Raw genomic sequence first — 72,089 nt, forward strand, 5'->3', positions numbered from 1 at the left:
ATTTCATAGTCTATTGGCTAGTAACCAAAACTGATTGATTGATTGATATGGCAATAAAAGTGCAAAAACAAGCAGACTCTGATCATTATTCATTAAAGACAGTTGGGTAAATGTAACATTGGTAGTAAATATTGGCCATGAATTTAACCTATCACTACTTAATTTATTCAACAAACTTGTTTGTTTGAACCTAAAGAACTAGGCCAGCAGTATTCAAAGTATGGTCCAGGGACCCCTAGTAGTCCCCAAGATTCCTTTAAGGGATCTTCAAGGTCAAGTCTTTCTTCATAATAATACCAAGAATGATGTTCATTTTTTACTCTCATTCTCCCACAACTATGCAGTAGAGTTTTCCAGAGGCTACATAATATCTAATGGCATCATCTTTCTGATGGCTAATGATATGTGTGCTTGTGGATTCTTGTGTTTAAAATTTTCTGTTTTAATTTGAGTACAGTAAATAATTACTCATAAATATAACCCACATACACAAAATCTCTTTGTGGGTCTTCAATAATTTAAAACATGTAAAAGGGTTCTGAAACCAAATACTTTGTGAACTTCTGTGCTGGGCAACATATTAGTAAAAAAAAAAAAAAATACAAATGGGTAAGATGTAGAGTTTTTCAATATAGTATCTAAGACAGGAAGAAATCTTCCTAAATTTATTTCCAGCCATCCATTCAATCCATTTCTCATCATTTGGGTTTGACTGCTGTGTTTTTAGAGCTACATTCTATCTGAATTCAGTGCTTTAGAATCAGCAGTTCTGTATGAACCCAAGTTCTGGCCTTGTGATGGATAATGCCAAATTTGTATCTCTCAAGAGCTGTGTGTCAAAAGGAAGTCTCCATGTTTGCATTTATGAGAATATACTACTTGGTAGTGGTGACAATTGGTCAGCTGGAGGTTGCAAGATAAATACTCTCACTCCCCTAGCATGTACTCTGATAGAAAATTGGCAAAGAAATCAAGAAAACATGTAGATTACCATGTAGATATATATGAGCATTTTATACAGTTTGAAAATGAAACCTAAGTCTTTCATTTAAGGGCTCAGTTATATCTTGCTTTCAACAAGCGTTTGTCAGAGATCTAGTGCATGCTAGGCATTTTGAATACACAGATAAATAAGATATGGTCCCTCAGAGAGCTCACAGTTTACAACCCCAAATGCAAAGTGATATAGAAGCAGAGATGAGAATTTAACTCTGCCCAGCATCACTAGAGAAAGTTTCAGAGAGAATGTACAGTAGGTGTGAAAGACAAGAATGGTATTCTAGGTGTAGGGAATATCATTCATGGAGACATAAATGTATTAAAATTCTTGGTATGTGCAGGGACCAGCAAGAACCCCTTTGATTAGGTTATATGGGTAGTGAAAGGAAATAGGTTAGAAATTTAGGTTGGGGTCAGATTGTGAAGAGATTTGTAAGCCATTCAAAGTAGTTTGAATTTTATTTAATCACTCATAAGAATTGCACACCCAAGGGTCTGCACAGGCCAGGGAAATAGAGTGAGAATAGGGTAGGATGTAAGCTCCTTCTTTCTGTTTTGTCTTCTAATTTTGAAGCATGCACCTTTCTTTGTATTTTTACAGTGATGTGCTGGAGCTGGTATGAGAGTGGATTGTTAGCATCTGCTCTCAACCTCGAATTCAGTGATTTCATGTTGGTAGCTTAAAATCTGGCATGGTGGAAGTATCAGTATTTACAACATGGAAATGGGCAAATGTGACAATTCAGAGTATTTTTTTCTTCCTTTTGTTATTTTTGGTACTTTGTTTTTTTGCTGTTTTCCAGCCCAACTTTGTTTGCCCACTTGATGAATGTGCAGAAGAATATTTTTCTACCTTTCTAAAATTAAACAAGCAGCCCAGTAAGTGGCAACTGACAGGCATGAATTTGGGAAGACCACATGAACTGTGGAGAACAGCAGTGTGAGTGCCCTACCTTGTAGAGGATAGTGGCAACTCAGCTCCCGTCTAGGCAAGGATAGGGCCACAGGATTTCCAGACATCTCAGTCTAACAAGAAAAGACAGAAATCCATATATCTATTAAGGTAAAATCTCTTGATTTTTCAGTATTAGAAACTAATTCCATAACTGTAGTAATAATTCCCCACAAGCTAGATTACAATCTGCTTGTGCTGGAGGCCATGAGAAGTCGTTGAGGGTTTTTAAGCAGAGTGACACGATAGTGTTTCATTTTAGTAAAAGCAAGTCCGGAAGATGTGTAGAGGATAGATTGAAAAGAACAGAGGCTAACAACAGGCACGTAACAACTTCAGTCATGAGGTGAAGACTGATTCTACGGCCATCAGTAAGAACCATTTCAAAGGCCAAGGCAAGGATTTCATCCCTACAAAAACCAGTTACGGTGCTGTTTTCCAGCCACAGCCTACCCATTTCATCTGGCACACTCTTCTCATGGGCACACTGGGGTTTAGTCAGCAGAGTGAGTAAGGACCAGTTTTCTCATCTTCAAGAGAACTCTCAAAGCAGTCACCCCAATGGTGGCGGGTCAGTAGATCTGTCTTTATAAGGACAGCATTAATATTGATTCCATGGCTGACGTACCTTTGGAAACAGCAGAGCAGATGCTAGCGTGAAAGATGTTACCTCGATCAAGTTCATTGATGTATTTATTTTTCACATTTAATCCCGGATATTGGCAGATGAGTTTGTGCTGCATACCTGATGGCTGTATTCCAACAGAATGAAAGATTTAAAACAACACAAAAGTCCTTTTGAATGCTGGGCAAAGTTGATGCAAATGGGGCCTTGGCAAGGATTTCCTCAGAAAGCTGCCCAAATTCCCCCTCGTTTCTTCCTTCCTTACTGGTTTGGGTAAATAAAATATTTATGATTTGGTAATAAAACCTCCCAAATACTAAGCCCTTTCATATGTCCACAAGGTGTGGGAATCTTCAGAAGGACTGAAAGTACCAGGACTTAGCCAAGGCCCTTCACTGGATTGTGCCACTCCTGAGTTCTCTCCTGATGTTGTTCTCAGTCTCCAAGAAACCTAGATTATTATTTGATTGGAATGATACAGTCAAGGACATATGCGGTCTTTTGTTAAATTTTCCTTTTGGGAAAGTATCCAGACAGTGTCCTTGCAAAGAAAATCTTCATATTGAAAATCATTTGATGTTTTGTTTTTAAATTCATACTGACTGGAATCTGTTGACTACAGGGTCAGTTTGATGAGCCATATTGTTTTTTTTTTTTTAATTGTAAAAAACAAATAGCAGCTGCATTTGCCACTGCTATCCTTTTTTTTTTTTTCACCATTCCCTGACCTTGTTCTAACTCTGTCTCCGCTGAACACAAGGGGCATCCCGCCAACTGCAGGACACCTTACGCTTCTCTGGACCCAAGTCTCCTCCAGCATTTCAGGCTCTTGGGCCCTTATTTCCATGCCTCAGTTTTCTCCTATGTATTGAATAAAATGGGGACAATATAGTAGCTACTTGATGCTGCTGTCGTAAGAATTAACTGAGAAAATACACGTAAAATGCTTTGGAGTGTCCAGCACGTAGAAAATATTCTATAGATATTTATCATTATTATTACCATCATTGTTAATATTTGGATGTTATTTTCACTCTAGACGTTAATGTTCAATAGCAAATGTTAGCTAATTTAGACACACAGTCACTATCTCTTGCCCCAATCTCTGCCTGACTCCCTACTGTCTGGGTCTCTTGGTGCTTGCAGTTCTGTATCCTGTCGAGAGACTGGGGGAATTTGATGGTAAGGCCATTCCCTTAGGCTGCATTCTCAATCTGGAACCTTCAAGCCTAGGAGGTTTTACTTCTAATGCCTCTCATCTGATACTAGAACTACTCACTACTTGATAACAGCATGGCCTGCACCTAAATGTGAAGCTCATTTTCTTTTACCACATCCTACCCCCATTTCCTGATATTTTACTCAGGGTCATCTCTTTTGTCTCACCTTTATTTAAACATCGTCTGTTGTGGCATTTGTAAATCTCTGATGGCTTCAGCTCTGGTGTTTCCCCTGCACTCCTGCTATGCCCTCTCCAGCAAGTGCCCAGTTGCTCTTCCTTCAAGGCCAGCACCAGGGTTAGACGTATCTGCACACCCCGGGGGATGGCATTGACTTCCACTTCTGATTTCACCAAGATGGGAGAGAGAGCCTGGCTCTTTGGATGTGTATTACTGTTGTCTCTCAAGGAACATGGGCTAAATCTCTAGGTTAGAGATGCTCTGTTTTTACCCCAGGTGGATGTACTTCAGTACAATTCTGGCCCAAACTACCCAAAGTTAGTATCAGATTTCACAGGTATTAGGGCTTAGTCCCCCACAAAACTGCCCTCATTTCAGATGCCAGCTATAAGTCTCAGGGGCCATCTGCACTTCTGGTTGGCTGGCTATACATTTGAGGGTTCTTGCAACCCCATCAGGGTTGACATTCTAGAAAGATTCACAGGACTCCCTGAAAGCACCGTAATATGATTACAATTTTGTTATAAAGGGTACACATAGGACAGGGTATGGAAGGGTCCAGATTCAGAGCTTCCATGCCTAACCCCTGTGGGGTCAGAACTTGCCATCCTCTCAGCATATCAGTGTGTTCACCAACCAGGAAAGTTCTCCTGAGCCTCTGTGCAGAGTTTTTATTGAGCTGTTATTACATAGGCATGATTGGTTAAATCGTTGGCCACATGATTGAACTTAGTCTCCAGTCCCTCTTACCTCTTCAGAGATCAGGGATCATCAGGTGGGCCCAAAGTTCCAACCATCTAGTCACACGGTTGGTCTTTCTGGTGACCAGTCCCTGTGCTGAATCTATTTAGGGACTCAGCATGAGTGAGCAAACAAAGACACTCCTGTCACTCAGTAAATCCCAATGGTTTTTGAACATCTGGGCCAGGAACCAGGGGCAAAAACCAGATATATTCTTTATTATATCAGAGAGAACATTTAAATTTTACTAATAATTGTGACTTCTGCTTAAATAAAAATATAGTTTCCCACTATAAAACCCAAGCAGTACCTTCATTCTCTTTTAACTTAGTGTTCTCAGCTTCCAAATATTTCTCTTTATCTCTTCTACTGAAGATTATTTGGCTCAGTTTTCCAGGAGACTGACCACCAGTCCTTAAATTCTTCTTCACTGGTTCTTCTATGGGGACTATTAAATTTTCTTGTGAATAAGAAATGTGACAGACTGTTTAGGGAGCTCCTGGTTCCCCAGACACAGGCAGGTTAGGCTCCCTCTGGGGAGCCTTGCTATACCAACAGAACTTCTCTTTGCAGCAGGCACTTCAGTTCCCCTCACGCCAAGCCATTGGGCAGAGCTTCTAAGTAAGACACTGTTTTTAGGTGCAGATAGGCCGCTAGCAATGTCACAGTGCCTGCCAGGGAAACCTGACTCAAATCTCAGAGGCTTAGGTGGAACCCTATACACCAGTGTGTTCATCCAGTTACACTATTACAGGATACATAGATTTTCCTTGATCACCCTTCAAAATGTATGTTGTCTTATTTCTCCCATGGAGCTAGAAAAAATAAATCCATTTGCAATTTCTAATATCATGTGGTTATTTCACTAATCCAGGAAAAATTGGTCACATTTTTGGAAAATTAGCATCCAAAGGAAATGTTGATTTCTTTGGAATTCGGGATCTAGTTATGGGTTTTTAAAATTCATTTGTGTCAGTTCATATCTAGTGACATGTCTGAATTTTCCAAGGACATTAGATGCAATTTGCTAAATAAATTCTATTCTCTAACTCCAGAAGAATCAGTAGCCTCATGTGTTCGAGCACTGAACGTTGGAAGCACTTTATTTACTTTGATCTTCTATAAGATCAGGTTGACATATGGATGCTTAATCAAATATTTAAAGCAAGCATCAATAACGTAGACTTTACATATCCATACACTCCCAGACTTGTTTTTCGAGTTTCTTATACTAGGACATCTAATAAAGGTTAAAGGTCATTTAGGACATACTTTAAATTTTAACGCTTCAGCCTTAGTTCTCAAGATGGTTCTTGAAAATCATACAGAAGGCATTGTGTAACTCGGTGGTGATATAAGCAGATGTTTTATATATTTGTGTAATTATATTATGTATTTGTATAACTCTAGAGTTAAGTGGAATTACCCTGTAAAATTTCAGTAACATTTGTGCAGTTCTTTCTTTGTTCTTATTTTTTCTTCTTGCTTTTTGAAATACAAAAAAAATGAGTGGGGAAAAAACTCTGGATTTTCAACACTGAGGTCATAGTTGTATAACACCAAACAAAAATGGGGACATAAAAAATATTAGGAATGAACACTTAAAAAATTTCCTGGAGTAGCTAAATCACAGAACTATAAAATCTTAGGATTGGAAGAGTCTCCTGGGCTCTTCACTAAATACAGAAATTTCTTCTATAACAAGATCAAACCAATCTCAAACTTCTATTTGCCTCTTATAAGAAGGATGCCAACTGAATAAATTGGAATGTATATATATATATCTCTTTTAAGTTAGAAAAGTATTTTTAATTTTAGTTTTGCCTAGTTGATGAGCCTCTTGTTCAAAGGCTAGAATATTTTCATTAATGCATTTTTACAATAACTATTTTTGTTTGGAAGAAGAGTGTGTGTTTGATTTGTTTTCTTGCATTTAGAGTGGCTGCCCGTATCAAGTGTAGCTCTAGTGACTTTTTTTTTTTAATTAATTAATTTATTTATTTATTTTTGGCTGTGTTGGGTCTTCGTTTCTGTGCGAGGGCTTTCTCTAGTTGCGGCAAGCGGGGGCCACTCTTCATCACGGTGCGCGGGCCTCTCACTGCCGCGGCCTCTCTTGTAGCGGAGCACAAGCTCCAGATGCGCAGGCTCAGTAGTTGTGGCTCACGGGCCCAGTTGCTCCGTGGCATGTGGGATCTTCCCAGACCAGGGCTCGAACCCATGTCTGCTGCATTAGCAGGCAGATTCTCAACCACTGCGCCACCAGGGAAGCCCTCTAGTGACTTTTGAAACTAAAGTTTTAAAGAAAAATGATACATGTACCTCCATCACTATTTATTCCTAGGTAGAAAGAATCAAGTTTACACAAAATTTTGAAACCTGACATTTTTAGGACATAACATGAATTCAAAATAAAGGCAATAGATGAATCCAATGTTAAGAATAAAATAGTATTTTTATCAAGGCTGCCATTTATATATACTTTTTCAGAAACACTACGAAATGTCGTGTATGTAGGGCAGACTTATCTAATAATAAAACATGAACATAGCGATTTGGAAAACTCTATATAGTGATGTGTTTCAGTGTAGCTTAGAACTATAAAAAAGAAAAGTGCCCCGCATCAGTTTAATTTCATTCTATTTCATTTCATAAACAATGCTTTTATTTTATTATGTGCTTAGCATGTGGTTAGGTACTGTGGAGGTTAAACTGTAACTCCAAGGATAGACACTAGCAATTATTGACCATCTACTAGGCACCAAGCACTGTTAGGTGCATCACATAAATGTCATATTATTCCATGTTAAGCATTTGAGAGGAAATCATGTGATTGGGGACCATGGTTGTGACAGATACATTTCTAACCCTGGTCTGTGGGATTGTGAAGCCCTATTCGCACATTATTATGTAAGAGACACTGTCCCTGTTCAAAAGAGAGTCAAAGTCCTATCGGTGACAATCACACGTGAAGCCATCAGAGTTGCATTCAGATCAGGTACCAGTTTGAACGGTACTGATCAGAAAGCTAGTTGAAGAGAGGACTTTTTAATGAAGACCTCTTGCAGTTAACTTCCATTTATGTCTCAAATTCTCTTTTAAAAATCACATGTTCTCTATTTTATATATAGTAGTGTATATATATCAGTCCCAACCAATCTCCCAATTTATCCCTCCCCTGCCATCCCCTGGTAACTATGAGTTTGTTTTCTACACCCGTGTCTCTACTTCTGTATTGTAAATAAGTTCATTTGTACCCTTTTTTTTTTAAGATTCCACATATAAGCGATATCATATGATATTTGTCTTTCTGTGTCTGACTTACTTCACTCAGTATGACAATCTCTAGGCCCATCCATGTTGCTGCAGATGGCATTATTTTATTCTTTTTTATTGCTGAGTAATATTCCATTTTATATGTATATATACACACACACACACACACACACACATATATATATACACCACATCTTCTTTGTCCATTCATCTGTTGATGGACATTTAGGTTGCTTCCATGTCCTGGATATTGTAAATAGTGCTACAATGAACATTAGGGTGCGTGTATCTTTTTGAATTTTGGTTTTCTCCAGGTACATGCCCAGGAGTGGGATTGCTGGGTAATATGGTAGTTCTAGTTTTAGTTTTTTAAAGAACCTCCTGTATAGCATAGGGAACTCCACTCAATAATCTGTAATGGGCTATATGGAAATAGAATCTAAAAAAAAAAGAGTGGATATATGTATATATATAACTGATTCACTTTGCTGTACACCTGAAACTAACACAGCATTATAAATCAATTATATTCCAATAAAAATTTTTTAAAAAACTACTCAGAAAGAAAAAAACAAAACCCATGTTCTTTATGACTTCTTTTGAATTAAAATTCTCAGTGTAGAATACTTGACACTACAGAATGGCACAAACTCATTTTGTGGTTATCTTATATTCTTCTGATTTTACTTCCTTATGAGTATGTGTATGGAACAACATGGAACATTTTATCCACCAGAAGTTTTGCAGGAGAAAAGAAATCAAAACAATAGAAGAATTGTATTTATCAAAGCAACCAGGAGTTCTAGAGTTATAGGCCCTTCTTAGGGTGACATGGAAAGCTTGGAGGATGTGAGAGACAATTATGGAAGTTACTTCTACCAGAAGGTCAAGTGGCAAGGTTATGATGAGGAGAAGAAAATGAACAGAGAAGAAAGATGGGGCAGAGAGTTTGGGGGTTTGGAAAAGAGAGAGTTAGGCTCAGCTCTTACCCTGACTGGAGTGTTCTAGGCAAAGGGAGAAATATCTGAAGAGGAATGCTGGTAAATTTCACTGGGCTGTGAGTGTCAACACATCTGTGTTAGTCAGCATTCTCCAGAGAAGCAGAACCAATAGGGTGTGTATGTGTGTGTGTGTATAAGCAAGAGAATTATTTTAAGAAATTGCCTCATGCAGTTCTGGGGGCTGCTGAGTTCCAAAATCTGCAGAGCAGGCTGGCAGGTTGGAGACTCAGGAAAGACTTAATGTTGCAGTCTCAAGTCCAGACTCAGTCTGGAGGCAGAATCCTTTCTCCTTAGCAAGCCCAGTCTTTTTCTCTTAAGGCCTTCAACTGATTAGAAGAGGCCCACCCACAAAAATGGAGAGTAATCTGCTTTACTCAAAGTCTGCATATTTAAATATTAATCACATCTAAAAAAATACCTTCACTGCAACATCTAGACTGATGTTTGACCAAGTATCTGGGTGATGTGACCCAGTCAAATTGACACATAAAGTTAACAATGGCAAGATTTTTCAGATATTCTTTGAACAAAAGTTCCTTTAGAACTTGATCTGTATCAGGTGCTGTTCTAGGTGCTGGCAATAAGGAAATGTATAAAAGAGATGAAGCCCTGCTTTTAAGGTGCTTACATCCTCAGAAAATAAGTTAACACAGAAATAAGCCAGATTTCAGATTGTGAGAAGGGCATGAAGGAAGCAAACAAGGAAGGCGATGTGATAATTTATGGGCAGGCATGTAGGGGGCTGTAACCAGCAAGACATGTATTTGATATTCCAATCCAGTAGTACACTGATAGTTCACTGAAGCAAGAGTACATTGAACTCTCTATTTCTCTTCCCTGTTGTGTGTGTGTGTGTGTGTGTGTGTGTGTGTGTGTAGGTATATGTACATGTGTGTGTTTAACTCATTCTGGTTATGACCCTTATTTATTTGAATCCCACACATGGGTCTTCACACTCAGTGCTTCATCTGGAGTGATGAGAGGTCTTTCTGAAGAGGTGACATCAGAGGTGAGATCTAAGCCTAAGGAGGCAAGTTGAGAAGGGCAGCCGGGGTCGCTGGAGTTCATTGACAGGGGAACAGCCAGTGAGCTGAGGTTGGGGCTTGGCTGGACTGGATCATAAAGTTTCACTTTTATAAGTACAATGAGAAACAGTGATATGCCATGCTGTTGAAAGGTTTTAAGTGACATCATTTATCTTACCTTTGTAAGTGGTTGTTCTGGGGTTGTGTGGAGAAGAGATTATAACAGGACAAGATTGGAAGCTGAGAGGCAGGGTCCAGGTGAGAGGGTTATAGTAGGGGTGATGACGGGAAATGAACAGATGCAAATATTGTAGTAAATGCAATGGTACCAAATGAGAGACTTTGGGAAGAGGGAAAGAAAACAGAGATTTAAGATACTGGAGTGTATCTAGTTAATTCAGTTATCTCATTTGTCACAAGTGACAATCAAGGAAGGTTAATGAGCTACTCTTCGAAAACTCCTTTTCACCTCTCAAACCCCAAGCCCCAAATCATAAAAGACCCAAAGACCTTTTTATAAAAAATGAAGTAAACTAACGCTTTTAAGTCTCATTTAAACTAACAAGTGAGGGGAGATATTTCGATGAGCAGATATTTTGAGACCTGTTAATTGTCAAATCAATGACTCTGCATACTCAGTAGATATACTGCTGGTATGACTGATGATGTTTCATTGAAGAAATGGGGAAAAGAAACTATTTTATGTAAATGATTTTGACCATTTTCTATTTGGGAGGTCTTAATTTTTTCTTTTTCTCTTGAAAAGTCATTACAGTAGATCAGTTTCTCAATATCAATGGAGAAAGGCAAAGCCCAGTGTAAAATCATTCTTGAATTGAAACGGTTATCCAGAAAGGAGCATGTCTGCTTACATGATCATTAAGCTAGTGTTTATTACAGATGACTGCATATGTATGTCTGCGAGTACATAGACATTACATTGGGAAATGAGAGAGAAATTTGAGTTTTCAGCAAATACTGCAAAATGAGCTTTTTTGTTTAAAAGGCCAAGTGATTCAAAATTATTTAGAAAATGTGAAATGTAAGTTTCTCTCTAATTAATTCTTGTCCTCAGCCCACTGCCTTCCATCCACCACTAGATTATTGAGACAGCCTCCTAGCTGGCTTCCCTGTCTTAGGTGTCTCCGAATTCATTCTTTGCGCTGCTGTCCAAAGTTCTCTTCCAAGAAAACAAAACCCCTGGTCCTTGTCTTCAGGACAAATTCCAAACCTTATTGAAGAAGAAAACCAATATCTATTAAGCCTGTGGGACAGGTTTAGTCCTAAGTGGTTTATGTGTATCGTTGGTTCTTCAGAATGAACCTTGATCCCCGTCTCCCAGTACTATTCTACACACCCTAAGTTCCAGTCTCTAATTAAGGACATAGTCACACTGCATTGACAAGCACGTCTTTCCAGACCACTAAACTCAGAGCTCTTTAAGTAAAAGGATGATGTTTTGCTTGGTTTTGTTTTTCAGTGTGCTTAGAACAGTGGCTGGGAGATGGTAGAAACTCAATAAGCAAAAGAAGTTTATACTACATTTCACAGATTCCTCCTCCTGTTTTTAACAGCGGCCCTTCTGGAAGCTACACAAATAGTAATTGCTAACCCCTAGATGTCTGTTCTTCTGCTTGCTGGTTGTGTGAATTTGAACAAGTTTCCTTAAATCAAGTAACTTGGCCAAATTTTGTGCCTTAGTTTCTGCATCTGTGAAATGGGTAGCAATCATGAGAAACTTGTAGTTGTCACAAATATTAAATTAGGATGTGTGTATAAAGCATCTGGTACAGTGCCCAGCCCGTATCAATGTGCTAAATACAAGGTAGATAATATTGTGATTGTTACTGTTTCAAGAACAAATCAATATTCTAATGTTTCATAAATATGTTGAGGACCTAAGTGATTTGAGCACAAAGACATTCAAAACCTCCTTTAAAAATATTATAGGATAGTCACAATAAACATCCATGAATGTATTCGAAGTCTGAAAGAAAGTAGGTTGGGCTTCAGAAAAATCAGGGGGTTAAAAAAACAAATAATATTTTCAACTTACTCTGCAAACAGAGTAGAATCCAGCCACTACTATTCATGGCTGCTGCATTGGAAAAGGTGGAACATTTTTTTCCCAACCGATAGATTTCTCTAAATTTATATGTAAGGTTGCCACAGAGGTCACACTATTTTAATGGTTGTCATTATTATTATCTATTTAAATACAGAAGAATTTAGTTTGAAGAGAAACTATAACCTTTCTTTATTTTAATTCACATTCTGTACAGGAAAACCATGACTTGCAGGTTCAAAGGAGAAAGCCTTTAAAAGGGCTTGTAAAAGGCCTCATAGGCTTCTTGGACATCAAATAGCTCAGCAAAACAGCATTATGATGATTTAAATGCAAATGAATTAGAAACATATGGATCACATTCCCTTGGAAATACACATGGGTTTGGAAATTAAGGGGAAACTGCCTGACAAAATGCACTGCACTTCGCTTAGCTCAAAATGTTTGAATAATGGGTTGAATTTGTTTGCCAAATCTTGAAGGCCATGGGTTTGTCCTATGGGTATTTTCAGAAATCTTCTGAGCCTTGAGGTTGCTTGGCTTTGAGAACTGTGTGACCTGTCAAGGCCAACTCCTGCCATCATTGCTCTTGTTCCCGTCTCCTCACCATGCACACGAGTGTGTAGTTATTAAAAAGAAACCGATCTTGAAAGAATGGAAGAAATGGAGGCAGGGAGAGGAGGTGGTTGGATTTTTCTCTCCTCCTCTTTTGCTTTTCATTTTTTCTCTTTTTTCTCCAGTGCTTTCCCTTTACTCTTTTCATCCTTCACTTCTTCCTTATTTTGCTATCTCTTTTTCCTCCTCCCTACCATCTTTCTTAACTCTCTTAAAACAGAAGAATGGATAAAAACAGGATGCTTATAAGGGAAAGCTTGTAGGAGGGTGAAGGGATGAATTATCTGTGGTCGAATATCTTTTCTTTAGAGTTACCCACTATAAGTTCCATCAGAGAATATCTGAAAGATTGAAAGTCTTTTTCGGTGGATCGCCTAGCTGTTTCCTGTGGCATAAGGGGAGATTTTTCGACTTAGTATGCTGTGTTATAAGCATGTTAGAGTCTCGTGAAAGTAGTGTTGTCCCGATTCGGTTTGTTTTAAAAAGCAATTTATTATTATTATTACTGATTCCAGGGATAATTAATTCGTTTCCTTAAAATGAGTTGACACGTGGAATATCAGGAGACCTAAGGCTAATTCATTGCTGCCTGGTCTGGGTGAAAGCAGGTGTCACAGTAAGGCGATCCAGCTTTTGTGTGTACATTACAAAATATACTGCCTCGTGATAAGCAGCTACAGAATTGATAGTTAAATCTATCCGCATGGATTTGCTTTCCATATGGAACTAATTGCCTCTGGAATAGCTAAAGCCAAAAGATCTCTACGATTTCAAAAGCTTCTCTTATCTTTCCTCTCGTATGGCTGTTGACAGGAGTGAAACGCATCTATCCTCATTTATTATATTGGCTTCATCAAGTGAGGACGTGTTGATGGGAGACTGTTACAGAACCAGATGGTCCAAGTTGGTCTTTTATGTTTCCAGCATTTTCCCTCCTCGGTTTTAAAAGTCCAAACAAAGGCTGTCTGCGCTTGGACTGGTCCCCTAGAATTTCTCCCCTTACAGGACCCAGTCCAGGCTCTCACTGGTACCTGAACAGGTCCACCTGAGGCCCAGAGCATCGGGTTTCTATGTCCTTTAACCCCTCGTCTCATAACGTCTCATCCCCTTTATCTCTTGTGGTGCTCTTGAAGGTTAACTGAGGGATACCGAGCTTCTCGTGTCTGGACTGGACCCTAACACGGGGTCTTTTTCTTGCTTCTCAATTTGCCACCACAGTTTCGATGACCCTTACTTCCCAAAATGCATAGGCCAGAGACCTTTGTGTTCTAAATCTTGACAACTGGTGGTAATTTACTCTCTCTTTCTCTCTGATTGTGGTTTAGAAGGGCAGGGCTTGACCTGGTGTTTCTTCTCTAAACCATTGTGCAAAATAGTGTAGAGATAAATAGGTAGCCATCCTCACCATCATGCTCCTTGTCTGGAATGTCATCATCTTAGTTCACATTTCTGGAACATGTACGTGAGCCAAGAATAAGCACTGTAGATGTAGGAGCCTATTTAATCCTCTCAACCATCTTAGGAAGCAAGTATCGTTATCCTGCTATACCACAGAGAAGGACACTGAGGCAGGGCAGATGAGCTATCCTGCAGAATCTTCAAGTCGAGAACAAGTGTGCTAAATTTTATAAAGGTCAAAGGGGCAGGAATTTCACAACACAGCAGGCCCTCACCTATACCTCCATCCACAGCATCTCTCTCTTCTCCCAGTTCCCAGAATAGGTAGAAAAATTTTCAGAAAGGGAATTTTAGCCACAGAAGCCTGAAATCATGGATATGGGAAATGCTGCTTGGAGACTGAAGAATTTCCCTCTGGAACTCCTTTGGCTGTGCTGCACTGGAAAAATGACTTACATTCTCTGTGCTGCAGAGAGAATGTTGTAAAGATTAACACATGATTGTTAGAAGCGTCTGTCACCAAGTCAGCCTTATAAAGATATGCCAGCTATAATATTATTATCCCACCAAGGAATGTCCCCAAATGCTAGGCAATGAATTGTCCTCACACAGGGAAGAAATAGTGCAATGGGTCACTCTAGAACTGTATATTCAGTTGCCTAGTGGACATCTTCCCCTTAGTAGCCCCCTTATACTCACACTGAAACCAATTATTTTTTTCCATAAAATCTACCAATTCTTCTACTTTTCCTATCTTGGTGGGTGGCCCCAGCATATTCCAGCATAGCGGGCAACGTGAGAAATTTTGGAGTTGGCTTTTATTTCTCTCCCCAGACCATATTTCGCTTACCAGATCAGGGATTTCATCTTCTTGATTCTCCTCCAGAATGTCCTTCAGATGCATCCCTCTTAGTCAGTGGCCGCCACCCTGACTGAGATCATTTCAATAGCCATCGGGCAGTCTTTCCTTGTACCCTTCTCCCCTCCATTCCATTCAGAGTGCCACCAGAGCATGTAAATATACATAGAAAACTCCAGTTATGTTATTCTCATGAGTGTCTCCCCATTTCTAGAGAATGAATTTCAAGCCCCTTGATATTTATGATATTTTCATTTGCCTTCTCTAAACACACCGCATGTGTATTTCTGTGCCACTGAGCCAACAGCCATACTTAGCCTTCTATCTGAAACAGCTTTCTGAGAGGAGACTAAACCTCTCTAAGCTTCAGGTCCTTAACACTCTCAAGCCTCCACCCTGAAATAATCGTACATAGCTCAGAGCAAAGGCTGTCGTGAGAACCAGTCTAAAGCACTTAGCGCTGTGACCACTTACAGCGGGCACTTACAGTGTAAGAGCACTTACAGTGTGACCTTAGGCAATTTACTTAACTTCTCTGTGCCTTATTTCCACTATTCTAAAGTAAGGATAATACCTATAGCATAGAAATATCGTAAGGATTGAATTAACCAGTATGTGTAAAATGCTTAGGACAGTGTTTATTATTCCTGTCTTATTTTTCTTATTATTCCTTTAACAGAGTTACATAATACCATCAGTGCTGATGTGTGTTACAGACTGAGAAGGGTTTGGGGGGGGGATTTCTTTTGGTTTGTAATGTACATTTTATACATTCTGAAAAAAATATTGCATTCGAACAACATATTTTAAGGCAGAGCCCAAATGTCATCACTTCATGAAGACGTTCCCCATGCTCTCTGTTTTCTTGCAGACTGACCTGTTCTTACCTCCTGCTTCCTTTAGCAGTTTACCCACATTTCTATTATAACACTTTGCTGCATGATACAAGGATCTTCTGTGTGTGTGTCTTCCACCAGAATGTGAGCCAAGAGTTTGTGCCTTGTTCATTTTTTATTTCTTTCCAATCCTTGTTATCCTCCCTGCCACCCCCAGATGCCACCTCTGTGCCTGGCAACCAGTAGGCATTCAATGAGCATTGACTGAATGCATTCTGAATTGGGTAATGAGCCATTGTCCCACCTTTGTGGCTGCTTTCACAAATACCTCGGGTTTAATTTGGGTCCGTGGCTGTGTTGGATGAGCTTCAGACACCAGAGTGTTGTCACAGCAGTGGGGACTCCACACATTTGGCTCCTAGAACATTTTGACAAGAAGCATGACTGCATTTCGAGATACCTGAGGGCTCCTTCCTGTTTTTCTCAAACACAGTTGGGCTTTCATGTGGTCTTCCACTTGCTTATTGATACCCAGTATTTTTCTCGTTGGGCCAAATGTGGCAACACGTTATTTATTTGACACTGTGGTAATCCATTCACTTGGATGGAAAAGAACATATTAGTCAAATGAAACTGATGTCTGGTAGCCATGCACACTCACCCAAATAATCTGCCCCTGGACCCTGTTCACGGACCGGTTCTCCAGCTGCTTGACGCCAAGCCATATTCTTGCTCAGGGATTTATTTTCCCTGGCCCTGCTGGGATACTAAAACCAACTTTCCGATTCAGCTTCAGCCTCGGCCTCCAGCCCCTGGACAATAGCAATACTGTGTGATGACTACTGAGGACAGACGAAGAGAGATGACTGTTTTAATAGCACTTTATGACTCCTCAAGCTGGACTGGAAACATGACCACAAGGAGAAAAAGGTATTCGCCAGGGAGAGGGGATGTCTCCGTACTCAGAATCTGAGCCAGAATCAAAACCACAGACAGAAATAGGGCTGAGGTCCTACGGCATAAATTCCAGGAACTGAGGAGGAAGCTTGAGGACATGGCCATCGGGGCTTTCAGAAATGTGCTAATTGTGCAATATTCACAACTAACAAGGGCCAATGATAAAATAACAAAAATGAATGACTAAATCTGTGAGCGAATGATTTGGGGAACAATTTTCAAAAACTGTAGAAAGAAAGGAAAGAAGCATTCAGCAACATCAGTCCCGTTATTGTCTTTCCTCTTTTCCATGTTCTCCCTTCTTAGTTCTCTCTCTCTCTCTCTCTCTCTCCTTCCTTCTAGAATAGCGAAGCACAAGTCTGCAGAGTGTCTAGGGGAGTCTTGTGTGCTTTGTGATATCCCTATCTCCAATTAAAATGCAAAAGACTGGCATATACTACCTAGAAATTCATTGATCAAATGTAGCTTTTAAATTGGGTACTCAGAAAGTTTCTGAACCTGCTTCTGAACTGCAAGTAGCATCTGAAATTCATTTCTAAAATGGCCAGTGAATGGAGCAGGATCCTGCTAGAAAGAAATTCTCACTTCTTAAGAGCCAACAAGAAACATCTAGTCATTAGCCAAGGATCAGCAAGGGACTTTTTCAACCTGTGTTTGGCAGGATTTTTAACATTTAGGATTTCTTGGTTAGTCAGGTCAAGTCCAAGAGGACGTCCTAGCTAATTTGTGTGTGAAGCTCTGCCATGCCAGAGAAGACTGCCAAAAGTTGTGTATTCATACACACCCAAAGTGCCACCTGGAAGAAGCACTGTCATACTTACCATATTTCCCAGAACCTAGACTCTTGAACAATGAGGACAAAGGTCACCTCAAGCCTTGGAGTTTATAACCTTACATGGCAAGGAACTCATTCTGGCGTAAAAAAAGAAAATATGCCACTGAAAGTAAATATATTTCATGTCGCATATCAGAAACAATCAATGGGTTGTGTTAAGGAGGATTCAGAGGCTCTATGAAAACCCGGTGGGAAAGAGTGCCACGGTCAGTAAGCAGCGTCTGCCATTTCTGGTGTGGGTGCCTGGGTTTCATATTGCTTCAGTGGGGGAAAGAAAAAGACTTTGGGATGTGACACAGTGTGGTGCCACTCATCTAGGATCTGCTCAGTCTGGGAAACTCCAACTTTCGTGACAGAGTGGGTTGTAAGAAACGGCAAATGTAATCATGAGTTATAGTAATAACAGTATAGTAGTGTAGCAATATATAGGATAGCATATATTAGTATAATAATGTATTGGTATACTTATATTTATATATTAATATGTATATTATAGTAATGTAGAAAAACTGAAAGAAGAATGCGTTTTTGGGAGCCTACTAAGAAAGTGTAAGACCGGTAGGGAGAGAGCTCTGCCCATTTTTATAGATACACTGTCCTAAGAAACCTAGGCAAGTCAATTCTTGGCTTAAATAGGAGGGAACCGAGCCACAAATTAGAATTAGACATAACAGCAGAGTCAGAAATGTCACCAAAGAGTTGGAGCAGAGGCCACCAATGACAGCTTCAACTTAAAAAATAGTAAGTCAGCCCAGGAGATTGAGCTGCCCAAGTTTGCCTGGTCACCATAGTATATATCCTGTGTCTAATGTATTTCCATTTTTTCCTGACTTCTAGACCTGCACTGTCTAATGCAGTGGCTTCTAGCTATATGTGGATTTTTAAATTTAAACTTCTTAAAGTTAAATAAAACTAGAACTTCAATTCCTCAGTCACATGAGCCACACTGCAAGGGCTCAGGTGACATGCGTGGCTAATGGCTGCCATATTGGACTGCAGAGATACCGAATGTTTCCATCATCTCGGAAAGTCCTACTGGACAGTGCTAATCTAGACCATAGGGAAGAAGGGGAGTCCTGGTTTATGGAACTACCTTTACAGGACCAAGAAAAGAATAGTTTGCCTTGGTTATTCAGAGCTGCTCCTCCTTTCTGCTATTGCTTTGTTGCCCATTTCTTGCCCTGTCTCAATGCTGCACACATGGAATTATACTGAGTTGATATGGACCTGCTGCTGCAATGTTAGGTGTTTGGTGAAGTAGGTGCTTAAGTATGCCTTGGAAAACTGACTTAAAGGATTGCCTGTGGTTTTCTTGGAAGTCAGATAGCATTAAATCTGGCAAAAATCTTGTGACCCAGATATGATTCTAGCTGTTGACCTCTCTTATCTCTAATCTTCACAAACCCCCTTCAAGGTGGGCATTTTCATTCATTGTAAACAAATGGGCACATTAAAATGTTAAAAAAAACTTAACAAAGACACATAGCTAGGAAGTGGCAAAGCAGTGATGTGAACACAAATATGTCTAGCTGTAATCCTGGACGTTTTCTCTTGTATAGCACATTGCCTACTAGGGAGATAAAGCATGTCTGTATAGAGATCCTTATAATAAAAGATAGAAATAAATGTCACAAGGACAGATTAATTGCTGAGTGTTCCAAATTTCTTTCCTGGTGACACCTCTATCTGACTTCGTACATGGGACAAATGTTCTGCTTACTAGTTTAATGTGCCATTTTGCCACCCAGTTGGTAAGTAACCTTCCAAAGCGTTCTGTGTACTGATGAGTGTCTCATCCTATATTAATAGTGATACTGGTGGCAAGGAACCTTCTGATTAGGCAGGCTCTGAATTGCATAAAAACTGTTCATGGCAATTGTCATGAAGTTTGCGGATTTAAAGAAATTTCCAATGATCCAGCATCGGCCCCAGGACGTTGAAAAACCAGTGAACCTACCCAATGTTGTTAGACATGAAGTCGGAAGCCCTTTTTACTGTTCCAAAGAAAGAGTTGGATTTCCTAAGCTTCTTTGAGATTTTCTAGCCTCTTTTATTTCTTCCTTTGCCCAGCAAGACCTTCTGATTTTCCTGAGGCATCATCCCAAGCTCCTTTGACAGCAGAGCTGTTTGCTGATCAAAGGAGAATGGGTTAGTTGCCATGAGAAGCTCCTTTTTCCATCCAACCTTCTGTGTCTCTTCCCAGGTGTGTGAGAGCTTGCGTATGAGAACACTGGCAATCTCATAGAGAAATTCCTTTTGTGCCTGATACATGAAATCCTGAACAAACTCTGCATTTGCTATGATTTTTCAACGGTCAACTTCTCCCAGTTAGCTAGGAGAAGAGGTGTAGAGAAGGGGAGAAAATTCACGCACTTGAATTTACACTGAGACTTACTGAGAATTTCAAAATTGATTCATCAGATCAGTCTCTTCCGATCCACCTTGGTTTGAGAGTTTCTGTCCTGAAAGCTGCTGAGGTCACATTGTGCTCTGTCACTTCGAAAACATTAATGACCTCAAAGTCATTGTATTGTGAGATTACACACGACTAGCTTTAAATTTATTGATTTGTTTACTTTGGTTGGTTTTAATTAAAAAACAGTCTTCCAAACTGTATTACCATGCTGGCAAATATGCTTGAAAAGTTTCCTTCACCTTAAACATTGTACAAGCAAAACAAGACTTGTTTCATTTTGAAAAACGTGTTTTGCCTTATTTTGTTTACAGTTCCCCCTTTTATTTTCTGCCATCTTTGGAAATTTGATGAAGTATTAGGGTAATACTAGAATCCTAATGGTGTGACCAGGAACTTTGCATTTATCGTAGTACTGTCCAGGAAGCAAAAGCAGGAGGAAAAGAGTGATTGAGACTGCCTATTATGGGCTAATTGAAATCCAGCAGCGTTTCACCACTCAGGTCATAGAAATTATTGCCTCTCCTGTAGTTTTACCCTGAACGTATTCACCGTTTCCCATCTGTCAACAGAGACCAAACTTCAAGGATTAAAAAAATAGCAATTGTTGAAATAGTGGTAACTTTTCAACTTTGCCTACATAAGTAATAATTTTTCGTGTAGTTTAATACATCACTAATGAAACTTTTGTTTAAAGTTCCACAGTGCATCTGCCTGTTTAAAGGAGAGGCTAGGAAGCACTGTTTAAAAACATCTTTGTTTTTGCAACCCCTTCATATGTTATCAATCAGACCAAGCATAAAATTTAAAAATATTAGAATACAATCTCTTCCGCATAGCATATTTTCAAGGAAGATTTTATATATTTTTTTCTTGATTCATAGATGTTAAACTTTGATCCATTAGAGAAAGAATATAACTCTTTTAACTTCAACAATAGATGGATAATAATATTCATAAATAACACTGACTATTTCCTATTTTGTGTTGTAAATTCTCAAAGTAATGATTTTAACAAAATAACTTACTCTTAGATATTAATGTCCCTGTTAAATTATTCTCTATTATTTTTTTTTTAATTCCACATTTACCATGCACTACATACATCCTCAGTGTTTGGGACATTTTCAAAAACTTCTGTTTTTATTTATAAAACATTTGTTCATAATATTGTAATTAGAAACATATACACTGGAGCCTTTCTTTTAAAACTCTTTCCTTTCTTTTTTAATCTTCCAGAACAGAGAAAACTTTCCGTCACCTCTTTCTCTTTAAACTGGACAATTTAAAGGACTCGTTTTGATGTGATCTGTATTAATTATCCCGCAGAAATGTTTGTGAGTTTCTTTTATTCACCAACTAGATGGAGTGGGCTTTTTCCTGGAGTTTTTCACATCTCACAGTCAGTAACCTTGCAGAGAAACACCCAGGCCTGTGCGGCTGTCACTGAGGTAGTTTCATTTTTAATCTGCAGCTCGCCTCTTCCACAATGTGTCCCAGTGTTTCCACTTAGATCAAAACAATAATGCATATTATCGTGTAAAAAAGGAGTCCGTGTGATCAACAGGTTCTCCAGTTTCACCGAATTCTAAGGCAAATATGGGCAAAAAAATCTATGGGTTCCTACAGGTCATTTCTATATGTGCATTTTGATGTCACCTCTAACTTTATAGATATGAAACTGAAATCTTCATTTCCCTTCCCAACCTGGCTCTCATCCTAACTTCATGGTTTTTACTGCTAGTGCCAACATTCTCAATTTTCAAGCTATAAATTGGGCCATCAACTTCGATTCAGAAGTCTGATTCTTCCTATGTCTGGATAGTGCCTATATACCTTTTGATTATGTTTTTGCTTTGCTTTCCAACTCCACCACCCACTGCTATCCAGGCACTTATAGTATCAGATATGTACCTTGTCAATATCTTCCTATCCACTTGCTCTGCCTTTAATTCATTTCTCACCCCCACTCCAGTCCATTCCACCAATCAAATGCATGCAAAGCTATCTAATGCATCTTTCTAAAATATCACTGTCCTGCTTCTCCTCTCTTGCTCAATGCCCTTTAGTAATAGTTTCAACCTCAAACCTGTTGACCAGGTCCCTCTTCAGACTTTATTTCATACTCTACTTTCTTGAGTAATATTAATATTAACACACATTGTCTTAATCTGTTTGGGCTGCTATAATAAAAATACCATAAACCAGTAGTTTATGAATGACAAACATTTACTTCTGGAGCTGGGAAGTCCAAAATCATGGCACCAGCAGATTTGGTTTCTGGTGAGGACCTGCTTCCTTAGATGGCCCTCTTTTTGCTGTAACCTTGCATGGCAGAAGGGGCAAGGGGGCTTGATTAGACCTTTTTTATAAGGACACTGATCCCATTCATGGCCTAATCACCTCCCAAAGGCTCCACACCTTAATACAATCACCTTGGGAGGACAGGATTTCCACATGTGAATTTTGGTGGTACATAAACATTCAGACTGTAGCACTAATATTTATAGAAGACTTTTGAGTCTTTTCAATCTGCCAGGTGCTGTGCTAAATGCCTTAGCTACATAATCTAATTTAATCCTCGCAACTACCAGGAAGTAGATATTATTATTTCCATTTTTCACACAAGGAAAGAGACTCTCAGGTAGATATGAATAGCTCACACAAAGTTACATGGTCATAGAGATAGAATTTATACCCAGGGCTTAACCTAAAGCTATGTTCTTAACCACCATTTTATAATGCCTCCTACAAATGTTTGCCTTCAACCAAGCTATTCTATTTTCTTGAGTATGCCTTAAAGTTTTCTGCCATTGTCCCCTTTTTTTCCCTCACACCATTGTACCTGGAATGCCATTCCTTCTGCCCAGTGAAATGTCGTCTATTTTTCAAATCCCATAAAAAACCTCATTTCCTTTTTAAAATCTAATCTAACCATCCCATTCTAAAGATGATTCTATTCTATGAAATTCCTGGATGCACAAAGTAAATAATTTGCTAATTATTTTTCTACTGCCCTGTGGCAGATTTATTGTTGTCCCATGCTAGTATTAATACTTTTGGTTTAAATTTCTTTTTTGCGTGCTCTTATGTTGTAGTATTTATCCAGCCATATCATCAGTAGCTTGGTCTCCCTACAGTTTCTTGCATGTAGGAAGAGATAAATAAATATTTGATGATTTGATTGTTTAAGAAATTCAGTCAGATTGTTTGCCCAGACTGGTCGCTCCGACTGTATTGATCAACTCAGCCATGGCGATGAAGTCAGTTATTTATGCAAACAATGCAATGACCTTGATATATTGTGATTTCAGGTGTAATTTAAACACTCCTCCAACAGAAAAATTATACTGGGTAATAAAATTTGGGGCACAAACATGAATTCTAAAATTCATAGTTTTGTGGTAATATCAGGTTCATTACAAGTCAATGGGACTAAAAATATATTTAGAAAAAAGGTTGCAGAAAATCTGTGCAGAGGAAGTCAACAATTCTTAAACAATACTTAGTAGATCAAAGAGTAATTTTCTCTGTATTGTTCTCAGACTGCCTCTAATATGTAATGTACACTAAATGTAAATCGCAAAAAGAATGATGCTACCCATCCCACACTTCACCCCAATACACTCAGTTATTTTCAGACTACCTCACTCTCAGATTCCCCTTAGATTCTGAGTCCAACCTCTTCCCCACTGGAGAAAACTTCTTGCCATGTTGTGATCCTGTCACACTATCATTCAGCTTGCATTTGACCACCTCCAGTAACAGGAAACTCAGTGCTTTTGAGTTGGCCCAACCCATCGTTAGGCATTTATAATTTTCAAACAGTTCTTTCTGATAATAAGCCTCAATCTTTCTCCCTATAGCACTGCCCCATTCTCCCTTATTCTGAACAATACTGTTTTTATATTAGATAAAACAAAATAAACAATCTTGATGTTTTTTCCTCAATGCAACTTCTCTAATTATTTGAGGAAAGCTGCTCTGTCTCTTCCTAATTTCCGGTCTCACATCTCCCCTCCCCTCAGGGCAAAAATCTCTAGTTCCTTCAGCCAATAGTCATTTGACTTAGTTTCCAGATGTCTCACCATCCTGGCTTTTCTCCTCTGGTTAGTCTCCTCCATCCTGAGAATACAATAAACCAGATGTGGCCTGAGAAGGGCAGAAAACCCTGAAACTATAATTTCTCTTGCTTTAGAAATGGTGTTTCTGTCATTGCAGCCTAAGTTTGCATTAGCTTTTAAAACAGTAGCGTTACACTCATGGCTTTTATTGAACTTGTGGTCTAAAGCCCCAGGCCTTTTATTTTCCCCTAGGAAGTGTAGTCAAGCCATGTATTTCTCATCCTGTCCTTATGTAATTGATTTTTTTAAAACTACATGTAAAGGATTTTCCTTTATGCTTTTTTGTCTTTTATCATGTAGGTCCCCAGAAGTGCATGATGGGACAACTGAGAGAAAACCACAAGATTCTTGGCTGCTCTAGATGCTGAGAATCTGGAATGGCTCTAATGAATTACAATAGGAGTACCACTCGACAAACACAAAACCCTATGGATTTTAAAAACCTGAAAACAAGCAAACCAGAAAGAAATCCCCCAAAGCCTCTTGTTGGTGGGAACTGCATTTTACCTTCAGTAATACTAAAATGGGAAGATGAGGAGGGAAAACACATTTAAATCCCCAGAAACTGAGGCCTCCTACGAGGACACTGCTTTTCAGTCCCTGAAACTTCCTGCCTTCATGCAGTTAGTAGGGGACCTAGTAGACGGGACATATTTTAAATATGCAGAGTTTCCTGTGTTTCCCCTTCTCTGAGCCGATTAGCACATGCTCAACAGCTTTCCCCTTCCTCCATTAGCACATAAATTACCTTTTGTCTCCGAACACTCTGGAACTTCAACAACTTCTAACTACTTGCACTATCAAAGCTCTTGTCTCCAAGAAGCAATTCTCTCTCTAGTGGAAAACGGGAAAAAAACCACCTCTCTTTTCCAAATGTCCAGATTATTGATAAAAGTAGTCTTTCATCAGCAATTATGTGAATTTCCATATGCACAACCCCTTATTCCTTCCCACACATTACCCTTTCTTCTATTTGGTTTTTTGACTTGCTTTGCTCACTCCTGCATCCTTTTCTGGATGCTTGCACTCAGTTGATGAGGCGTGTCTAGCATGGAAATGCCAGAAAGGTTGAGGACCTTCCCCCCCGACGTCAGCCATAATCAATTTTATCTGATGGGAGGGGGTTACAGGGGGTAGACATTCAAGCTCCCTTGCAGCTGGGTAAGATAACCTCTGTAGTACAATTCTTGCCCCAGAGCTCCCCGTGTCATCAGGTGGCTAGATTTCTCATGTTACCACTCTGGCCTCTCCGACTTTTTCCTCCCTTCCTTACATGTTTCTCCTGAGAGCACTCCCACTTTAAATCATCTGCACAGTAGTTCCCACCTCAGGCTCTGCTTCTTGGTCAAACAAACTGAGGCAGAGACCTGCTTTGGAGTCATAGTCTTTAAAATTAAAGACTGGGAAAGTCATAGTCTTCAAAATTAAACACTGGGAAAGCAGATTCCATTTAATTCAACAAATATTTTTAGAAGATGATCTAAAAGGCTGAATTACTTCATTAGACTCGAAGCTTCTGGAGGCAGAGATGAGGACTAGTTGACTTGTTCCCCCGTGGCGAGCATTATGTCAAGCTCCACATACGCTGTGTTACGGAAGCACTGTGATAAATATAATGCAGCCCCAACAAATATTAAGTTTACAATTTTAGTGAGGAAAATCAACATGCCCTAACTCCTTATAAAATAAGTTTGAATGGAGAAAGTGCATAAGAAGCTATATGCAAAGTGTTATGGGGGTCTGGAGGATCAAAAGAATAATTTCAATTGGAGGTAAAGTCCAGATTGGAGAATATTCCATGAATCTGAATAAAGATGCATATGATTTATAGGAGAAGAGAAAATAATATTGCTAGCAGCTATTGATTACTATATGCTGTGCCCTGTGTTAAGTCTTTATAATAATAATGCATGTAGCATTATTTTTTAAATATTTACAGAATATTTATGGTGTAGACGTTATTATTAGATCTGTTTTACCAAGGAGGTTTTGAGACATCAAGTAATGCCTAAGCCCTCCTAGCTAAGAAGTAATGGAGCCCAGATTTAAACCCATTCCATTCAGAAAGGATATTGCAAGAAGAGGGAATGTGATAAACACAGATAAAGAATCAGAAAAGAAGTCTACCAACATGTGCTTGAATAGATATAATAGGAAAAAAGCCTGGAAAGAGATATTAGGACCAGATTATAGGATACTTGGAATACTATGCTAAGAAATTGGAATTTAGTCTATAAATCATGGGGAACATTGGAAGGAGTTTAATAGAAAAGCTGAATGATAAAACTTTTATACCTAAAGAAAATTACTCCAAATGAAGGAGAGAAGATGATCAAGTGCTTCAGCTTCTTCAGAGGAATGTGGATACATTACCAAGTTTAAATGTATGTGCTGTATATTTTTTTTCTGGCTCTTTTCTATCAAGATTTTGCTGGATCTGATCCAGTGCTTCTAACATCTATAAATGATTTTGTTAGGAGACTTGATTTCCCACAACTTTGATATTGTGACACTCTCTTCTTTGACTTTATTATCTGTGCTACTTTCTCTTCGCCCTCTTCTAAAATTCCACATGGCATCTATTCATTTATTTTGGTAACCAGTATAAAGCTGTCTTGAAAAATGCCAAAGAAGTAATACATTGCATAACACTGAGTGAAACATCTTACAGATTCTCTTTCCCTGTCTCTGTGGAAGGCTCGTTCCAAATAACCTAGCAATTGTCCCTGGTTTCTGACCTCACCTTTGTCAAACTCCCCCCAGAATCCCACAACTCTGGTTCTCTTTCCTCTTCCCCCTCCTTCCAACCTTTTTAATCTAGTGTTTTCTGAGCCAGTAGCTCACCAGGACTTCTAAAGTAGAGAAAGGTAATCTTTCTGGGCTCTTTCTGGTCTTGTTTTTGTTTTTATTTCTCCATGTATTATCTAGAACCTAGGAGAAAAACACTGAAATAAGAAAGTGAGGAAGGTTCAAAAGCTTACAAACTTTCTGTCTCTTCTCTCTTTGTCTCTATCTCTGTCTCTCTCCCTCTTATTTATCTGTAGTCATTTTACAATAAGTATTGCAGTATTTATAACCCATCACTCCCTTTCCATTGGGTGGGCCCTGGCAATTGGAGAGATTTGCAGAAGGCACAGTTGCTATTGAACTTCACAGGACCAAGAGTTGAATTTTTGTCTTGGTCTTGCCATAGATGCAATCACTTTGGACACCCACATTCTTGAATTGCTTGACTTAGAAATTAAATGTTATGTTAGTTCAAAGGGAACTAAAAACACCCCAAGTAAGACTTCCCGCCTACCACTGATACCTTGAAAGGAAGTACATGCTTCCTTTTTCCAAGTATGGGAATGACTCATACTACATCTCAGTTGGTTGTCAGATTGTCAATAACCATGATAAGACTTTCTGTCTTCCCAGCTCAGAGGACATAAAAAATTGTGATGGGGTAGCAGCCCCTCCTATTTCTGTGATGAGCAAGCCTATGGTAGATTTTTATTAATTTTCTATGCCTTGCATTATTAAGTCAGTCACTGATGCTTCTGTTATGTAGTAAATCCATAAAATTACCATTTGCTGAAGTTTTTCACTGCTTCAATTTATGCAGAGACATAAGACAGTTTTCTGAGCCTGGAGTATTTCTGATTACAAGAGAGAGAAGATGGCTATGTTTGATTTCAAGTCCATTCAGTCACATTTCTAACCTGCTATGTTTCTTTCCAATTTTTTCACTAAATGTATTGACCCAATTTTATAAGTCAAGAAAATAAGGCAGCAATGATAATTTACTTCTAATATAGAGATACAGAGTCTGATGATCCAAATGGCCTCCTTAGGCTACAGAAGTAAGTAGAGACAGATCTTGGAAGACAATGCAAATACTCTTCATGCCTGGAATTGCGTATGCTATTAGTTGTTGCCTCATGACCCTGGATCTTATTATTAATTTGCCTCATGGATTAGAAAAAAGTTGTACAGAATGATTTTCCTTACATTTGTTGCTTTAGATCTAAATCAACCTTAACAATAATTTTGTTGATTCAGACAACTGTCCTTTGTATTAACCTAACTCTAATCTACATTGCAGCCCATTTTATATCAGACCAAAATAAGCAAAGCTCTATACTTTGTTTTTTTTTTTTTCTTTGTAATTCCCAGAGTACATTCTTAATATTTTTGTTCTATTGTGACCACACAATCTAGGTTTACTGGTAGGGTTGCCAGTAAAATTCAAGATGCCCAGTTGAATGTATATTTCAGATAAACCATGAATAAATTTTAGCATAAGTATGTCCCTAAAATTGCATGGGAGACACTTAAACTAAAAAATTAGTCATGTTTTATCTGAAATTCAAATTTAACTCGGTGTTCTGTATCTTTATTTGCTAAATATGGTAACCCTATTTACTGGGAGAGTTATAATTTCCTGTAAGTTTGTTCTTTTCAATAAATCCATTTCAACAGATAGATACAGTTAGTTGTTATATAAGTTTTTATACAAATACATTAATAAATTAGGGAAAATCTTATTTTAGACTATATATTCTAAGTTGTGATTCTGATACTGTGGCCAGGATAAAGCTCCTTTTCAAACACATTGCAGTCATCTATCTACCTGTCTGTGTCCTCCATTATTCTGTGACATCAAAAAGGGAGGGAGCATACTTCACTCATTTTTGTATTACACAATTTTGGCACATAGGAGGAGCTCAATAAATATTTCTTGAATAGACTGCATAATTATAAAATGGTAGGCTGGCCCAGCAACAAAAGTGTGTGTGTGTATGTGTCTTTGTGTGAGAAAGAGAGAGAGACAGAGAGAGAGATTTTAAAATGCTTAACATGTAATGAATGATAACTTGGGCCAGCACTCTGCTAGGAGCACAGTGCTAAAGCTTAGTTCTTGCCTTCTTTTTACAGAGGACTCTTTCACTAGAGGGTGGGTCAAAGCCAATCAAAGGCTATATCTGAGAATACATCAATCAATATGTGTGTCACCTAGATACTGCATCTAACAAAAAAAGGATGAATTAGTAAAAAGTCTTCATATAGTTCATGTTGGTTTCCTCATACTTCTGTTACCAAATCTTCATTTCTAAAAGTCAATTTGTAATATAGTTGGCCAGGTAACTGCAATAATAGCTCCTGTCCCCTACACTTTTTTAGAATCTTTTCACTCCTCCTTTGAGAAGCTGAATCCAGGTCCCCTCTCCTTGAATCTGTGCAAACCTCGATTAATAGAGTCTGTCTGAGGTGACAGTTTGTGATTTTCCATGAAAAAACTATGCACTTCTACCTTGCTCTCCTGGGAATCTTGCTCTGAGAACCCACATTTACTTTGCTGGGATAAATTTTCCAGTGGTTTCCCCAAGAAAGTTTACATAGGAGAAAATTTTTTTGACCTTTTGCACACTTGAAATTGTCATTTTTATACTCTTGCTTGATGAACTGACTGGCTAGTACATTTTAGATTGAACTTCATTTCACTAGGAGTTTTTTTATACATTGTTCCACTATATTTTATTTTCTGATATTGCTCTTGGGAAGGCAGATATCAATCTGATTCCCTAGTTTGTGTAAGTGACCAGGTTTTTCATCTCTGGCAATGATTAGGATATTTTTTAAAATTTCTAATACTCTAAGACTTAATGATGATGTGACTTTTCTTCTCATTTATTAGGCTGGATGTTCAGTAAGAGGGTTATGTTTTTCAGTTCCAAGAACTGTTCTTACATGATTGCTTTGAAATTTTCCTCTCTCCCATCACCATCATTTTCTACTCTTATTTGAGCCCCTATTTGTTGGATATTGGATCACCTGGGTAGATCTTTTAATTAATTTATTTTCTTTTCTATTTTCCACTTTCTGTTTTATTGCTCTGAGTTCCTGATTTAATGTTCTATTACATCTTCTATTGAATTACTAATTTCAATGATCATATTTTTAAGTTTCAGCTATTTTCTCTAATTGTTTCTTGTGTATACCATGATACTTTTTTCTCCTTGATGCAGCATTTCCTTTTTTCTCTTTTGAAGATCATTAATTATATATATTTTTGAGGTTTTCTTTGGGTCCCTGCATCATCTGTTTCCCCTGAGTGCCTAGTTTTTCTGCTTATTTGTTTTGGTGTTTGTAATAAACTGTCCTCAAATAGCTGATCAACCTTGACTATCCAATCAGTTCTAAGATTGGGCACTTAAACCTAATTGATTAGTGCTGTGGGCTTTTAGGGCAATCACGTAGCCCACAGCTTTTTAACTGGTTAGTTTTCTCTGGGGTAGTTGGTTTCATCAATAGGGGATCCCATGGTCTTCTGTCTGAAGGGCTGTGAGGCTACTGCTTTCCTGGAGCTGGAGTCTTTCAATAAATACTTCCACTTTATTCCTTTGTCTTCAGTATTGAATTTAAATGACAACCTGTGCCTGGGCTAAGGAGGCCAGAGCTTCTCTGGTTCAATTACCCTAGAGCAGTTGTTGTTAAGCATACATCAGAGTGACCTGGAAGGCTTGTTAAACCACAGATAATTGGGCCTCGCCTCCAGAGCTTCTGATTCAGTAGGACTGGGGTGAGGTTGGGAGCTACACTTTCCCAACTGGTTCCCAGATCTGGGGCCTGAGGACCACAGTTTGAGGACCACCATTCTGGAATGTAACCCTCTGGTTTCACATGGAGATGAGTGAGAAGTCTGTAACTGCATGGCATAACTTGTCATGCTTTTAGACAGTCCCACTGCTTCACCATCTCAAACTTGACTCCTGATCTCGGTGATACCTGCGGCCTCTAATTCCTGAGACTTTCTGGAATTTTTTAGGGGTAAGTAAGCAAAATTCTACTTTGCCTCCCCTTGCTTTCCCCACCCTCCCTGCAGGAATGTTGGATGGACTTGCAAGCTCTCCATTATGTACTTTCCATCTTTATACTCTTAGGGTAAGGATTACGAACCGCCTCATTTTCTTTGCTGGTGGAGTCTGTCTCTTTTCTTCCTTTTCTTGATATTTAGGGTGTTATTTTGAAGGGAATAAACAGAAAAAATGTCTTACGTCATTTTGATGGAGTGTTATTTCAAGTAGAACAGTGAGAAGAAGGCTTCTTGTTCCCATCATTTTGAAACAGATGAGCACACAAAATCCATGATCTTGTGATTCTTGCTAGTTTTACTGTTAGAGGGTATTTTTGTGAGAACTGTATTTTCCTGGGGTAGCATCATTTGAAAACTGGAAGCCCATGGTATCTAGTATCTTCCAGTTGATCAAAATACTGTAGACAGTTGATCAGAACAACATATTTACAGTTGCCTGAGTAATAGTTTGCACTTAAGAAGCACTTACATTTTGCACTGAAAGTAACAGCTGAAATGATTTTGCCCCTCTGTTTCCTTATATCAGTTTTCGTTTTATTTTGCCAGAATGTTGATTTGGTTAATTCTCATTAATCCCAAATTTCAAAAGGTGAAATGCGCTCCTCAATATCTAGAGCTACTCTGTTTAATGCAGTCGCCACTAACAATAGATGACTATTTAAATTTAAATGAATTTAAGGTTCGGTTCTTCAGGCCCATTAGACATCTTTGTTAGTCACACATGGCTAGTGGCTACTGTAATGAACAGCTCAGATATGGAACATTTCCATCATTGCAGAAAGTTCTGCTGGACAGTACAAATAGAAAACCTTTATTTACAGAAGAAAAAAAAAGAGGAAAAGAAAGAATGGCTTTGATTTTGAATGAAAACACTCTTCTGTCAGTCTTATACCTTTTACTCAGGAACTTTTGTTTGAAAATATCAGTGTCTTCAGTATATGTGCACAACATCAAAGACCACATTTTTGGCTTGATAGTGGTAGTGTGGGAGATGGAAGTGATTTACTCCAAAATGCTGGGTGGATTTGTGTGAAATCACTCCCATGCTGTTAAGGTGGAGATACACTCATGGGGCTGGAGGCTCACCTCCCACCCCAGCCCACCCCACCCATTTCCCTACCTGGTTAGTGTCAGGAGGAGATGTGTTGAAAGGCTGAGCCACTGCAGGTGTGCTTCGTCAACTGGGATTTTGGCTCAGACTTTCTCAGATCAACACAGTGTGTGGCTTATGTGCAAAGCGCCTGCTTTCAGCGGGGAAGTGTGTGCATCAAGGCTAAATGGCTGGTTCCAAGGCAGAGCAACACTCATGGATTCTTGCCTGTACGTTTGTTGACCTTTGGATCCCAGTTTCGTTGTTGATTGATCAAATAAACATTAGAGGCTATTTATTGGGTCCCAATGAGGAGCTATTATCCCAGCCAAAGGATGATAAATATGTTTGTATTCCCGTGCCTAATTTCTAAAATGTCAAAAAATTTAAAAAGTGTACTAAAACTTGCCAGTGAAAATGAAACACTTCTAATAATCATTTGCCCAATAAAAAATGTGTACATGGACACAGAATGGCTTTATTTCAATATCACAAAAAATATTTTTTGGAAATCAGTAGGGGGAAAACACAGAAATGAGACTACATAGATAGATAATAGTTACATAGAAGTGTTGATTTAGGTATCAGATACATAATTATATTAATTTTATTTTATTAATTATATTAATTAATGACATTCAGATGTCAGGTACTTAAATTTTCTCTTTTCAGTTGCTCGGAAAGATAATCTCAGAACGTTCTTCTTAAAATTGCTGCAGCTTTTTAATTTTAACCTATAGAAAACAGCCTGGCTGCCCAAATTATGTTCCATTCTGTTGTATTTGTTGCAAAACTGGTGATCTCTCCCTGGATTTGTGAAAACCTGGTCTTAACCTTCCTTAGGGCAAGGTTAGATGTTACTGTTATGAGTCTTTGATGGGTAGAAACAACTTTCCTGCTGAATGTTTCTAAGGAGATGTATCCTCCTCCCAACCCCCATTTGCTGGTAGACAGTCTTTTCAGTGAATGGGATGATCAGAACACTTAGATTTCGGGAAAAACAAACAAATGAGTAAGACTCATTCAAAGTCAATTGGCATGTTATAATTGTAGGTACAAATAAGCTACAAATCAACGAGGTCAGTATCATGGCAGAATTACCTCTGTATCTTAGGATTTATGTCTTTTGTTTCCCAGGCCTATAGTGGTAGGCAAATAACAACATAACGACTATAATAGCAGTAATGATCATTATTGAATACTTGATAGGTGCAATGTACGTAAAACTTGCAATAATTCTATGGGATAAAGATTATTATTCCCATTTTACAGAAAATAAAATTAAAACTTATTTTTAGCACCTTGCCCAGTGTCCCAGCTAGTAGGTGATAGTGTCCAAAACCCAAATTTGGCTGACTCTACAACCCATTTTCTTAATCACCGTGTCAGGCATTCAGTGTAACGAGTGGGATAGAATTTAGGGTGTCAGGATTATAGAACCTGAAATACTGTGTATGTTAGGAGTTAAGTTTAAACAAGAACATTTAAAAAATTCTCAGGAAAAACAATTTTCTAGGAAATACAGTGAATCTCTGATGTATCCCAATCACCTAAATAATGTTTAGCACATAGTGAGTGTTCAATGAGTACTTACTGCATTAATAAATTAAATGATTTAGGGTTGCTGTGTAACTGTTATAACTTGGGGTATACTGGGAGGTCTATAAGCTGACAGATGCATATTTTTACTTGCATGAGACACATAGCCTGGTCTATGTAATTACTGTATAAGTCAGAATCTCTTTATATATATATATATATATATATATATATATATATATATATATCTCTTCCCCCATTATATTAGCCATGAATTGGTGACTTTAGCAGCTTTCTGGAAGACAATGTGTACTGAATTAAAAGATATTCCTATCTCTAACTGGTAGGGACTACTGATATTGTTCAGTGAAAGCAAGTTTACTGGTATGAACCTGCAGTAGATGCTTCAAATGTTCTCATTACTTCAGGATGGTATGTCACTTTGCCTCAGTCTCCTAATATTCTGGAAGAAGTGAAGTACTTTCTAACATAAGGTGAATTTCTTTCCAAGAGAGACAATAAACAGCCTAAAATTAACCTCCCTTCCGTTAAATTATACCTTCAGAATCTTTTGGGATCAAGCTCATGTACCTTTGCAATTAGTTAAGTCTTAAACCATTGGAATATTTAAAATATTAGTTTGGGTAGTGTATTAATTTCCTATTGCTGCTTTAACAGATTACCACAAATTTAGTTGCTTAAAACAACATAAATTTATTATTTTATAGTTCTGGCGATCAGAAGTCCAAAATGAGTCTCACTGGGCTAAAATTAAGGTATGGCAGGGCTGTGTTGTTATCTGGAGGTTCCAGGGAAAAATCCATTTTCTTGCTTTTTCCAGCTTCTAGGGGTTGCCCTGATTCCTTGTCCCATGGCCCCCCTTCCATCTTCAAAGCCAGCAATGGCCAGTGGAGTCTTTCTCAGGATGCATCACTGTGACACTGACTCTTCTGTTTTCCTCTTCCACTATTTAAGGACCTTTGTGATTATATTGGGCCTGCCTGGATAATCCAGAATAAATTCCCTAATTTAAGGTCAGCTGATTAGCAAACTTAATTTTATTTGCTACCTTAATTGCCCTTTACCATATAACATAACATATTTACATGTCCTGGGAATTAGGGCACGGGCATTTTGAGGGGATCCAATATTCTGCCTACCACAGATAGAAGCAAGAATATGGAGGTATTATGTAACAGACTTGCATTTAGTTTTCAATTCTATATCACCTATTTGATCTTGGGTAACTTACTTAAGTGTCTTCAGTTGCTTGGATGGCAAAACTGAGTTAATAATCACTACTACCCAGGTTTGTCATGAAGATGTTATTAGCATCAGAGAATTCAGGAGTTTTTAACCTGTGAAAGAGAATTCTCTTGTTTAGTTTGTCATCCTATTAGATATGAAAAAACTTCTCAAAAGCATGTTGTAGTTTATAACTTTTTTTGATATCCTTTATTCTTTTTAAGTGAAGGAGGTAAAATTCATTCATTTAATACCTTCTTTATAGCTCATTACCTAGTTCTGTCCAAAAAATGACCATTGATTAAGAACTTCTTATCTGTCTTCTTATTCATCAGCTCACCATGAGGATACCATACTATGGCACAGTTCTTAAAGAGACAAGATTAATGAACTTTCAACAGTTAGAGAAAAATTGATGGTTAAATTGTGCTGACCAGGAATACAATTAAAGTTCAAGAAAGAAATAGATCTATAAAGGATGATCTAATTGCTGGGAACCTTAATGCAACATAGCATTGAAATGGACTTTCAGATAAAAGGAATAGAATTAGCAAAATGAAAAAGAGTGAATGAGAGACAGAACATGGTATGTGAGGGAAGGCAAGCAGGGGAAAGGAAGAGAGCTATCTGACAAAACAGAGGCCATGTCTTTTTTTTTTTTTTTTTTAATAAATTTATTTATTTATTTATTTTAGCTGTGTTGGGTCTTCGTTTCTGTGCGAGGGCTTTCTCTAGTTGCGGCGAGCGGGGGTCACTCTTCATTGCGGTGCGTGGGCCTCTCACTATCGCGGCCTCTCCTGTTGTGGAGTACAGGCTCCAGACGCGCAGGCTCAGTAGTTGTGGCTCACAGGCCCAGTCGCTCCGCGGCATGCGGGATCTACCCAGACCAGGGCTCGAACCCGTGTCCCCTGCATTGGCAGGCAGATTCTCAACCACTGTGCCACCAGGGAAGCCCAAGGCCATGTCTTTTAGAGTCATAGTCCTGTTTAACATGGAATATGGAACTATATCATAAAGGAACTTGAAAGCATCTTCCTTCTTTACAGGAAAAAGAAAACAGTGAAGGTTCTTAATTAGGAGGTGATGAAGATGAGTCTGGAAAGAGATGAGCTTGTAGAAATTGGGGGCAAGTATGCAGTTGAGTCATAATTCCCTTCCATTCAAATATAAACAAAAATTGATATTGACCAATGCATGACTCATCAGAGCTAAATCTCTCCCTCTCCCTCAAGGATTTCTGCTTACATTAGAACTTTTAGGGAAAGAAAATGTGACCCATTGACAGAATAAGAGGTGTCTTGAGAGATATTAACTTTGACAAAGTCATTATGAGGGAGTGTGGGGAGGACAGAAGGGAGACATTTATTAAACAAAACAAAGCAAAACTCTATACTTGAGATGAATGTTCTTTGAAATCTTATGGGGTCCATTTTTGTGAGTTTTAATTCAGTGATCATTTCTGGAAAGAGTATGTGTTTTCAGAATTCTGCTTTTACTAACTGGTGACCTTTACAAAAATAATAAACTTTGAAGAACCCTAAATTCCTTCATCTTTAATATTAGGCCCATACTCCTTACCTACGAGAGGCTTTGTGGGGATTAATATAGATAACCCACCTCCATCAGTGGGCATAGTTGCTAAACAATTTCTGGACAGCAAGAAGGGAACGCATTGGAAGATATGGGGCAACTCACATGACTGAAAGGAGAATGAATGAGGGTCAATCCAGAGATCTAGGGAGAAAGAACCAAAGGGTTGTATCTTCAAGTTGCTGTCATTAGGTTATCTCATTTCTACATGATTTATGTCCTTGTATTACTCTATTCAGGATCCAAATTCCCAGGAGAAACAAAGTATCTGATGAGCCTAGTGACACAGTAAAACTTGCACAGTGCAAAACTAAACAGACAAGGAAGACTTTATTCAAGGCTATTGCAAGAGGGGAGAGAGGAGAGAACTCTGAACCAACTCTGCTGAAACAAAGGGGAGTAAGGTCTTTAAGAGGTGGGGTGAGGAGTAGATTGTAGGCTACCTGTGCTTACTAATTGGCTTTACACAAAAGGAAAGTAAACTTTCTCATATCTTCATGACAGGAGGTGATTTTACAACTTGGGGCAAAGCTCCCACCAAAGTTAGGGTCCCATCCTTCCACAGAGACTGGAAGATGAAGATTCTATCTTTCTTGATGATTACATTTCAAAGGGATGGTTCCCAGATCCTTAAGAAAGACAGTCTTGTGTTGTAAAACTGGCAAGAGGCTTTAAGAAAGATTTCCATCTCAAAGCTGTACAAGCTTTATAAGGAAAATGCTCTAAGGGAAAGGAAATGCTAAGGCCATCTTGGTCACCAGGGCAGGCCACGAGCCTGCCTTGGCTGTGATGGTGGGAAGAAACTGATGTGGCAAGGCATCTTGATTTATATTCCCACCAAGGCAACACTGAGGGGGGAAAAGAATCATTCTCAAAAGAAAAGTGAGATAAAGCCACTGAAAAAAAATGGGGAAAGAATGGTGGGTAAGACATCATGGAAAACTAAAATGTTCCTGGCACAGTGTTAGAAGTTAGAAAAGAAGTATAACACTTGAGTGATTTAAATTTATTTAGAAGAAATAAACAGAGCCACTCAAAGTAATTAGCAAACAATTCACAGGCAATGTTGAAGCAAGGACAAATCCCATAAAATCGTGCCACCTCATGAGCAATCCTCAGTACAGTGGTGTCAGCAGAGGAAATAAAATCCTACCATTGCAAATAATTAAAATTTCTACTGTGGCCCCTTAAAGTTGCCAGATGGAGGATTATAATGCACAATGCACAGCAACAGATCTTAAAAATTCTTTTTATTTATCTGTCTCCATCAGGGTGCCATGCTCTCCCAAAGTGTCCCCAAACTGCTTTTGTTAATCAGTCAAATCAGTCAACCTCCCCCCCGCTGCCCACCCCCCACACACCTACCCTCCTTTCCAGCCTATTTGTTTCTCTTTAAAATACTCTGTGCTGTTTCACATGCAGGTATTATGCAGGTATCTAAGGCAGTCCTGCTTTTTCCAGTTCTGTTTTCTACCCTTTATTCAAATGAACTAGCAATGCTGCTTCTTCCTTAGAAGTCGGAGCAGGGACATTGAGGCTCTTTGAATCCCAGAGTAAATCTGTCATTAGAGCTCAGAGATTTCAGCCTTTGATGCTGGAACGAGAACACACAAAAGCTCGGAACAACTACCGGGAGAGTGAACTAGTATCTCCCAACCACTGGGTGCCCACTGGGTACTCATCCCTTTCATGATTCCATCCTGCAAATCTGTGGGCCCATCATACAGATAGTATGTATGTTTGCTGAGGAATATGAAGATGAGATGTATCTGGTTCATCACATTTCTTCAGCCCCTATTTAACACAGGGTGTGTCTCTGAATTAGTATTTATTAGTTTTATTTTTACTAGTTTGACTTTAAAAATTTTTTTTTTTATTTTTTGGCCACACCGTGCGGCATGTGGGATCTTAGTTCCACAACCAGGAATGGAACCTGCGTCCCCTGCATTGGAAGTGCAGAGTCTTAACCACTGGACCTCCAGGGAATTCCCATGAGTTTGACTTTTTAAATTGAATTATTGAGAAACAGAATTTCAAGGTTTGAAGGAATCAGTGTTTCTTCAGCAGGTGCAAACAGAGAAACTGTTCTATGAATGTGTTGGGCAGCCGTGAAGCAGGGCTAAGGCGTTGCAGAAAGCTTTCCACATTAGTGGTTGAGAATGATAGCAATTACTTGAGTACTTTTAGTAGTACCCTCACTATCTAGTTTCCCAGCCTGAGTGGAATATTCAAGAATCTGGCAGGAGAGGGGAAGAGAGAAGAATGAAAGGGAAGGGAAGGAAAGGAGAAGGAAGGGGGTTTGAACATGGCTGCCACCATTCTAAGCTTTCCTCATGTCTCAGACACCAGACCAGGTCATTTGGTAAAACCAGATGTATGGTAGCATGTGCTAATGTGGCCCCTTTACCTTTGTGTATGTATCTATAAAAATACTATTATAACAACAATATCATCTTATTTCAAAAGAATATGGAGTGGTTTAGCTAATGAAGTTAATATGGCAATCTAATTATAGTGTTTCTTTTCAGTAAAACTCTATTAATGTGTATTACAAGAGACCAGATACTAAAACCCTTTTAACAGTTTCAAAGAAAATTCCTATGATGGGAAACAGAAAAACACTTAAAGTGAACATAAAAGCTTTGTAAAAGAAAAAAAAAATTTGTCTTAAAAAACAAAAACTTTATTTTCTCATAGTTCTGGTATTTGAGAAGTCCAATTCAAGGTGCTGACCAATTCAGTTCCTAGTAAGAAAACTCCTCTTGGCTTACAGATGGCTGCCTTCTTGCTGTGTCCTTACTTGGTGGACAGAGAGCCTTTGCATCTCTGTTCTGTTTTGTGTGTGATTTGATATTTTCACAGAGCATACTTCATCTAAAGTTATTAAAGAAAACATTTTGAACAACTCCTTAAGATATGTGTGTGCTAAATAAATATAGAAGATTGTCCTCAGAGTACATGCATATAATATAAAATTCTGATAACTAAGAGTTGGGGAGTAAGATGTTCTTTCTGGAACACTCCAGATACCCCTCAGAGCATAAGAACTGAAAGATCAATGTGGAACACATTACCATGGCAGACATGCAAGAGAACCATGGCTGGGAGCCACTGTTTCACTTTTCCAGTAGTTGTTAGAAGCTTTTGTGTGTTCTCATCCCTGCATCAAAAGCCTGAAATCTATGAGCTCTAATGATAGATTTACACCGGGATTCAAGGGACAGCCAAAATGCATTGATGTTCTCACGTTGCTAATCACGGGTTGCTCATTTAATACAATGAGAGCCAAGATCAAGATGATAACTGTTTAAGGCCCTTAGCTGGAAGCCCTTAGGAGTAGTTAATACAGTTGCAATTTTGTTCACATTCAGGCTCAGGAAATTATGTCTCATCCATTTGGAAACATACCTTGGAAACATTAAATAAAGGGCAGGAAACCACATACCAGCTGAAGAAAAGAACCAATTCCTAGGCAAGGTCTTTGTGAAGGTGATGTCTGACTCAGGTCTACAAATTCACTCACCGGAGGAGGGATTGGATAACTTGCAAACTAACGTTAGAAACTCCAAAGGCTTACAAAGGGACTCAGTTTCCAGCCCGGGCTCTGAGTTGGTATGATTCTACTTTTGCATAAATTAATCACAGAACTATAATAATTTCCTACTAGGGTTCCAAATTTAGAACCCGGTTCCGCCTTCCAGTCTGTACTACAGATCTTTCTAATGCAAGTCAAGTATTTGAAGGAGCTGACAGCACTAACCTCAACCCAAAATGTTTGATCTGCTTCTTGTCTCTCATCTTGAAAGCATTGCTCTCCGATTTTTCTCTCTCTTGCCTGTTTAGGGGTAGACCTCCTAAAAGATGTGTAGTTTGGGTGGCTTTGGCAAAATGCTTTTATGTTTTCCCTCTTACAATAATAGCCTGAAATTGTTAGATCTGGATTTAGTTTAAAGGGCACAAACTACAAAAAAAAAAAAAAAAAAAAGCCAGAAGGAATGATTTTGATTCTCTCAAACTTCATCATACATATCAACAGACATCTAAGGAAGAAGAGCCTACTTTCTTGATCATTTTTCTAAATAAATGTTTTTAAATGCAAAAATCTGTCTTACACAGGGAACTTGCATATTGCTAGCTATTTCTAAAGGCATTGAGCTGAAATTTTAAACAACAGTTTTTTATAATGCCTCATATTTCTTTATGACAGGATCAGGGTTCATCAATTCATCCTCTCAAATACCTCTCAAATTGTTCTCCACATCCCTGCCGTTACACTTCTAGTTTAGGGTTTTATTATTTCTTGCTCGGGCTATGGCAACAGCTTCCTTATGAATCATCTTGCTTCTGGTTAGATTCTGATGGTACCATCTATACTATCTGTAGAGGGCATTTTTTAATGCAAGAATCTAATCATGTCATACCCTGCTGGAAACCTTCCAGTAAATCCCCATCATCTTCAGTATGCCTTCCAAATGCTTAACATGGCACAAATAGTTTTCTATGTGCTTTCCTTGACAATTTTCCAGCCTCATCTCTACCACTGCCTACAAGCATGGCTACTATCATGTAGCCATCCTCTCCTGTCATGCCATGTCCTCTTGTGCCTGAAACACCTCTGACTGAAATGCCATTTTGTCAAATTTCTGCTGTTATATATCTCTCAAGATCTATCTCAGTATGTCACCTGCTCACAGTCAGTGAAAAAATTATGGTGAAGATTCGTGGGTAAGTATTCAGGTCAGTGAAAATTAGTATTAACATTAGCCCATTTCCTATATTGAGATGTACTTTAATTCTCCTTTTACACTAAGCTTCCTGTAAAAGCCTAATTTTTGTGTCATTCTGGACAGATAAATGGGGTGAAGTATCACAGAACCATGACAGAAACTGCAGCCACCGAGACAAAGGCCAAACCATAAAAAGAGTAAATGAAAGGAAAACTACAGTCCCCTAAGAATTCTCAGAGAGATGGTGTAACCTTGGCATTTTTTACAGTACGTGGCATGGGAATGGACGTCTTGCTATTTGAAGAGTAAAGGGAAAGAGTGACCCTTAAACATAGAGGGTTTGGGATATACAGTTGCTGACATTTGGCTGACAAACCAATCTGTCTAACAACTCATCTGTCCCCTCTCCTTTAGCTATCATTGTCTTTGATATTTGATATTTGATGGGAGGACACTAGTGGAAATTTTAATTTTTCTCCTGCAAGTTAGTAGTAGTTGTTGAAAAGAGGACTTGTCCTCAGTGCTGAGGCCATTGTCTCTGGTGATGTCTAAACTCTCCATGTTGACCCCACGGAGTCTTTCCATTTCAGTCCAAACAGAGACCATGGATTCTCTCCCTGTCCTAGAGTTTACTCCGTCATGTTCCCCATTCCCCCAGCTTGGGGGAATACCCACTCTGAAATTTTCTTCTTAGTTAGCCAGAAGCAGACCAACCTAAAAAGTTTCCCATATGATTTTCTTCTAAGTGAAAGAGCTGGCTTAAGATAATGTTTATTTTTGTTGTTGTTTAATTCTTAATACTATTAACCAGTGATGGCAAAGGGATAGGGAAAGAGACACCCCTAAACACCACTGTTGGGAGGGTAAATTGGTACAGACTTTTTGTATGTAAATTACAATATGCCAAAGCTCTTTCATTCTGTTGAATTTATCTTCATTAGTAATCAAGAATGTCCACAACAGTTATCTCATCAAGTTGTTCATTGCATGTTGATTTTAATAGAGAAAACTGCAAAAAACCTAAATGTTAAAATAGGGGATTAGTGCAATAGATGTTGACACATTTATACAATGGAAAATTTGCAACTATTTTTTTTCTTTTTGGCTGCATTGGGTCTTCGTTGCTGTGCACAGGCTTTCTCTATTTGCGGTAAGCGGGCGCTACTCTTCGTTGCAGTGCGAGGGCTTCTCATTGTGGTAGCTTCTCTGTTGTGGAGCACAGGATCTAGGCACGTGGGCTTCAGTAGTTGCAGCATGCGGGCTCTAGGGCGCATGGGCTTCAGTAGTTGTGGCACACGGGCTTAGTTGCTCTGTGGCATGTGGGATCTTCCTGGACCAGGGATCGAACCCATGTCTCCTGCATTGGCAGGTGGATTCTTAACCACTGCACTACCAGGGAAGTCCGCAACTATTTTTAAATGAAGTTAAATGACAGAAAAAAAGTCAGACATGGTTAAAGGACTAATATATATGTTAAGGTTTTGAACTACAACAACAAATGAAACAATAACCCTATTCTTTCTATCTGAAATGATTATAGCTACAATCACAATAAGTTAGCTTTGTAAAAAAAAGAAACCTAAGTTTTAATAACATGTTCTAAAAATGCTATTTTTTAAGCAGATTACTGTTTAAACCTTTAACTCTGACATTTGTTGTTGAAGAATGTTTTCCCAATGACCATGGAAGTATCAATAATATTTTGAAAATAATGCTGAAAAAAAATTGAAATCGATACATGTCCAAAAAGAATATGAAATTATTTATTGCTTGTTGAAGTTCCTATTCTATTTATTTATTTACATATGTGTATGTAATTTTTAATTTTTTTCAAAAATTAAAAATGAATTTTAATTTTTTCAAAAATGAATCTGTATTAGTTATCTAAAAATATCCTTAAAATTATTTACCTGAGCAGTCTAGAAGAAGTAAAATTCACAGCAGCACTGTGAAGCTGGAGCCAGATAGAAGTAGACTTCAGAAGAGGAAGAAGGGCTGGATTTGATTTCCCTGTTAATTTTTCACTACATTCATATTCACAAGACATGACACCATCAGGCCAGATTTATACATCACAACGTGAAGTGGAAAGTAAGCAAGTAACGAATTAATCTGTTCTATAAAGCCAGAGAAGAGTGGAAGTGGTTTACCCCAAGCCCCTTCGGTGCTGTAACAGTATTCATGAGCAGAGTGCTAATCTGTGATTCAGCCTTGGCTCAGTTTTATGTTCCTGTATACAGGTTTGTATACAACAAACTGAGTCACCAAATTGAGGATTTGCAAACTTCTGCCTATAAATGGCTTGTGGAAATTTTGTTCTGTCACAGTGTATTAAAGACATATACCAAATATCTTGTCCAAATGTTGCATCGGTGTGAGCAGACAAATGATACTTAAGATCTAGGGGTTTTATGAAGTTTTATTAAGGTTGAGTTTAAGCATTACACTGAAATATGTGAACATGATACATTGCAAACTAAACATTTGACCATCCTGTGCAAAGTTACTGTCTGCTCTCAAGTAAAAATGCCTAAGAGGCTATTAAAAAAAATAATGCCCTAAAAGAATAGACTTCAGACATCCCATTGGATGAACCTGAGAGATAGTCTGGAATACACTGTAGTGGTAAATAGTATGAAGGAAACATAGCTGAAGCTACTATTGGAATTATTTTTTTTAGCAACTATTAGAAGCTTTTGTGCCCTAGAAGTCACTTCATTAAAATATCTTGAAGTTTTAAATGTTAATGATAGATTTTGTCAAAGAGATTTAAAATTGAAACATTCTTTTAAGGTGGCTAATCGCTGACAGTAGCTTGGGTTGTTTAGTGTTTATGAGTGAATCTTGGATTTGAGATTTGGTATTCCACTTCAAATTGCATAAGCTTGATCCCAGAAAACTAGCAAATGAAACTATATATAGAAAAGAATACACACACACACACACATCTAAGCTCCACGTGTGATATTTTGACAGAGTACAATTATAGCATGTTTCAGTGTCAAGTCTGCACTTAACCTGTTTATTTATAGAAGCAAATATGGTAAAAGATCCAAGCATATAATGTCTTGGCAAAACTTAGAAGGGAATATCTGGGTCAAAACCTCATAAACACATTTCATCTGATTTCACACCCATGAAACACTGGTTCAGAAACCACACACAATTACCAGAGATCAACTATGCCTTTGAGATAACTTTTCAGCAGTTGCTAATAAAGGAACCTGTGACCTCCTGGCTTGCCACAGGTTTACTGGAAAAACTTTTAGAGCACAAAGAGAAAGGCTGGAAATACTTTTTGTATCGTCCACTTCTGTTTCTTTAGACCCCTGAGCACATTTCACTGTCTTATTGTGTGTGTGTGTGTGTGTGTGTGTATCATTCTTAGAGATTTACAGAAAAGTTTTCTTACTTCTGGAGCCTTGTGTTTATTACCTTGGGTGACGGAGAGAGAGGGAGAGGGGGAGAAAGGGAGAGAAAGAGGGAGAGAAAGAGAGATAAAAAGAGAGAGAAAGAGAGAGAGAGAAAGGAAATGAAAGATAGGGAGGCCCATTCAAAAAAAATAATTCTTCTTTTGGGAGTGACTTGTTTGGAACTTTTACCATCAACTTGGGGTCAGTGATAAAGTGGTCAAATAAACAATATAAAGTCAGAGATACCTTGCTATTCAAGAAGTTTTTGTTCTTTTGTTTTTTTATTTACTTTTCACTATTATCTAATCTTGAAATGAGCACCAAGTCCTGCAAAAGATAAAATAATATTAATAATTGTAATACTGCATTTGGATAAGCATTCATGAGTACTAAGTTCTCTGTAGTAAATAATTACCCAAGAATCTTACACTAAAAAGAAGGCCAGGCCCATGTAAATGGTGCCATCTTAAACCTGACAAAAAGTGAGTCAAATATCCATTTAATATAAAATGTTTGTGTATTTCTCAACATCCCAATGATTGGCGGAATTTTTTTCTCAGCTTTACAAAATAATAGCAATCGATATATGCCAAAACCTATCCAAATTTTACTTTTGTCTTTCTGTGTTCCTGTTCAACAGTCTGATTCCTTTCCTTTTCTATCACAAATCAGGCAAACTTACATTTAGACCACAGAAAGGACTATTTCTTTTCCTTTCCCACACTTGGAAAAAGGGAAGCATTTGTTGTTTATACCCACTCCCTCCTCCTTAATTTTGTTCTGTAGGATTTTATTTTATTTTTTTTTTGGGTGAGGGTATGTGTGTGTTAAGTCAGGGGAATCTGTTAAAAGTGAGGCATCTGGTTACTCTAAGATCAAAACCAAATCTTCTTTTGGTCTCACGTGAAGAACTGTGCAGTTTGGGACTCACTGTTCTTAATTCAATTACAGTCCCCTTTTTATTTATTTTTTTCTTAAATCGAAGGCAGAGTACAACACAAGACAGACAGAGGAAAAAAATAACAAAGGGAAGATCATGCTCTACAGGCTTTCAAGACATTTTTCCCTAGGCTTCAAATCAAGACCCACTCTAGCTGCATGCAGACAGCTGAAGTCAATTTCAGCCTGTTACTGGGAAGGGGATTCTTTGTTGCCAGGGACCACATCCCAAACTACTAAAGCTGATGCGCACAGGCTTGCTCCACCTACTTTAAAATTTCAAATGCCCATGCAGCTCCCCGAACTAATTGTTCCTAGGCATCAGACCGGCAGAATCTAAACCCTTGTTTACTTCAATTGTTTGATTTCTTTTTCCCCCAAGTGCCTAATCCTTTATTTGCTCTCAACCACCTGACTCCATTTAAGTTGATAATAGGTCCCTCCCCCTCCCTCCCTTGGTAGCCTGCCTTTGAAAACCTTTCTAACACCTTCCACAGAACATGCTTAACTTGTACTTGTTGAATAGTTTTCATTTTATTTTTAAAGACAAAGCTACAAAATCCTGATCATCCATGCTAAACTCTTGGTATGTTTCCTGTCCTTTCTTTTGGAGCGGGGAACAGAACCCATTTAAAGGTATTTGTATACAGACACAAGGGATTTTATTCAAAAAGATCGATTAGATACTATTCTCTGGGCCTTGGGTCTCCAAACTTTCTTGATTGCCTATCCCATAAGTAAAAACATTTTGGCATTCTATAATGTATATTCATTTATTTTTATGTTATATACATGTACGTCTATATAAAATACTGTAAAACATTTATTGAAATAGAAACTGGAAACTGATTTAAATTTATATATACATACCTATATGTGTGTGTGTATATATATATATATATATATATACACACACATACACACACACAGAAATTCTAGTCTTTTTTTTTGGTTTGTTTGTTGGTACATATCCCTCAGGTAAGAACATGCCACTTTGGAAACCAGTACTTTAGTCCAGCAGTTTTTAAACTCCAGCTCTTAGAAGACTGTTCAAACACAGATTCCTAAGCCTATCACAGAGCTTCTGAGTCAGGAGCTCTGAAGTAACACCCCTAAATTTCTATAAACCTTCCCATTTCTGGCCACACTGTGAACAATACAGTTCTGATGTATAGAGCAATTTCTTGATTGGACCATTCCAGGTCCAGGTTCATTTTTAATGTAATCCTTTATAGAATCTCAAAATGTAGGGATTGAATCCATTTGACCCAGATTGTACTTATATGCTCGCCATGATTGTTTTCTTCCCTCCTGCTTTGAGAGTTATTCTCACATACCTAAATAACTATGTATTAAAACCTCCCTCAGAGCAACTGAAGAAAAGGCCATCTGAATTCAGTGAAAGGTGCTTCTTGAAGTGCACCTTTACTGCTCCTGACACCATAAAATGACTAGAGGCAACTGCCATGGAAGGGTTGTCTGGAAATGACCTAACAGATTTACGAATTAGATCAAAATGTAATGAATAGCATAGTATTTAAATTCAATTTGATGCCTTCGAGGTAAGTTGAAAAGATTCTGATCTTAGTAAGTTGAACATTCTCTGAAATATTGTTTACATTTCCTGGAAACTTGCTCACACAGTCAGTTTGCTTAGTAAACTTTTAGGTCAAGGACAATATGAAGGAAAATGAAAGACTCATCAGTGTGCCGAGATTCCACATATGTCCTGGGCTAGTGAAACTTTACACTACTTTCGATAAAGTGAACATGTGCAAATTTTGTATGTCTTACAATTTGGTAGAAGAGCATTTCTGTGCTAAAAATAATCTAGTTGATTATCCATCCATTCATTTATTGAACAAAGTATTATATACCCATAATGTTCCAGATACTGTGCTATACAATTATGATAGAGCTATAACTAAGTGACTATACAAATACATGTAAAATTTTAACTATTAAATGAGCTGACACGGGGGAGAAGGGGGTGGGGTAAACTGGGAGACTGGGATTGACATATATACACTACCATGTGTAAAACAGATAGCTAGTGGGAACCTACTCTGTAGCATAGGGAGCTCAGCTCAGTGCTCTGTGATGACCTAGATGGGTGGGATGGGGGTGGGAGGGAGGTCCAAGAGGGAGGGGATATATGTATGCATATAGCTGATTCACTTCGTTGTACAGCAGAAACCAACACAGCATTGTAAAGCAACTATAACCCAATAAAAAAAGTAATAAATGAGCTGAAAGGCGAAGTACATGGTGCTGTGTAAGTGCCATAGGGGGAAATGACTTCATTGTCCCAAGGGAAAATGTGCAGTTTCTTTCTAACCTAGTGGTTTACTTTTCAGTATTTGCTTTATGCGTATTTTAAAGGTTATTAATACAGGACCAAAGAACAGACCATCAGATTCAACAGACTTTCAATGGTTATCCAAGACCGCTGGATACATGGGTTCCTAAATGGTTTCAGGAGGTTGGCAGGAATAAATAATATGGCAATGGGATAGGCTAAGAAGTCTATTTATGGGATAGACTGGAAATCTGAGACCAGCAAGTGACTGATTGTATTTAGTTTAATTATTAAATAAAACAGTTCAAGAATGGCATTGAATAACTTCCTTGCCAGACGGATCCTGAGTCTTGTGGCTGTTATTGCCAGATCTGCCAAACTTTTTTCTGAGTGACTGTACCTTGCCAGTTTCTCAAGTCAGCAAACTGTCCTCACCATTTCGAAAGGTCCACTGTTCTTCGCATCCCTTTCCTAGTCCTCATACTGATGAAGTCCTCATCCTACACGCAAAAAGCCTCTTACGGATCCTTCAGGTTTTAGCCTAATACATGCACAGAAGGCATTATTACTCTTAATTTAATAACAGAGTAACGTTTTCATACTAATCAGAGACTTGCTGGCTTAATTACTACACATTATTCCATGGGAAGGGGAAATAAAACACTCAAATTTTAAAATAAGATGTTAACAGTAGTGTGAAAAGTGTTTCATTCTTAGCTGTTGGTCTACTAGTAAAATAGGTTTGTTCTGGGTATTTTGACAATATTTTCATTTGTATTTTAAATCAGAACTCAGTGTGGGACTTTTCCTGTTGAAATAGATATTTGTTGAAATGGATTCTCTTTTTCCATCTTCTTGCAAGAAGAAAAACATATTAATGTTGCTTTTCTGAAGGAAACTGCCTTTAAAAAAAATTATTTGCAGAGCGTGGTTTATCCTTTAAACCCCGTCTCTTTCTGATTCCTGAGCCGTGGTCACTTTGTTTTGATGACTCACCAGGTTTGGTAACATCCATCACGATGGGGATTAGCAAGTTTACTCAAAACAAAGGAAATATAATAAAGCCTGATTAATAAATGAGCAGACTTTGGTTTCCCCTGCTATTCCTCCTTTCTTCCAGTCTAGTTTGGGAAAGTGAAAGGTGACATCTTCTTTCTGGAAGCCTTACTAGAAAAAATGTCTTAACTTTGAGGTGTATCCGCCAGATGGTTCCAGACAAATACTGTTCTGGTACCATATCACTTAGCTGTTTTTTCTGACTTAATTCCTTCTAAAAAGAATGAAACTTTGTAGTTAGTGGTTTTTCCCTAACTAATAATAGATTCTTACGTTACTATAATCTATTAAAATTTTTGGTAGAAATCTAAGTTACTACAGATTTTCATCAATGGAGCTATTCTTTACCCCCAAACCACATGGCAACTAGTACTGTGGCTCAGGAATCCAAAACTGTGTTAATCTGGGTGATACCACTCTGCAGTACTTAAAAATGAGGCCTGTATGGTAATTATCACAGTAAGCTTGTAAAGAAAGAAGGAAAAATGGCAACGCCTTATGTTTATTTGTTTATCTCTTACCTTTGGACAATTGAGATACCATAATTGATGACTGACCTATTGAAATACTGTAATTCCACACCTCACTATTTACTTCATTTTCTTTAAAACTTGGAAATTCAACTTAAAAAAAAAAAAAAACAACTAACAAGGACTTACTATTTCTTAGAACTGTGCTGAAGTATAGAAAAGGAAAAAAACAAAAACCAATGTCATCGATGAAACAAACCATTAACCCACCCCGAAAAGAGAGTGTTAAAAACCATCAGTAATTTGAGGAGCAAATATCAAGTGATCCCAGGATATGAATAATAACCATGATTAAAATTCACCTAATGCTTGAGGTACTATGAAAAATGGGTCATTAGCCTGGCTTTGCAGATTTGTAGGGCCTGCGTTAGATTTCATGTTTCCTTTGGATGTGAGGATGATCTTGAGAGGGCATCTGTCAATCTTTTGATTGCCAGGATCAATTTGGCTGACCAGAATGACTTGGCAGACGCCCACTCCCCCTCTTACTGTTCTAGGCTTGTTCCTCCTGAGACTGATTTTATGACAGTCTTATCTGAGAAAAGAAAATTATTTTTCAGTCAAGGGAAAAAGAGTAAGTGTACTCTCCTAATACGGCATAGGATTCTAAATTTTTTATTGAGACATGCTCCTGGAAAAATTAGGATTTAAAATTTAAATGGGCTTCTTTTTTCTTTATTTCTGGATTCCTTATATAGTAAATAAGGCCAGAGCTGAGGCCAAATAAAACAGTGATTTCAGATAGGTTATCCCTCCAGATAATGGGAGGTTTTTTCCTCCCCTTGTTACTATTTCAAAACTTATGGTTGGACCAAACCCAGTTGTCTTACCAGCTCAGTGTACAATGATGCAGACTTTTCCTTCTGTGTGTTGAACAGAGAGATCAAGACTGCAATTATAGGATGCACAATGGCATGAAAACTCCTAATGTACTGTAACAGACAGGAAAGTGAGTGGGGAGACAGACAAACTGGGAGCTGCATGAGGGGGACCATTTGTAATCTAAGTATGTTTATGAAAATATACATCCTTCAACAATAAATAATAACTACATGGCTGTTCACCCTAGAGCTAGATTGGACTTTGATTTCTTACCGAAGTAGGCCTCAGGTTATGTCTCTGTGACAGTAACACTAACCATCCAGATGATTGACTTGATTGTTCTAGTCTTCATCCAGTTTTGACATCTCCTAGGTATAAATTATGTTAACATACGCTACAGAAGACCAATTATGGAACTATTTAGTGAAAGGTAATTTCTGGTCAGACCTTCTCCACAAATACAGATCAGAGCCCCAAGACGAGGAGTCATTTAAATGTCTCTGTCCATTAAGGAAACAAATTCTTGGCAGTAGGCTCACCTGGAAGATTTTGTGAATATGATTTCATAAGTGCATTTTGCCAAACATATAAAAACAGACACAATCTAGATCTCCTAATTTTATCCATGTATACAGAACACAAGGTCATCTGCTAATTTACAGCTGTTGATCATTTCACACTTGACCATGAGATTGGGCAACTCAACTTTTTAGTCTCAGTTTAAAAGTCCACTTACTCATCTCTCTCAATGTCTGGTCAGTCGTTCTTTCTGAAGTATGTCCATAGCACTGAAGATATGGGAGCTATTTTAACTTTAGATTTAATTGTAAAATTCATTATATCATAGATTAAATATTTCAGTTTTCCCTTTGATGATTATGATTTTAGTTCTGTATAAACAATAAGCTTATATATTGAATGCAAAGTAGACTTCAGCTCTTCAAGAACTGTTGCAGGATTGCTATTTAGGTTTGTGGCCTCAAAAATCAATCTCAATATTCATGATGAGTTTGATTGATTTTAGTTTAAATAAAAGATTCCATTTGAAAATGATCAAAAAAGCCAACTTTCATGGAACTAAATTATTCCTTATGGAGAACTCAAGTATAATTATTGCAAATGAATATCTTTCAAAAATTACTTTCATAGAGTTTTAGTTCAGAGATTCACTTATGAATAGAGGTCACCATCTCTAAATTTTCAAGCTAACTCCTAGAATCTGCTATGTGAAAATATAAAAATAATTATTTGTATAACTCACATTGCTAGCCCAATAATGGTTTGGGGAAACTCCCATTTAATATTTACCAAAACAGTCTGAGCTATAGCTCTTAACTCCTAATTTTAATAATATCATATTTAGTTTATTATTATTTAATTTAATAATTTAATAATTTAATTTAATTTTAAGGTCCGCGCATATTTTACTACAAAATGACGACGAAGTGGGTAGTACTTATTGAAGTATCTACTCATTGGAGTATAAATATGAAATGGTTTCATTTCTCTCCTGTATCCTTCTGGATAGTGAGCACTTAGGAAACGTTGGCCCAATTTAAACTTGTCTCAGTCGTTTGGGTTACAGGACAATCTCATCTGATATTTAATACTAAGTTATCTTTATTTAAAAACATTTCATTTTTCTAAAACAAAACCCCTCAAGCTTCCTTCCATGCTCCTCTCCATAGCGTGGCTGCCTGAAAGAGAGCAGGGAATGTGGTCTGACTCCTCATCCTTCTCCCTCTTAGAGGAAGTGCTAGCTTTTCCAGTCCTGGTGGCAGGAAGAGAGGATAGCTCTGGCAAAGGTCTTTGCATGGGAATGTCTTCATATGGATGGTGGGGAAATGTCCTTTCTTCTGTTACCGGTGGCCTCTGATGTTGAGGTGGTCTATATAGAGTCTGCCTGTGGGTACTGTTTGTGGCTTTCTTGTTTCGCTCAATCCAGCCCTCTCCAACTTCTCCCTCAGAGGGACAGCCATGTGTGCTTTTAGCTGTTCCAGAGGTATAACCCAACGTTTTCTTCATGTTGGGCATCAGAATAAGCACTAAGCCTGGGTAGCCCCCAGATCCTTCCCTTTCCAATATCTCTTTAGTTCCACTGAAACCAACATGGTTGTTTCTTGTTCCCTCTGATGGCCACAGAGTGCAGAGATGGTGTGCAGTTGGCTTTGTTTTTATCTTAGGCTACGCTAGAGTCCTTTCAAACTTAGATGGAAGGGGCTAGTCAATAGGCCTAGGCAAGAAGTAGGTAGGAGTTTTTATTCAAGTGTGCCTCCCAACTTGAGAGGACACGGGAAGTATTCCCCTGTTTTCCACTGTGGGGTGGAAAGTTCTGAGAACAATGATGTGCTGTACTCCTAATTTCTCATGCTCTTCCAAGAACTGTCTTTTCAACCTCCGTTCTGGGGCTCCACAGAACAAGCCATGCTCTTCAGCCAGGGAACAGCATGCCGGTCCCTGCCTTGCAGGAACTGCTCCCCTTTCTGAGGGACTCTTTTGGAGCCTTTCTCACTTGGCTTCCATAAAGCTCACCGCTCTCCAGTTCTCCCAGGATTTATGTTATATCAAGTTGGGTAGGACAGAAAGGGTATGTCCTCAGAAGTCAGTGGTCCTAACTAGCTCTCTGACCTTAGAATGTGGAGCCTTTCCCTTAGCTTTGGTATTTAACTAAAATTCCTGCACAATATATAAAAAGTCCCAGTCAACATTCAGTTATACAAGTTTCTGGAAGTCAAGCATTAAAAGAAAAACTGATTACTTATTTTCAGAGAATAAAAGCAACTTTAGTGTACACAGATGTAAACTGATCAATTCTTAAAATTTTAGTGGGTTTTATTTTTTCGCTGCTTTTACTTTTTTTGTCCTCTGAAAGGAATTTTTGCTTACCTCCACTATTAGAGATATGCTTTCCTATGTATTTTAGCACTTATTTTAGTTCTCTAGTTCATCTCAAATAGACAGAAGTTGAGGTTTTTTGTTTTTTTTTTTTGGTAGTTATGCAGTTGTTTCAACACAAACACCATTTGTTGAAAAGTTCATTCTTTCTCCATTGAATTGCCTTGGTGACTTTGTCAAATATCAATTGATATGTAAGTGTGGATCTATTTCTAAATTTCCTGTTCTATTTTATTAATGTATTTGACTCTCGTTATGCCATTTACATTCTTATTATAATAATAAATTAGATATTTTCTGCATATATATTGGTTAATATGTGTCCCTTTTGAGATAGTAAGCAATAAGAGGACACCAATATCTGTTTTACTCATCCTGTGCATAGACCAGTGACTGACATAAATTATTCACTCAATAAATATTTATTGACTGAAGGAACAGTTTAGTAGTCTTTCTGATGTATCAGACAATTTCTGTGTCAAATCTAAGAACTAGGGCCAAATTCTTAACACGCTTACATAATTAGTTGAAGATAAAAGTCAGGGTTTACGTATTTATTTTGCAGGCTACTTTAAGACCTCAATATATTAATTTTTATATCTAGAATATTTTGGAATGTTTCCTTTTTATGTTTTAGAGAGATAAAAAACTGAATTAGTCCTGAGAAAAGCAAAAGAAATCTATTTTTTAGATTTGTAAACTTGTCACTTAGTCACTTGTAGGGCATAATAAAATTTAAAAATTATTTATAATACACAAAAGCCAGCATTTAGTAGCAATTATTTTTCAAAAGTTAGAGCTTAAACTCAATGCAGTAACTAAGACTTTGATAAAGAACTCTCTTTATGTTAAAGAACTCCCTTTCATATAGAACTCCAAGAGACTGAAATGATTAAAAATTTTAAGTGCTATGAAAAAAATCTAATGTAAAGTTTTGCTGTGACAAAAATAACACAGGGCTCTGGAATCGAAAATGACTTTGGCAGGTTGGTATTTGTGTTGGTGATTGGGGAAGACTCCTCTAGACAAGGTGATCAGGAAAGAATGATTTGAGGACATTAATGTTTGAGTCAAACCCTGAATGATGAAAGGGACCAGCCTTGTGAAGCTCTTTAGGAAGCTTTTCCAAGTAGGAGAGGCTTAAAAATCTCTGCTGGTGAAAAACCTTGGAGTGTTCAAGAGACAGAAAGAAGGTCGACGTGCCTAGACCCTGAAGAACAGAAACAGTGGTATCTGATGAACACCAGGAAGTAGGCAGAATCTGGATCATTCAAGATCTGAAAGCATTGTCCATTATCAGGAGTTTGAATTTTATTCGAAAAGCAATGGCAGTAGAACGTGGCTACAATTTTATTGCTAATCCAAAATAAAGGGGAGTGGACACACTGCAGTTAGCAAAACTGGCTTTTGCATGGGCACAGCAGATAAACACCTTTTGGATTTTGTTGGTATCATTTGAGGGCTCCTGAGTTAAATATTTTCATGATTTTAATTAAAACACTAACTAACTACCAATTACTTATGGACTTATAATTCATGGAGCACTGAATTTATAGGTATACTCTCATTTATTCCTCAATTCTGATGAATCAGTATTCATATTATCACCAATGTATAAGTGAGGAAAGCAAGAGAGAAGTTGGGTGACTTAGCTTATTACTAATTACTCAACATATGTTTATTGAACAACTACTATGTGACATTGGAATAATTGTAAACAAATTAATCAAATTCCTGTCCTCGTGGAGCTTACATTCTAGTAGAGAAGAGAGACAATAAACAAATACATACATAATGAAACAGCATATAGTAGTCCGTGCTCACAAGAAGAATAAGGTAAGGGGAGAGAGAGGAGGAGGATGGGCTATTTCAGACAGAGTGGTCTGGCAAAGCCTCTTTGGGGAGAACCTTAAATGAAGTAAGGTTGGAGGAGAGGAGGGAATTATACAAATAACCTGAAACCTAGTCATTAAAATCTAAATCCCCCCCTTCTGGCAAAACTCACCTACTGGTTACTGAGATCAAAAATCCCACCAAGAGGTTTGTAAAGCTTTAAAAATTATCGTTACAATGTTAGTAGGTAAAAAGATAACATCTTGCTCATGAGCCTCTAATTCTAATTTGGGATAATTTAATCACTTCTGGTTTCATTCTGTCACTTTAAGGTTAACCCAGTCTTTTAGGGGCAAGTAGCTTTGCCGAGTTTTGCTCTCCTGCTTCTTCTCCCTCCCCTGGTTCCAGATTGCATTGGTTCTGGTTCTGGCAAGGCTAACATACAACATGGTACCGGGAGTCCACAATGTCCTCCCTATTCTCTGCTGACTTGGCCTTTGAGAGTCTGCCTTTGTCTTTGCTGTGCTTGCTGCTGATGGCACAAGTCTGTCCTCTTGGCATGAGCAGTGCAGGGAAATTGCTCCCTGCAGCCTGGACTCTCTTCCTGCTGGCTGCACTGGGCAGGCAGATAGTATGAAGTCAATTTATGACTCTCTTCCATCTCTGGAGTTTTCCACTCTGCAGCCCTCTGCTCCAGAGTGACTTGGCCTCCAGTGTCCTGGGGAGCTCCCAGCCAACATTACCAGCTCAATCTCAATTCCCCACAGGGGCGTGAAACACCTCTGGTCCCTTCCATGCCACAGTGCTGCTGAGGGAGACTCCAGCCTAGAAAGGGGCTGAGCTGGGAGTCTTTTTCTTAATTCCCAGCTCTCTTCCTTCCAACTGTACTAACTTGTCTCTTTTTAAGTGAGAAATTGTTGTTAATATTACACCAGGCTATGCTGATTTTTGTTTTGTTTCATTTTTAAATGCTCAGAAGAGACAAAACGAGTGTTATTCATTTATGAGGGCTGAATTTAAGAGACAGTTTTGCTTTAGCTCCCACAAAGACTTGGCTTAGAAGATGAATAGCCGAAGCCTGGAGGATGCAGATCATTGAATGAACCATAGAGAAAGATGCTGCAGACCTGTTAAACAGGAATCTCTCTCAGAGTGCAGAGTGCCATTTGAGAGTCTCAAGGAAGAGATGTATGAGTGGGAAGTTTTCTTTAACGTAAGAGGAAGCCATTCATCTTGGGCACCCATCTCTGTTGATGGATGAGGAAACCAGAGCACTATAAATTAGAGTGGATAGAAGGATTAAACAGTGATGTAGAAATTCCATAAGTAGGTAACATTTTTTTTTTTAATACAACATGGTAGACACAAATGTTTACATTGGCTTTCAATAAATCTGACCTTTGTTTTTGTTTTCTGGGGCAGATTTTGGGAGGTTGCTTATCATGACTTGATAATAAGTAAAGTGTTAGGAAGAAAACAATTTAATGAAAGCGTTCGGGTTTTCCTTTTAGATTTAAATGAATGAAATATAGCTCGCAGTTTTTTAGGTGAGGCATACATTTCATAAAATATAAATGATAAAATGATAAATATTAGTGGAAACAGTAGCAAACTTCCTTTGTCAACAAATATCTTCTTTAAGTGTGCCAGCTTACTTTTAACCATTTGGTTAAACAGTCATTAACGGACTGTTGACAATTAAAAACTTACTCCTCCAAAAAAAGTATCAACAGTTAGTAATATACAAGGACATAAGATAAGTGATGTTAGCAACTCGGTCCTTCCTGTTTTAGGACTGGTTTCTCAAGCAGAAACCCCAATGTAAAATCTTGAATTTCAAAGTACTTAGATATATATTTGATAAATAAACATTTAAATATTTTCCTTATAGAAAATGAACTCAATCCAGAGTAGTAATATATATGTGAATATAAAGATTTTATACATATATCTTTATATATATATATATATATATAAATATGTTTATATATATATAGAGAGAGAGAGAGAGGTTACAATTGCTCCCTTCCCATTGGTTAAAAAAGATGGTGGGTTGAAAGAGATAGAAATCGGGAGGGGGAAGAGAGAGAGGGAAGAGAAAATCAGAACTGGTTTTCAGAAAGGATCTGATAAATTCACACTGAGATGTTAACAGCTAAATATATTCCGTGGATCACCACTTAACTAGGAACAATAGCTTAAGCCAAAGTACAGTTTCTCCAGTGAAGCTTCAGCCATTTTTAGTCTCAGGGGAGCACCCCTTGAACCCCCAAATAATACCCCACAGAGAACCACTGAATTTTTCTTGCTTTAAGTCCAATCCTTTTGTACATTTTATGAAAATTCAATCAATATATTTCCAATACTTTTTATTTCTATGTGATTAAAGGTTCATAGGAAGTTACCAAAAAATGTATGGAGAGGTTCCGTGTATACCCTTAATTCAGTTTTCCCCAGTGGTAACATGATGCACGATTATAGTATGATCTCAAAACTAGGAAATTGACATTGATAGAGTCACAGACCTTTATCGGATTTCGTCAGTTTCTCATGTACCTGTGTGTGTGTATAGTTCTATGTGACTATACCACGTGTGTAGATTCATATAACTACCACCACAATCAAGATACAAAACTGTAGCCACATTCATCACTTTCACTCCCTCACCCCTAATTCTTGGCAACCACTAATTTATAACTCTATGACTGTGTTACTTCAAATAGGTTATATAAATCATGCAGTATGTAACCTTTTGAGATCGACTCTTCTCACTCGGCATAATTCCCTGGTGATCTATCCAAGTTGTTGCATGTGTCACTAATGTTTTCCTGTATTCCATGAGTAACATCCCATGGTATGAAGGTACCACAGTTTAGCTACTTACGCACTGAAGGGCACTTGTGTTGTTTCTTTTCCATATCAGTGAGTTTTGGTCCCACCACAGGATCCTTCTGATTTTCCCCCGTGTTAGGATAATGCTGGGTATTGTAACAAATAAACATTCAGATCTCAATGATTTAACATAATACAGTTTATCTTTTATTAGTAGAATATTCCAAAGTGGTTATTCTTGGTGGGGCAACTTTCCTTTAAGCAGTGATTCCAAAACCGTGGATGTGTTTCTTCTTGTTGTTCTGCCATTTGAAACACATAACTCTTGACATGGCCCCAGGATTGTCTCCAGGTCACGCAGCTAGAAGAAGAGAGCATGGTGAGGGAGCTGTGTCTCACTCGTCCTCATAGTTCATTAAGATCTACTAGTCACATGTGCACAGAAAATTGTAGAGGAGGCATGTAATACAGATGTATGCTCAAGAGGGAGAAAAGATGGGCTTGATAACAAATGTCTGGGCTGTACAACAGAGTCAAAGATCTTGAAGCTGCCACGCATGAAGCTCCTACGCATCTGTTCACTAATGCTCTCTGTTCCATTATTGGTATAGCAGTTAGTACAAAACAGAGAGAAAGAGACGACATGAGACTGGATGCATACATTGTGGAAAATTCAGTAACCCCCTCGTTTCCTCCATATAGTAAATCTGTTTGTTATTTGCACTCAGTAAACAACAAGAGTAAACCACTTTGTTGAAGTCCCACATTGTTTTAGGCCAGCAGAATTCTGAGAGCACAGTTTCCCACATTCTGCATTTGTAAAATCTACTAGATCCACTCTGGAAGAAATTAGGAGCACACATTTAAGGTAATCTCAAGGGTAAGAGGTTATGGAAAAACTGCATGCCTTGAAAAAATAGTTTATGATAGCTCGGGGATTTTGAAAATAGGGTAATTATGTAATACTTGATAGCAATTTACCATGATTTCTCTTATGCTTTAGCTAAGAAATAAGGATAAACATATAGTATTTTATCCAACTTACAATTTATAGAAATAATCAACATGGAATGAAACTAACAGTAGTTAAAACTGCTCACTGTAAAATTTGCTATTGATGAAAAATTGACTGGCAAATCAACTCTTGCTGGCAAAATATAGGTTTGCAATATTTGGCCTGGAAAACAATTGGCTTCATAAAAATAATGCCACAAAACAAATTTCAAATTAGCTAAATGTATGACCATAATAGTTTGAATTAGATAAAATAAAAAATTTTAATTGACAAATTGAAATTCCTTTACAAAAGTAATGTAGTAAATTGTATTAGTCCCAGTGATGTTAATGTTAAATCAATAGTAAAAGACTTACATGTAATGTATAAAAAAATTCATCAGGAAATTAAATTGGTATAATATAGCCTGCTGCAGAAAATATTTTCTTCATAAAAATTCATCCATGTTGTTATAATTTTGATTTTAAAGTTTGTATTAATAAAGGAGGAGTCAGATTATCATGAAGTCAAAATACTGGAGTCAAAATCTCCTGGACTCTTCTTATTTGTACAAGAAGGATAATGTAATTGTGTTTTTATCACAGAGATTTTATGAAGTGGTTCTCAAACTTTAATGTACATCAGAGTCACCCGGAGGGCTTGTCATTTGAGGTGGGGTCAGAGAATGTCCGTTTCCAACAAGTTTCCAGGGGATGCCAGTCCTGCTGGTCTGGGGACTCCACTTTGGGTACCCCTTCCCTATGCTGTTTTTGTGAACACTGGTTCTTGCTAACAGCCAGTACCTGCATCTCTTTGTAGGAAAACTGGCCTCAGGTTTCAGCAACCTGCTTTCACAGAGAGCTGGGGATGCCTAGGAATTCATATTTCCCTGCCCTACCCTAGATGGCCCTTAACCACTGCTGCAGGTGCCAGGGTATAAATACTACAGATTCCTGAGCAAGACCACACTGAACTGTGCCTACACTGTCTCCAGGTGTGCCCAGGGGGATAGAATCAAAGTTATTTTTACCAGACCTTGGCAAGAGAAGTTTGAGTGGAGCGTTGGGGACAAAAGCTTGTGTGGAGTTTGACAGAAATTGGATGGTGAGACAATGAGAAGCAGTTTGGACAACTTATACAAGACATTTGTCTATAAGGGAGAGCAGAGAAATCAAGCAGTGCATGGGAAGGAAAGTAGAGTCAAAAAGAGCTTTTTCTTTTTTTTAAGATAAGAGCTATTATACCGTGTTTTTCTGTTGGCAGGAATGATTCAGTGAAGAGGAATAAAAAGAGAGAGGATGTATACTCAGAGCCAGAAAGTCCTTGAATATGAGAGAGAAATGGATTTGCTACACAGGTGGAGGGGTGGCTTTACCATGTAGGGTCTATATTTCCTCCATTAATTATGAAATGCCTCAAGAGAACCCAAGACTCTTCTCTCATCTCTCACATTTTATTAGCCCCTAGGTTCTACCAATTCTCTCATTCTAACATTTCCCCAAACTGCCTGCCCTTTATCTCCATCCCCACTGTCACAGCCTTAGTTGGGGCACACAGACTCTGTCACCTCGCTTTTTGCAGTGGCTCCCCATGTGTTTTGCTTCCAGCCTTGACCCTCTCAATCCATTCTCCCATGCTGCCGACAGGCATCTCTGTCAGATGCAAATCTGAGTATCTCACTCCTCTGCTCAAAATCCTTCATCCACTCTCCTGCTGGATGAAATTCTGACTTCATTAGCTCCATACACAAAGCCTTTGATGGTCTGTCCCCTGCCTGTATATTCAGTTTCTTCTCCTGACACTCATCCTGCAACCCTTGGCAGTCACGTAATAACCAGCCTTCCTGTAGCTCCTCTAAGTGTCTCACACACTCATACACCACTGTCTTCGTATTTTTTGTTCCTTTTTCTCTAAATACTTTTCTTCCTCTTGCCTATCTGGCCAACTCCTGTTTCCCCTTCATATCTCAGTTCAAGTCTTACTCCTCCTTTTAGTTAAATGAATACCATTATGATTGAATGCATAATAGGTGTTAATTACAGCAACCAGTCCAAATGTGCAATTTTCTGTGCGCAAACCACATTTTCCAATTTTGGGTTTGAGAAATTTGTCCCAGAGGATGGTAGGTGATTACTTCATGCCAAGGTGTGAATCAGATTCAGCTTACAAGGGATCGCTTACGTTTTCTCAAAGGAGTTTGAAAAGGAAGCACAAAAGTTTATTGAGGAGGACTTACCCTTTTTAACTTTCTGCCAAAGGGTATAATCCATGGGCTCAGCAAGTCTTGGAAAGACTTCCATTACTTTGCAAGTCTGCTCGTCCCCCAGTCCTTAGGGGAAGAGAGAATGATCACCAGAGAGAATGGAAACGGCGTAAGGTCCCAAAATATTTGAAATTGAGATTGAGGGGGGAGGTGGAGATTTTGCTACAATTTCTATTAGTGAGTTATTTTGGCAAGCACTGAACAGGGAAAGTTCTACCTGTTCATACCAGCGCCCTAGGAATTGTGTAAAGTGTGATTCGAAATAATAATCGCCACGACAAAAAGGAAGTTCTCGGCTTAAAGAGCAAAGTCCTAATGACTCTTGAGGTCCCTTTAGTTCAAGTGATGCTCAGTTCAAGACTGCATTAAGGATCTTGGGGTTGGGGGTGAGAGAGGCACCTAGGACTCTTGTCCTGTAGATGGAATAATAATGGAGCTGCAAAGAGGGAAAACTGGAGTATAAACCTGCGAGTAACTGAGAATTTGAGATTGCACAAAGGGTGAAGAAAACAAAACAGAAGAAGAGGCATGTTGGGGAAGCACCCAGACCACTACAGAACTCACCAACTGCCACCAAAAGTGACAAATATAATATGGGAACTTGTAAATGTTACAGGGGGAAGCAGTTATGATTTATTTGAAAACCTTCACAGTAGTGCCTTTTGCCAAACAGTAACATTTTTATAAAGAGGTTATGAAGCAACCTCTGTAATGATTGTACTTTCCTGATTTTTTTTCCTTTTGTTTTTTTTTAAAGTTTTCAGGGCTTTGGTTTTTTCAGCTTCTTTGCCTTTTAATGGTTTGCCGTGACTGCCGCTTTAAGAAATGTTTTTGCTGTTCCTGCTCCATTTTAATCTTTCACTTTGTATTAACAAAATCAAAACCAGCACAATTAGATACCTCCTGATTCTGATTTGTTTTAATACTAAGAGAATGTTTGAAATGGCACAAGCAGTGGGGGAAATACTTCAAGCCGTGGTGGCTGCAGCATTGGAGTTCTAGAGGCAAACATCAAAAGATAGCTTGAAAGAAAGACCAAAACCATCTCAACCAATAATTCTTTACATTTGTGTTTTTATTTTATTGTAGTCTTCACAATAAAAGCAAGAAGATTGGGTAGAGAGAAAAAGATGTTTGTAAGCTCATTTTAGTCGTGCAATGTCAAATGAAATCCAAAGGACTTTCTCCTTTGCTTTTCAAACAGACAATCAAGTGTTGTATCTGTAACTCAAAAAAAAAATTAGTGACTAGAATACACGCAACAGTCGGTGCCTAACTGTCTCATTTGATTAGAATAAATGAAAGAGAAAATGGGTGAGACTCAGAAAGCAGGATTATAATGAAGCTACGTTGATGCAAACAAACAACTTTTCTGTTTATATGTTGGATATCCTGAACGAGGTGGAAACGCTAGAAACAAAAGCAAGGAGAGATCTGCAAGTGATAGGAATTTGGCCACCGAGGGAGACACATGAATAAATGAGCCTTTGCAACATCACAGTGGGCAGAATTAGCAAGAAATGGTTGCAGTTGTGCACATGTGGATCGTAGTATAGACTTAGGAAACAGCTAATGACTTGATTACTTATTCCTTTTATTATTACTGTGATTATTTTTAAGTCTCCTAGCAATAACACTTTGGAGTTTGGAACTGTTATCTTTGTTCTTATTCCAGTTTAAGTCTGGCCGTTAAGTAGAGATTCTACTGCGTTACACAGCCAGAGTGCCTTCAAGGGGGAATTTTTTTTTTTTTTTTATGTGAAATTGGGTGACTGCTGTATATGAGCTTTTTCTCTCACCATTCATTTAGGTAGATTTTCAGTTCATGGCGACACAGTAAGTGTTTGGTTTCCTGTAAAAGGCTCTTATGTTCGTTTTATGAAAGGAAAAAGAGAATATCCCTGGACATAATGAGAAGTTTTTGAATTCTGTTCTCTGGATGATAAAATAGTGAATTGAAATGATGTATCGAACATCAGAACCCTGCTTTCCTTGCCTCCACTGCCTCTCAGTTTATCAATCTATGTCCTCTACTCCTCCTCCTCAGGAATATGACGGGTGGTGGGACAGAGGGAGGAGAGAAAGAGACAGAGAGAAATTAAAAAGCAAAGTCCATTAGAAGACAGGTTGCCTTAGAATCACTGAATTTCACAATGGCCCTGGAAATTGTGATCTATATGGAAGGACACTTTCATTTATACTGTGTATACTGTTGACAGATCCAAGAATTGCCCTGCCAGAGCTCCCTCTCATTATTCTGTTGAGGTATCAGAATCAACAGAGGTACCTGAATTTCCAGAGATCCCTCAGAACAAGCCCCAACCTCTTGCCACTCCTTCCTTACCCCCAGCCCCTGCCATCTGAACAAAGCAGCTAAAAATTTCTGGGTGAAGGGAATAATTTATCTGTTTCATATTATTAAATCCAGAATCTTTTCGTTTGAGTTTTATTAAAAGACTGGAGTGAGCAATTCCTTTAAAAGGTTCCAGAATGGGCCAGTTTGAATGTCAAAACCTTTCTCTGCTTATCGAGAATTTAGCCATGATAAAGAAAGGATCAGCTTTTAAGTCCCTGGACTGGCATACCTCCGTGACTTGCAGGAACTTCAAATTGCAGGAAAATAATCTGGTTCTACGGAAACAGAGTTTCCAAAAGAGAGGATGGGATTAAAACCCACTGATAGCAGCTCTGGGTGAGCCTGAGAGAGAGCCTAACAATAGAAGCACAGGATGATTAAAGAGGCTAGTTGTTTCTACAGGAGAAAAGACTAGCCAGAAAGCATTTTGGCTCAGAATTTCCAAAAGTTAAATTACTGTGGCGCCTTTTCTCTCCTGCAGCTTTATGAATTTTGATATATTGTTCAAGAGATTTTTTTATCATTAATCCTAGCCTGACCATACGGTTGAGGGGCGGGGCAGTGTCTACTTAGAAACACAGGGGGAGTTAAATCAATCATGCTTTTAAAGTGATTCCCTAAAAATACACATGTATTACTTTTCATACAGTGTGTTTGTAAAAACAATTATTGCCAAGGAAAGCATTTGATTTCCAACCAAGCAAAGCAAGATGTATAAAACTTATAAAACTTAGCAGCTACTAAAATTAGATAGTGCTGGAGTTTCACAGGCTTGGAAATTTAAATACTGTGAAACATCGTATGGCTTTTTTTCTAAAATGTCATGTCTTCTCAACTGTAGAGTGAAATATAGTGAAAGCCTTAAAACTCAGCATTAAATTATAATCCTATGATATACTTTTGTTTAAATGTTGAATACTCTCGTTTACAAAGGCTAGAATAACAAAATCTGCAATCACTCACTCGTGCTTCCTATGTGCCTGGCACCGTGCTTTGCGATTTATATGTCTTCATATACAATTCCATTAGGTAGATATTATTATACCCATTTTACAGATAAGAAACTGAGATTTGTGAAGTTTGAGCCATGTGCTCAGCCTCAGTGATTCAGAATCCAAACTCTGATCCATCTCTGCTATTCTGCCAGAACTAAACTTCTTGCAAAAGAGTTTCACTCACATTATAACAGAGAGATTCACCTCCATGAATCCTTGAGAAAACTTTGTTTTCCCCCCATTTGTCTTGATTTACCTAGCCATAAAGAGCTCAAGCAGGAACGCCAGGAAAACAGTGTCTAGGTCATTTATTGGCAGTGATGTTTTTTGGTTTTCTGCTTCCTGCTACTCACCCTTCAGCTTCTCCAAAGACAGCCAGCCAGTGGGTTCTGGCACTCTTCTTTCCCAGTTGCTCTGATGCTCAGTGATTGAAACTAGCAGCTCCATGGTGACCAGGAAAAACAAACGAGCCCATACCAGCTCTGTAAGCGCTTACTGAACAGATTTTGAACAGGAATGAACTCAGTATAGCTCCAGAATTCCATCTGGAAATGAGCACTGATGGAAATCTTAGGCGAATGTCCTGCCTGCCTTTCACCCAAGGACTCTGCAGCACCAGGCACTGTGCAGTCGCTCTGGACTTCTCTCAGAAATATGTGAGCATTTTGGTATTATGATGCTTATTTTACTCATGGAAACTCCCGTGCTCACAGAGAGATTTAGAGGCACAAATACCCAGCTCAGGATCAGTCAACTACAAAGTAGAATTAGAAGGGCATTCTTGCTTTAAAAATCTGTCCAGTTAAAGAGAGTTTTTTATGGTTTTGAGAATCTAGATTGGGCTTAAGAGAATTTTAAAGCCTCACCTAGAAGAACAAGGAAATGTGAAAGCCTGTTTAGAATATTATATTAATTTGGATCCTTATTCAACCCAGAAAAGTGATGCCTCAGAATGAAAATACCAGTGTATCTTATTTTTATTGAACACTATCATTCCCACTAGCCTGAGGGCACATGGACATGAAACAAAAAGCATGCAAAGCCTATGAGCTTTCTTAAAGAGAGAATAAATAATTAAATTATTCTGGAAGTAAATTTAAAGGGAGTAAGATAGGACCCTCTCTATAGATACAGATAGAGATCACTCACTCAATCCATCAATCTGTTGTTAGAGATATATCTCTAAGAATAAACAAGGGGTTTTGAAATATTAAGGGACCCACCAATCTACTGTCCTGGTACACTTTTATGAAGATAACTTTATTTTTCAGTGCTATTTCCTTAATTTTCTAGAAATAAATTCAGACTTTGTGATCTCGAATTCTCCTGGCTTCTGGAAAGCTTTCCAGTGGCCTGGCATAAGATGCACAGAAGGATTAAATGATCTTATGATATCTTTGGGAGTTAGACTTAAAGAACTAAGTTCTAGGAGATGGTGGGGGGGATAACTAAATGTTATGCTTTTAGGGTGTTTACTGTGTTTAATAATGAAATCAAATAAAATATTAATGATTCCTTTTCTTTTACCTGGGAATAAAATGTCCATATTTAAAAATTTTCCCAGCTTCAGCTAAAATTGTTTTCCTCTTCCTGCCATTAAGTTAAAAATCCTGGAAATACAAGAGATTCATGCATTTAGTGGAGTGGTTTCCAAACATTTTTCATTAGGTGCTGCATCCTAAAAAATTTTGAAGTACACACCCCTACCATTTGAATATTTATTTAGAAATAAAGTGCAGTCAGAACAATAGAAAAATTAAAGGAAGAAACAGCAAACATTTTCCTTATTAATGGTGCATTGTTAATTATAGTGGATGTCAATTTCCAATAGATAATTTTTTTTTGCCTCTGCCTTCTTATCAACTGTTGTTTTAATGACAATGTGGCAGACAAGGAGATCATGTAAAGAATGGGGGATGTGCCAATGCTGTCATTTTCTTGAAATTGTGCATTTTTAATACCGAATTCAAATCATAGTTTCTTTGCAGGAATTATCTCAAGCCACTTGTTTGTTTTGTGAGTCACTTGTTTGTTTTGTGAGTTGTTCTTGAAAATGAAACAGCTTAATTCATAAATAATGGCAATACATAGCTGGCAAACGAGGGAGGTGCCATATCAACCCTTCCACACTGTGAACACCCCATTCTGTCCCAGGATACACAGGGTGATTTTTCCTATGTGGTGAGTGAACAGCAATACAGAGATTAAGGAAGAACATGAGTGTCAGTCCATACTTTAAATATTATTAAAGCTTAATTTCTTCTCTTTTTAAAGGTTTTATATGTATATACACATTTATTAATGTAAGTTCATATATTTCCATCCCACATCTCAACACACACACCCACTCTGAGTTTCAGATATCCCACTTTGGAGATCACTCACCAAATGTAACAGAAGTAATGACATCAGTAGTAGTGTAGATTAAAAATGATAACTACCGTTTAATGAGCACTTACTAACCGCCAAGCCCTGAGCTAGGCAATTACAGATATTCAATTCTTACAACATCCCCAAGCAGTGTATTTTTTTTTTTTTTACTACATTTTATAGAGTAAGAGAAACTGAGGCTTAAAAAGAGGAGAATTAGGCCTAGAGTAGTTGAGTGTTTTACCTAAGATCACATAGTATTTAGTGGCAAAGCAGGACCAAAATATCCTGTCCCCCCATGATACCATGTTCTTTCTGTGCAAAGGAGAATTTAGCAGAGAATATGCCTCTTCCCTACGTAGAATTCTCTTCAATGGAGGATCAGCTTTACACAGTGTCTGAATCAGGAATCCTGATCCTTCGAAGTCTGCCCAGTCACCTGTTGCTTTTGGAATTTTTTTTAACAGAGATTAAACTTTTCCTTTCACAATTAAAGAAATGGTAACATCCAGACTGACTCATTTGTATTAGCATGTAAATGAGAGATACTTGATCCCATCTTCCATTGAGAAAAGGGGGAAAATAGGGGACCAGAGGGCTATTGGGTACTGAAATTTGGAGAAAGTGTCAGAGCCCAAGAGGGCACAAAATGGGAGATTTGGATGCCTGACTACAGTCTATGTCTAATTTTCACTTTTGCCTCAAGCCAGGTCTACAAAGCAAATATGTCATAAATTTGATGTCCTTTTATATCCATTCTCTTGACCTGTGTTATTTGTCTTTCTGTGTAAACCTCTGATCACCCTGGACATGTGACTCTTCTATTTCCTTTATCAAAAGGCCATCAGCCTGCTAGGTTTTGTGGTTCTGTGGTTTCTCCACTGTGTTTTCATCAGATTCCTCTTGTCCTTTTTGTCCCCTTGTCATCTGTCCATGGGAGGGAAGGGTTCTTCTAATTTTAGATTGAAATTAATTTACATTTCCCACAAATCCGATATTTGTCTCACTTCTCTTATAAATTATTTACACTGGAAAGGCTGAATCATGAAACTGAAGCTAAAAATAATGTCATTTTCATGTGCTGATTTTAAAATGGATGCATAGATCATATTCTACTCCCTACATTTTTTTTTTTTTTTTTTTTTGGTCTCAGTTTGCCTTTGCCCATGTGGCTCCCTGGTCTTTGCATATGATAGGAGAGGGTATGGCACTCTTCACATTCATTGACGAGTCATAGTTACTTTTTAAACTCAACAACTGGTCTTTAAATGGTCTATGGGCCAGTACCTAGTAGATTCAGTGGGGGATATATAAAAGAAAGGCAAAACTCCCTGCATTCTAGAACTTTTCTAGAGGTGATGATAGACAAGGCCATCACTATAACACAAAGCAAAGTTTCCTGAGGGCCGTAAAAGGGGACAGAGTTCTGGGTTTCTGGGAAGGGAACAATCAATTTGACTGGGAAGATTGGATGAAGGTAGGATGGATGTGCTAGAGGTGCCTCTTGGCCTGCCGAGCTCTTCACAGCTCCCCCAAAACACAGAGGGCCACCCTCTTCTACATAGTAACCCTGGCCGTTTGTCTGAGGAAGTTGATCCAAATGTGGACACCTGATCCAAGCTAGAGCCGTAAGCATCCCTTTCTCGAAATTTTGTAATTTTGAACTGAACCACAGAACCTGGGGGTTGTTTGAAGGGGGACCATGTAATCCTGCGGTTGCTTAAGTACTTGGGCTCTCATACCTGCTTGACTGAATTCAGCACCATGTTCTGCCACTGACTAGCAAAGTAGTCTTGGGAAATCTATTTAGACTCTTTGTCTTTAGTTTTGTTATTTGCAAAACAGGAAAAAGTAATGTGAGCTTTCTCATACAACTACAGTGAAATGTACATAAGGGAATTTATTTAAAATGTAACATACTGCATATTCAATAGATGTGAAGCTCTTAAGATGATTACGATTGCCATTGTTATTATTAAAGAGATATCTCATGAATACCACTGGTAGGTCCCTGAAGCAACCCTGGGGCCTCCCCTCATCAGGGATTGGTTGATCATCAGCTCCTTTTAGGGTCTCTCAATATCCTGTTCCATGGAAAAAAACAAAACAAAACACTTTTTCAGAAAAAAAGCGCTTTTTTTTTTTTTCCTTTGGCTAAAGTTTATTCTGAGTTGTCTTTTGTTGTTTCAAACTAAAAAAAAAAAAAAAAGATCTGATAAGGTAGTATAGCTTGAATTCCTTTTCTCCTTTCTTATTTTCTTTCTGTCATTATTGTTATTCCTTGTGGTCATTTTCATGACATTAAGATTTTTTTTGTAATTCAACTTTCCCCACATTTTGGTTGTATATCCATATGCATTAACAAAATCTGTTAACTCTGTAAATTTTCTAACACAGATGGCACAATAAAATAAAAACCAAAACAAAACAAACAGATGGCTGCAGATGACCTAAATCTGTAATGGAAATTTATATATATATATAAATGACCACATTCTATATATCATTCAAAATTAGAATCTTCCTTGTGCTACCCATCCATAGAAGCCTTACATTATTCATTATAATGTTTGACATCATCCACATATGACTGCCTTTGAAAAGGGGTGAGGAGGTACAGCTAGCTATATGATGAAAAATATCAGATTACATACACAGGCACATGCATGGACACGTGCACAAGTCATCAAATTAAATCAACCTCATGGCTATAAGTGAGGCATTATTTTGAAATCAGTGGTTATTATGCTCCCACAGAATTTTTGCCCTAGAAAACCCACCCTTAAGAGTTCCAATAGTTACATAGAATCGTATACCCAGAAACCAGACTCTGGTTGGATTTATATGAAATAACTGAATCGATCAGATTTTATAATCTTAATTATGTATTACATAATCCTTCATGAGGGAATTACCTCCTTACTTTATGAAGTAATCCAGTTCTGGCTTTATCATACCCTGGCCTAAGTGTTTATCTTCTCCCTGTTTATTTGTCTAGACCTGGCTTCAGTCTTTACCAAAGAACAAAATAACAAGAAAAACAAAATAAGAAACTAAAAGCATGGGATTTACATTTATCGATAGATAATTCTTATTGGATAAATACTCCAGAAGAGATACTGCATTTTAAGAATTCTGGCTGTTTGAAAAACAAACAATAAAAACCAAAACCAATATCAATTACAGTTGTGTTAGGACTTTTTCTGTGGTAAAGGAAAGAGACCCAACTTAGAGTAATATTTAAAATAAAAATGAGATTTGCTGGTATTAGTGATTATAAAGTCCATATGGCAGCTGCCTTGACCTCCAACTGGATTCCGGTGGTACACAAAGTCCCCAGGGCTACCTTACACCTCAGCTCTGTCTCCTCATCTCCAGAGTTACCTTGACTCCAGGCAGTTATTTCAGCTTCTTGGGTTCCTGCTGTACGGGACACAGTGAGATGTTGTCCAAGGGCAGGGAGAAAGTTAAGGGGGTGAAATGCGGTGACAGAGATACATGGCTGATACTTTACGTTTCCTTTTTTGTTGTTGTTGTTCCATAAATATGTGGATATCATGCAATAAAAATAGCTGCCGTTTGTCAAAAGCTTACTTACACCTCAGCTCTCTCTCCTCATCTCCAGAGTTACCTTGACTCCAGGCAGTTATTTCAGCTCCTTGGGTTCCTGCTGTACGGGACACAGTGAGATGTTGTCCAAGGGCAGGGAGAAAGTTAAGGGGGTGAAATGCGGTGACAGAGATACATGGCTGATACTTTACGTTTCCTTTTTTGTTGTTGTTGTTCCATAAATATGTGGATATCATGCAATAAAAATAGCTGCCGTTTGTCAAAAGCTTACTCACCCCCCAGCATGATGCTAGGTCTGTGGGGTGCGTGTCGGAGTTCATGAAGATGAAAAGGGGATCAGAGCCATTAGAGGAATTCAAGTGGAGAAGCCAGAGGCTGGGTCCTTCCTTTGGACCTGGAGCATTGGCTTTAGAAGGGCCGGTGAAGATTAGCCAGGTTTCAGCCTGTGGTCGTGTTTCCATCGCACTGTCTCCACATCTCCCCATCTTTTCTCCAAACTTCTCCCCAGGAAACTCAAGCCATATTCTTCTTAATGTAGCCACAAGTTTCTATAGAAATACTGGATATAAAAGCCAGTAAGTAGGTATTGAGCAAAATAATAATAATAATAATTTATTAACAATTTAAATTCCCACCCGAAAAAGGGAATTTTTTTTTATGTACTCTATTTAGATTGCACAGCTTTTTATTACTTTACAATTTTTCAAAATTTCATGTTCTACTTTCAAACAAGTGAGAATATATATTTTAAAACTACAGATTTATTTTATATTGGCTGAACATGCAACTTGTTGCATTCAAACTTCCACAAGTTATGTGTAAATCTAAAAGAAAATATATCCATCCATAATGCATTTTAAATAGACTGTTAAAACAATTTCAACAGGTACGAAGTAGCATGTTTTTGCTAGAAAATAAAAATATTTTCACTCTGTAAGTATGTGGTTACCCTGGAATACACAAAAATCCCATCTCAGACAATAACTTAGTCATAAAGACAATTTAGAAAGAGATTTTTTATTCCATGAGAAAAATATCCAGATTTAAATTACTTCAACCAAAGGAAATTTCTTCAAGTTAGCCAAACTCAAGGCATTTACTTCACAAGATGGTTAATTTTCTAAAGGAAACCACTTCTCTATATGGAATTTCTTTTGCATACACATTCAGGGCTTCAAAGGAACAATTCTGACTATATGAACTGATCAGAAGCATTTTCTCTGTCTGAAAATATTTTTATGCTGGAGAAAAAAAACTTATTTTCTCCCCTTTAAAGAATTTGGAACTACATTAAAATTTTAAATTCTTGATTCAGGACTGTCAGCCTTTTTTGATAAAGCTGTCAAGTATTTCTTACCTTAAAAGAACAATGAGATTTATGAGGAAGATGAAAGCCAGACCATGGGCAACCTTGCTATGCAGAAATTTAAATATTCAGCACCATTACATGGTTGGAATCTATCTAGCGGGTATACTGTCCTATATATTAGGGCCATTCCTTTCAGCCTCTTGTGATCAGCTGCACAGTTACATAGAGTAGAGCTTTGGCCGGCTGATATTCCTGCAAGGGAGTGTCAGCTCACTGAGGTATCAATATATTGTACAGTCAGAGAGACTGCAGGAAACTAGTTGAACATAAGTCATGTTATAACCTGATAGTGATTTTTTAAATATTATATTAGAAGATACATATAATCATGAATTTCCTAAATTTATTTCTTGGTTATAAATTTCATGTGCTAGATTGTCAGAAT

This window comes from Balaenoptera musculus, chromosome 17 (assembly GCF_009873245.2).
Source record: "Balaenoptera musculus isolate JJ_BM4_2016_0621 chromosome 17, mBalMus1.pri.v3, whole genome shotgun sequence".
Classification (NCBI taxonomy): Eukaryota; Metazoa; Chordata; class Mammalia; order Artiodactyla; family Balaenopteridae; genus Balaenoptera; species Balaenoptera musculus.